Source organism: Hemibagrus wyckioides, linkage group LG18, assembly GCF_019097595.1.
Source record: "Hemibagrus wyckioides isolate EC202008001 linkage group LG18, SWU_Hwy_1.0, whole genome shotgun sequence".
NCBI classification, from domain to species: domain Eukaryota; kingdom Metazoa; phylum Chordata; class Actinopteri; order Siluriformes; family Bagridae; genus Hemibagrus; species Hemibagrus wyckioides.
In genome coordinates this window covers 11,236,738-11,298,558 of record NC_080727.1, presented here as the reverse complement: position 1 = coordinate 11,298,558, position 61,821 = coordinate 11,236,738, and the positions used below count along the sequence as shown (strand labels likewise).

General features: G+C 38.0%; 1 protein-coding gene across 1 annotated transcript; it reads right to left on the bottom strand.

The window, feature by feature from the left end:
- Nucleotides 1-2,475: 2,475 nt before the first annotated feature.
- Nucleotides 2,476-59,309, bottom strand: jakmip2 (janus kinase and microtubule interacting protein 2). Its single transcript, XM_058416164.1, has 22 exons — nt 59,182-59,309; nt 50,103-50,347; nt 49,162-49,659; nt 36,021-36,230; nt 35,098-35,196; nt 34,845-34,995; nt 34,124-34,260; nt 31,525-31,578; nt 31,000-31,122; nt 30,320-30,448; nt 29,858-29,941; nt 23,857-23,919; nt 20,389-20,487; nt 16,237-16,335; nt 16,091-16,144; nt 15,939-16,004; nt 15,696-15,764; nt 15,379-15,456; nt 12,912-13,115; nt 7,225-7,290; nt 4,978-5,051; nt 2,476-4,631 (listed from the first exon to the last, which is right to left on the bottom strand). Exons 2-21 carry the CDS (start codon nt 50,229-50,231, stop codon nt 5,001-5,003), a joined length of 2,463 nt encoding a protein of 820 aa, XP_058272147.1. The 5' UTR covers nt 50,232-50,347; nt 59,182-59,309; the 3' UTR covers nt 2,476-4,631; nt 4,978-5,000.
- Nucleotides 59,310-61,821: the final 2,512 nt, after the last annotated feature.

Here is a 61,821-nt window from a genome sequence, read left to right as displayed (position 1 = left end):
ACTGAGATGCCAGACAAGTAATCTTAGAGTCTTAGAGGCAAGCATAGGTTTTCAAAGGTAGTGTTTCACATAGTGAGATATGTCTTCATCAGTCATAGGTTACAAAGAATAACAGTGTAGAGGTGTGTAAATTAGGCTAGTTCTGATGTAATAATATACTCTGGTCCCATCCAATGCAGCATGGCACTGTAGCTTACAGCAGGTTAAGGTCACTGATTTGCTGGATGTCCAGGTGCCACTAGACAAACAAATTAAATCAAATAAATCAAAAATACTTGGTGTACGTTTGAGGGCAAGGCTGGTCTTTCAGGGCAGGACTGTATCTGCCCACTGAGGAAAGTGCTCTCATTTCTTGCTGCATAGCACATCTCAGAGCAGGCCTAGATTATTGGTGATAATCCAAAGCCAAGGCCAGGGAGCAGACAGGCTAAACTAATCATCTGCTAAATGAGTGGTCCCTCAGGTTTCACAATATTGAGACTGTGTCTGTTCTCTGACCTTTTTATGTTTACAAAAAAAGTAGAAATACTCAGAAAGTTGGTTTTAGTAATCTAATTAAAAAGAGATCATAGTCAATGCACAGCCAGCACCTCTGATCTGAAGCTAGGACTCTTAAATATTAGAGCTCTTACATCTAAAGCACTTATTATTAATGAAAGTATTAATAATCAGGAGTTTAATATACTGTGTTTAACAGAAATGTGGATTAAACCAAGTGAGTTTTGCAGCATTAAATGAAGCTAGTCCTCCTGGAAACTGTTATATACATCACCCTCAGTTAACTGGCAGGGGAGGAGGTGTCAGTCTTTTATTATATTATAATAATATAATTCTAATTATACTAGAACCACGTGTCCACATCACCCCTGTTCTATGCACACTGCACTGGCTCCCAATCAAATTTCATTTTGATTATAAAATACTACTGACTAAAAAGCACTGAATGGTATTATGCTGCAGTACCTGAGTGAACATTTGGTCTGTTTTTTAATTGCCATGCCTACTTTGATAAACAGGTGCAGGCTATTTGCTGGTATCTCAAATAGTGAAGGCTATAGCTTGGGGCAGAGCTTTCTTTTACAAAGCCCCATATTTATTGAAAAAATTGTGAGCAGGCCTCAAACATAGTCTTATGATTTCTCTCATGTTTGTTGATGGTGGAGTGGCTACCTGCTTTATGTCTCAGGGTGCCTTAGTGAGTCTGGCTTCTCTCAAGGTTTCCACCTTATAACGCCTCAGGAGGTTTTTCCTTGCCATCATTGTTTCTGGCCTGCTCCATTATGTATACATTTTAGTAGTATTTTTGTAAAGCTACTTTGTGACAATGTCTATTGTTAAAAGTACTATAAATATAAAACTGGATTCAATGGCAAGGCAAAAAGGCAAAAGGCAAAATAAAGGGTAGCAGTTTTAAACATTGCCCTCAGTGGCCAGACCTTGCCAATGTACATAGAACAATAAAGTGACCACCCATAAACATTCTAATAATAATTGTTTTGTGACAATAGCACAACAGTTGCACAATGTTAGGTGCCTGCTAAAAGCTGATTGGCTGAAGATGGTCATGTTTTAGAAATCCCAGCTTTATCACTCCACTTTTCAATATTTATACAACAAACTTTGCATATAACCCTCAAAATCATTTGCTATACGTTCCGGTTTGATGTTTTGTGTAATTCGGTACAGGCATTCATGAAGTACAGCTGTCTGAGTAAACCAGCTTCTCTGCACTGTGATATCGTTTACAAATTTCAACATGATTTTAATAATTATTAACCTTCACACACTCCTGAGTATTTTGACACTAAAATGTGACAAAACTACCAAAATTCTAGGACTACTTCATAAAAGTATAATAGTATATTTTTATTAGTATTAGTATATTTTATTAGTATATTTTTCATATTATGCAAATTAGTGTAAAGTGGCGTGTGTGGGGATAATTAGTCTAATCAAAAATGTGTATGTGCTTAAGTTTTGGAATCAGCACTAACAAGAAACAGGAAATTTCACTGTGGCTCTAATAATTAATTCTCTAAGCCATTATCTAAGCCTTATTGTTTTAATGAATTTATCCAATATTTCTCATGTTCTAGAAACTTACTGGGTTTCATTTGGATTTCCAGGGCTTCATTAAGATCATCTTAATATATGGTTCCAGATTAGAGCCTAAGATTTACACTTTACAGAGCTTTTCAATATAAAGTGCTTGCTTGAAAGAATATTACACACATGGTAGTATTAAATATTCACCTTTTTGCAGCCTGTATAAGTATGAATATGAGTCTGTTACATATTTCTTTATTAATATACTTATTGAAGATTTTCAACTAAACTTTGGTGGAAAACTACAAAACCAATATATAAGTTTTACAGTTAGATATGGTTAATGTATAATGAATCAATGTCCAGGTCTGTCCAAGGCAATGATTCCTCTAAGGGAAAAAACAATAAAAGACTATTCTGGACATGAAATGTTTTTTCCTCTTTTATTTCATACTTTTCTAAATTGGAAGAAATAACTGCAAAAACAAAGACAAATATGATAAGCATTTGGGGAAGTTGGAGGGTGTTACAAACTTTAGTACAGAAGTTTCCTTGCCTGCAGTTTTAATGATGCTGTCTGTCACACTGCGAGTATATGAAATGTTTACAGGACATTTATGAGGAAATTGTCATACATCATCATTTTGTATTCACGTTGTTCTTGTTTGAACCAAGCCCTGCCACCTGCATAACAACCCATATTTTAAAGTAATAAAACAGAATTTTTGGCAAAATCGTGACTGTAGAAAGTACCTGATATCCACTGTATTACATCAAGTTCCTGGATATTTTAGGACAAAACCTGACTGCATCTGCTAAGAGGACTTAAGTGTTGATTGAACTTTCAGCAATATAACAAATTTTTAACCCCAATTTTTTGTCAGAAATCACAAAAAAAAATACTCTAATTCTATTTGTCTTTTTGTTTTGATGAACCATTTTGACATTTGTATCTAGCATGATTGATGCTTGAAAAGGTCAGTATGCCCGTCCTGTGTAGAAACTGTAAAATATTATATTTAAAGATAAAATGCTACATCATTATTCCTAATAAATCTGATTCATCCATTTAAATCATTTGCAGTCAAAGAATAGGAGAAAAAATAGGAGAAAAGATTCCACTCAACACATTCACCTAACATGTTTAATTAAACATGTTAGGTGAATGTGTTGAGTGGAATCTTTTCTCCTATTTTTTGTAGAACTATTTGAAAGTCACATTATGTTGCATGGCACGCTTTTGCAAGCATTCGCTTTTGAAATCTAAGATTGCATCACTGATGTCTGACAACTGGTTAATGGTTTGCTAACACTTTAGAGAGGATTTTGAGACAAAGACATGCTAAGTTCTATTATTCTCAATTAAAAGGGGAACTGAAAAAGAAAAAGAGATGCTGCATCACTGCTGAAGAGATATTTAGGCTTTAATTAATCCCAGTACAGGTGTCCAGTGGTCAGAGATATTTTTACAAGCACATTAAAACAAACTTCAAGGGTAGCTGGAACATTATATTCCATACAAATCAGATGAAGAAGCTTCTGCCTGTATGCTAAGGCTATTCCTGCCTGAAAGAGTAAAAAAGTTCCCATTACTTGTGGAGGGGTAGGGTGGGGGTTGGGGGGCCCACTGCTGAGGCAGCACATCTAGGACAAATTAAGCAAAGTGAAAAATGTCTTTGCATTTCATTTGCAGCTGTCACTATAATAATCAATCAATAAATTATAAATTGCTGAGAGATTCTACTGCTCAAGCTGTAGAGAACAGGGTGTATTCACAGTGGGAGGGAGGAGAGCTAGAACTATTCTAACAAATGTACATATCAACAAATTATACCAAGTGATAGATAATGATCATTTTTAACAATACACTTTTCATTATTAAAAGGGAAATATTGGTATATATATATATGGGGACATGGGCACAGTAAGTTAGAATTTCGCTCAGTTTCACCAATATTCTGAAGTGAAATGGTTTCTGGGGAACCAGACTGATTGGCTTGAGTAACATGCTTGCAGTGAATGCAGTCTTTTGATCTCTTTCTTTTTGCCATCCCCTTTTCAGGCAGTGTGAGACAAATCTGTTCTTAGGAGTCCAGACAGCAAAGACCTGAGTCATGCATCAAAACTCCTGGGTGTTCATGAGTGTGAATAACAGTGTCCATTGCTTTCTTAAATATGTTTGTGTGGGTGGGAAGAAAATGACGTACATGATTGAGTGGACGTATTCTAACTGAGAGTATGATGAATGACCAAGTTTCTGGAGTTAAAGACGCAATAAGCAGGTGGAATGGCAAATCCCCTGCATGGCAGAGATAAACAGTATAACCCTCCTCATCTTGGTTTGGTTTACCTGCAATTTGTTGACACAGTGTTTGTGTTATTTCAGGTTTTGTTATTTTGCCAGGTAATCCAAAGCTTCCTTATTTGGAGGGCGAGTTCTTTGCAGCTAATATAAACAAGCACTACATTTCCAACACCCACCCACCCACAACAACAGTAAAGAGAAAATGGCCAGTAGTACAGTTCTAGTCTTCACAAGTGGAAAACTGCAGCTGCTCACAAGAGTTCTTAGGTTGCTGCAGCATCTGAAAAAACACAAACAAAGAAAAGAAAATGAAACTATCTGCGTATTTGTAGGAGAAAACATTCATTATTGCAGTAGAACATACAAGTGTTTACCAACAATGTATCTCTATATTAAACTGACAGCTGAGACAAAACTAATAAACAGATGATCATCTGATGATGTGTAATATGTAGTGTACTAATGTACTAGTTTACCATGAAAGTGAAATTCTGTTATATACTGTATATTTTTTACATTTTCACAGTACATACACAACTACAGTATCCTTTCTAATTTTAACTTTTAACTGCTGAAAAGAACTAGGGAAGTGTGTGAAATAATCAAACTTGTGTGTTTCAACTCACCTCTGCAGCAGATGTCATAGACATTACGGCCAAAGAATAAAGGCAAGAGAAAAGAAAAGAAACAGAAATAAAAACTGCAAAGGACAAACAGAAAGGAACAGGGAGAGAAACAAGACAGCCAGCAAGATTATTGGTCAACATGAGAGAATCAATTTAAAAGTATAACTGCAGGCTTACAAACAAAACGCTATTAAAAAAGTGTAAGATGGAAAAGATACTTATTTTGCTTAGGTAAAATTATACTGATTATACTTATTTTTATAGCATATAATATAGTGTTTCCTTCCACAGTTCACAACTCATGGGTTTTAGTTAAAGTACAAACTTTTTGAAAGAAGTGATCCAGAACCAATACATGACAATCACACAATTAAACCCATGATTTACATTTTTCTTTCTCTAAATAATTACAACTTATTCTTTAACAATATTTGGATCTTAGGTTCATTTTCATTACCAAGTACAACCAATTAAACCAGGCCTATCCAGTTTAAATAAATATCCCAAACAGTACCAGACTTGTTTAAATCCTACAATCTTAAACAGATGTCAATTTGCATCACAATGCAATGTTAAACCTCACACAGCCCCTGCTTATCAAGGTTCTTCACAAAGATCCCTCTTAGTGTATGCTAAGTTGGTTGGTATGCTTTCTTGGAGCAAATGCAGCAATTGAAAAGGTTAGCAGTAAACTGAATTCTCAGAGTAGGTGGGAAGTCAAATTATAAAATGTTTCTAACATCATTTCCTTCACATAAGCATCACATATTTTATCACATTGGCATTAACTGTCACATCTACTGTAGGCTTTTAGACAGTAGAAAGTATCAAGGGCTTCAATAATCCTCACCATCCTCTACCACAACAATACTGCTGTGATACTCAGAAAGGTGAACAACACAAGTTTCGCTAATACAGTAATACCTCACACATCCGCGAGGTTACGTTCCAGGACCCATCGCGAATGACGAGTTTTCATCACTATGTTCGGTGGAGTCACTAAAAATGCTAATACTGTACTGTAAATGCTTATTTTTAGAGTTTAAACCCTAAACATGACCCCAATCATGCTCCCAAAACACTTCATTTCATTTAAAAGTTAGCTTAATACATTACCCTTAAAAAAGAAATAAATGTTTGACGTAAAAATAGAGTACAGTATCACCTGTATAAAAAGGGAAAAATCATTGAGATCACTGATTCATGGAATATACGTGCATGTTGAACCGAGCACAAGGGGCGGGAGATGAACCGCGACATTACGCATACAAAGCATCGTAGCTACCAGCCAATCAGCAGCTAGGGAAACTGTTAATGCTCTGTGATTGGCTACTTCCAACCCTTCCAGCCAATAGTGTCGTAATGGCTGTACTGTACGTATGTGATATCAGTGACATTCAATATAATTAAAATAACATTTATATTTTATTTATATTGATATTTTGTTGATTTTACTTTTATATTTATATTACTTAATTAATAAACTAAACTTTTCTTAATAATTTTGCATTAAAAAGCATGAAAATGTATAAATGGCCACAAAATTAGCCGTAAACACTTTTGCAGGATTTCGCGAGTCTGCAAAAAATTTGCGGATGCAAATTAGTTAGGTTCCAAAGAAAATTTTGCAGATCAGTGAAGCCGTGAATCGTGAGACACGGATCTGCGAGGTATTACTGTACATTGAGTCTAGTCAAATGCTATTAAATATATTTAAGATGCTATTAAATATATTTAAGAAATGAAATTTACTTTTAAACTACTTATGTTTCTTTTATTAATTAGCAAGTTAAATATAGGTCAGTCTATTGTAATGTGGGAGCATGGAGAGTCACTGCCACTAGCACCTGCTCCTTTGCCACTGTTATTGTTATATATTAGACTGGTCACACACAGCCACACTAACTTTTTCACTCCTGAACTTCCAGAAAATTAGTCCATACTATTCCTATCTTTCAATTCACTTCTTTTTACAGTTTTAAATGAAAATATATACAGTATATTAATAAAGTATTACATGGCTTATGTACTTAATTAACTGTAAAAATCCCAAATATTCAAAAGAATATGCAAAATTGACAAAAGAAATTACTAAAATACTACCACCATGGTTAATAATGTAAGACGACATGATCTAACATGATTTCACTAGCATAAAGATAACAGATTCTAATGTTAAAATTGTTAGATAAAGTATTCCTTTAACCAGTGGTAATGGACACCTGAAATCTTTGTATGTCATCTCACCTTTTCCTCTAGATCCTTAATTTGCCTTCTCTGAATGTCTGTCTTATCCTCCAAGTCTCTTATTCTCTGTAATGATGGAAAAAATAGAAATAAAACACATTTTACTAGTAGCAGAAATAGATTTATTAATGCAATTAATACAATATAAAGGTCTATACTTGCATTTTGACGTCAGTGGTGCTTTATACTTATATGCAAAATATGTGTGTAACACATCCATAATCAGAATGAGCATGACAGTGATGTGAAAGCTGTGCTTTGTAAGAGATTCTTGTTAAAATGACAAATTGTCTATAAACGCCGACAGTGACAGACAGCATGGCAGCAATGCAAGATAAAAGAAAGCAGACAAAATAAAAGCAAGGAGAGTGCTTGACGGCAAGGATTTTCTTGGGCAGACAGTGCACTTAATGCTCCATAAGACAAAAGAGAAAAAAGGGCAAACGGACAAAAGAAGAGTGTTATATGGCTAGCTACTTGGTTCACCAACCAACCTTGACTTGGAGAGGAATTTTAAATTAAGAGAGAAAAAAGTAAATGCAGCTACTACTCAGTCCACAATCTGATCTCAACAAATTCCCCCTCCCCCATTTTTTCCTACTACACAGAAGTTCTGTCTTTTCTCCCTAAACATCTCAGTAACTGCAAAACTAATCAAAAGACTATGATTATACTCTTATTAGGGCCCGAGCACCGAAGGAGCAAGGCCAGAGGCCTTGCACCGTAGGTGCTGAAGCCCTATTGTTTTTGTTAGAATTTTATATTTATTTATTTTATTTTTTTTCAACCTTTCGGGCATTTTGGACCCCTTAACATGCTCAAAAACTCTTGAAAATCAGCAGACAGGTTGCAATCTGCGGCCATTAGGATGTCACCGTGGCTCGGCCCTGGGAGTGGCACACACCCGTTACAGCGCCCCCTGGAAAATCTTGCTGCATAGCGGATACACACTTGCACGTATCCATGTAAAACCCAGTACACACTTAGATCTCATTGAGCTGAACAACTTTCATTGCATATCATTAAGCCTAATCCACAGGAAGTGAGTTATTTTGAGTTGTTTGCAAAACGCACCCAGTGGAATCTGAAATACTCCTCCCAGGGACTTGACACAACCGCCACCAAACCCAGGCTAATATGATCAAGACATTGATAATGCAAAATTGCGAAGGGATTTTTGATATCTCAAATGGTTCAGCCGTGAGAAGCCCTTAAACTTATGGCGAATAAAACGAAACAGGAGGTGGCTTATAACTTCTGTGTACATTAAGTGATCTACATGAAACCTTAGGATTATGTTAAGAGTAGAAAGCTGATCACATGGATATGACAACTGTGAGTCTCGGTCATAGCGCCAGCAACCGGCAGCAGGAAGTGTGTCTTTTTTTGAAATCTGATGTATGATGTATATTATATTAGTATAATATTATTAAAATTACCATATTATTATCCTAATATCATATATATATATCAATATCAATGTATAGCAATAAATTTAGTAATAAAACATTTATACAAATTTTTCTTTTCCTGAAATGTGTATACATTTTTCTGGGTGTGTATATATATATATATATATATATATATATATACATATATATATATATAAAACACAAAGCCATTAATATCTAAACCATTGGCAACAAAAGTGAGTACACCCCTAAGTGGAAATGTCCAAATTGGGCCCAATTAGCCATTTACCCTCTCCGGTGTCATGTGACTCGTTATTGTTACAAGGTCTCAGGTATGAATGGGGAGCAGGTGTGTTAAAATTGGTGTTATCGCTCTCACACCCTCTCATACTGGTCACTGGAAGTTCAACATGGCACCTCATGGCAAAGAACTCTTTGAGGATCTGAAAAAAAGAATTGTTGCTCTACATAAAGATGGCCTAGACTATAAGAAGATTGCCAAGACCCTGAAACTGAGCTGCAGCACGGTGGGCAAGACCATTCAGCGGTTTTACAGGACAGGTTCCACTCAGAACAGGCCTCGCCATGGTCCACCAAAGAAGTTGAGTGCATGTGCTCAGCGTCATATCCAGAGGTTGTCTTTGGGAAATAGACGTATGAGTGCTGCCAGCATTGCAGCAGAGGTTGAAGGGGTGGGGGGTCAGCCTGTCAGTGCTCAGACCATACGTCACACACTGCATCAAATTGGTCTGCATGGCTGTCGTCCCAGAAGGAAGCCTCTACTAAAGATGATGCACAAGAAAGCCCGCATACAGTTTGCTGAAGATAAGCAGACTAAGGACATGGCCAGAACCGTGTCCTGTGGTCCGATGAGACCAAGATAAACTTATTTGGTTCAGATGGTGTCAAGCGTGTGTGGCGGCAACCAGGTGAGGAGTACAAAGACAAGTGTGTCTTGCCTACAGTCAAGCATGGTGGTGGGAGTGTCATTGAGCATCTGTGGGGCATCCTCAAACGGAAGGTGGGGGAGCGCAAGGTCTCTAACATCCACCAGATCTGTGATGTCATCATGGAGGAGTGGAGGAGGACTCCAGTGGCAACATGTGAAGCTCTTGCAAACTCCAGGCCCTAGAAGGTTAAAGCAGTGCCTGAAAATAATGGTGGCCACACAAAATATTGACACTTTGGGACCAATTTGGACATTTCCACTTAGGGGTGTACTCACTTTTGTTGCCAACGGTTTAGACATTAATGGCTGTGTGTTGAGTTATTTTGAGGGGACAGCAAATTTACACTGTTATACAGGCTGTACACTCACTACTTTACATTGTAGCAGAGTGTCATTTCTTCAGTGTTGTCACATGAAAAGATATAATAAAATATTTATAAAAATGTGAGGGGTGTACTCACTTTTGTGAGATACTGTATATATATCAGTGGCGGGCCGTGAATTAATCCACCTCTATAGCATCATTACGACGCCACGGCAATAGATACTAATCAACCGTTAAATATCAAAGTAAAAAAGAAATTAGGCTACAGTATTTCACACCTCACAAGAAATAGTCAATTTTATTACAGTCTGCCTTATTCCACCAAATACTGATTTCTTAATGTTATTTAGCCAAAGCATAAACAAAATTTGTTCACAAATTATTTGCATTTTGTTTTATTTAAGTTATTAAAGCTCTGCAAATACTGCATGATCTTGGGTTATTTTGATGTGTTGTCATTTCCTTTAAATATACACTCTAAATAACAATACAGTAATACCTTGACTTACGATTTTAATTCATTCTGTGAGCTCGTAACTCAGTTTGCTCATATATCAAATATCATATATCATAAATCAAATTTCTCCATTAAAATGAACTGAAATGCTATTAATCCGTTCCAGCCCCCCAAAAACCACACCAATTTTTTTTTGTTACGTGTTTTTAAATAAGAAAAATGTACTTTATAAATAACAAATAATGTATAAAACAATAATAATACATAATAAAAGAGAATGTAAAGAAATAAACTGGTTATATTAAGTGTATTTACGCTGAAGATCAGACGAAGATGCTAGCGGAGGGGGAGGAGATTGGCGGAGTTTATCGCTCTATCGCCTAACTTAACTTACTCGCTACACACTTAATGCTACAATTAATTGCTAAATTTAACTTACACACTATGCTACACTTTATCGCCAAACTTAATTGCTACTTTTTTGTAAATTTTTTTTTCACTTCACTTAATCATCTTCTTCACTGACTTTTGCCTTTTTCTCCACACTTTCCTCGCTTTCACTTGCAGGGCGTTTCAATAAAAACCTGTCCAAGGAGGTTTGTTTCTTCCTCCCTTTCAAAATGTTTGGAAAATGAGTTAGGAAGTGTCCTTACACAGCGCCAACGCACAACCTGGAGAGATAACCACGTGAACTGAACGCTTGCTGGGCTACCGAGTGTTGGGTGGCGTAAGCTCGCTCGCTCATAACTCAGATCTCGGCTCGTATCTGAAAGCAAAAAAACGACCGAGCGACGGCTCGTATCTCGGAAAACTCGTAAGTTGAGTCACTCGTAAGTCAAGGTTTCACTGTAGTTATATTTTGAATTTAGGAGAAATATTGTCAGCAGTTCACAAAAAATGAAACAAAACTGTTCATCTCACCAATACATGCACCTGTAAGAAAATAACGTAAGAAACTGATTATTTTGCAGTGGTCTCTTATTTTTTTCCAGAACTGTATATTTTATTTGGTTTGACCTCTGACTACTCCAATTATCCAATCAAAGGACGGGAAATTGCTGACGTAATCGTATACATGCTAGATGGCCCCAGTGACGCCAACTCGAAATCTGATTGGTTAATGTAACATTGACACTTATTTTAATGTAACATTGACACTTATTTTAATGTTTCATTGACACTTATTTTAAGTTACGGGCGCCTGCACTGATGATTCTGAAGGCCTTAAGGCAGATTTCTTTCACCCTGGCAACACATGATGTCATCCACTGGCTGAAATATGATTGGATAAATACTCTTATTATAAATATACACTACTGGAAGCAGCGCAACCAAGAGAAAAGCTATGAAATGTAGAGAATAGAGTATTGGGAATAATTTAATACACATTCATGGAAAAATATATTAAATATATTAAAATACAAGTCAGTGATTCAGATCACTGCTGTTTAGGCCAGCAGAGAAGGCCTTATATAGTTATATATATATATATATATATATATATATATATATATATATATATATGTCACTTTTGTCCTTTTGGTATTTCCCCTTTAAATGCATGTACCCACTATGTCTGGTGTGCCTGGGTGGTGATGGCGCCGTTGCTTGGGCAAGATCATCATTGCTTGCAACTATATTTATTATTTTTATATTTATTATTGTTCCTTTAAAATCCACAAAAACATTTCTGAAAAGAAATTTAATTTATCCCCCAGAGACATTGCTTAACTCAAAGACCAAAACTGTTATGAAAGAAAGTTAGGAAAGAAATTATAAATTAAATTAAAGTGAGACACAAAAATTGACTGGTCAGCTTATTCTACAAACCAAATACATGTTTTCCTTGCAGGAGTGCATCAAAGTAACTAAAACCTATTTTATTAATTCATCAATTCAAAATAGCTCAACAATAAAAAAAATAATAAATTAAGGCTTCAACATGAAGGACCGTAGCAGGGAATGACCAGACTCTCTATTCTGAGGAAGCTCAGATCTTTTAATGTTTGCAACAAGATGCTGGAGATCGGCTACCAGTCTGTGGTAGTGAGTGCCATTTACTGTGTTGTGGTCTGCTTTGTTGGGGGGTTGGTGTGGGGGGCAGCATTAGCGCCAGGGATGCCAGCAGAACTGACAAGCTAATTCGCAAGTCTGGATCAATCATTGGACACAAACTGGAGACATCTGAGTCAGTGAGGAACAGGAGGTTACTGAACAAACTGCTCTCCAGCATGAACAATCCTCAAGGTTCTTTATATTTACACATGTGTACTGTGATATAAATATGGTTAAAATCCAAAACTGTGTTTCATATTTGAATCTATCATGTTTAATTGAACTTATTGTATTCTATATTTACACTGTCACTGTTTATAGACCATTTGTCATTTAAACACTAAGAATCCCCTCCTAAGAACAATTTTCAAATAACTATTCTTATAAATATATATATATATATATATATATATATATATATATATATATATAAATAAATATATATATATATATTCACTGGAGTTTAATTTTAATATAGTGTCAGATTACCTGGTGGGCTTGATGGAGAAGCTCCATTCTTTCCTGCAGCACCTGGCAGTCATACTCGCGGCTCTTTCTCAACATCTGGCGTCGCAGTTTCTCCACAGCCATGCGCAGCTCGTCTCTCTGTAGCTCGCTCAGTGGCTCTCCATATCTGATCACCTTATCTTGTTGCAGTGCATTATACAGAGTTGCCTCCAGCTCCTGGATTTGCTGATAAGAAACACCCACACATGTTCATACCACTAACTTTGCATGGAGTCCAGTGAGCAGGTTGTGATATGTTAAAAATTTATATATTTATTTTTAATTTGCCATTACTATTACGAAACTATAAGTTTGTTTTATAAGAAATGGATTCAGTCATAAAATATATATTATTTATTATTTGTAATAAGGATAATCACTTCAAACTGGCTACCTTTTTGCCAAAAGAAGAATTAGACTTGAAACTCCAGGGTTCAGAAAATCACTAGCTCTTTTACAATGGTTCACTTAGCTTCAAACAACTATCACTAAAGCATGTCAAGCATGCTTTCGACGTACTCAAAAATACATTTGATAACTTCATTCATGTAAAACATGAGGGGAGAACATACATGGTTTATGGCATACATGGGCAGGTGCTTTGAATATGGTGACATCAGTAACAAGTGGCTCACATGACGACATAGGAGGCAGGAAGAAAAAAAGTCCAATGGCAGCTCTAAGCTAGGAGTCACTATCAGAGCAGCAGTGAATTAAAAGTAGTTCACTGGGTGTGCTGAATTGAGTGAGTGCCACTCTTCACCCTTCTGCCATCTGGAAAGAGGTACCAGAGCATTCGGGCCCTCACAACCAGACTGTGTAACAGTTTCTTTCCTCAAGCCATCAAGCTCCTCAACACCCAGGACTGAACTGTACAAAAAAAATCTCTCTCTCTCTCTCTCACACACACACACACACACACACACACTCACACACATGCACATACACCCAGGACTGAATTGTACAAAACTCTCTGTCTCACACACACACACACACACACACTCTCTTTCACCTGTGTGGACACACACACATAAATTATATTGTTCACTACTTATTGCACTGTTTATATTTATGTTTATTTCTATTTGCACTTCCTCAACCGCTGCTACTGTATTTTGTACATTACACTGTAACTGTCTTGTCTTTGCACTGTTTGCACCTAGTTGCACACTTTGCACTTTATGTGGCTACGACAAAACTTTAGTCCTAGCTCTGTGTTGTTTTTTTTGTATTTGATCTTTATTTTGTATTTTTAGGTAGCACCAGGTCCTGGAGAAACGTTGTTTCATTTCACTATGTACTGCGTCAGCTATATGTGGTTGAAATGACAATAAAGCTTCTTGAATCTTGAATTGCAGAGCCCAAGTAAGAGTGCATCTTTGCTAACACTGACTTTTTGATAGAAGGGACATTTTCCATGACAAGGTAGTTGGCTGTCTCAATAAAATTATACTGAAATGTCAAAGCTTTGTGATGCTCCTGAACCTGTTTGTCAGGGTGCTACTCAGGTAGATCAAACCCTGTACACCTTGTGACTTGTGACAAACAGGTTAAAATGTCTTTCATAATGAAGCAAAGATTAAAAGGTCTGTTGAAATGTTTAAGAAAATTGACTTTCCAAGTGAAAGGTGGCTTGAGGTTTTTTGGGGATTGAATCTTCCCCAAAAGGCAGCTATGTCTTATGTTTAGACATCTAATTTTTACATAAAACACTCACATCTAGACAGGAATAAAATTACCACAGGAGGAGAAAGTTTTACATTCCTTACTAATTACATTACTACATACATTACTAATCCAATCTAGGAGCCAGGGTGATGGACATAGCAGGTAATCTTAGGGTCTTAGGCAAGCATAGGTTTGCAAAAGAGGTTTCTCACATAGAAGCTAACAATATGTATCTTCCTCAGGGAGAGGTTACTAAGATCAATACTGTAAGGGTGTATAAATTAAAAAAATATCAATGTCCATCGTTGTAGTATGCTCTGACCCCTTCTCAATGTGGTGTGGTAATCTATCTTACAGTAGGGTATGGTCACTGATCTGATGGACGTCTAGGTGGTGCACCAAAATGTATCTCCAAAACTCTGCCTTTAACAAAAGTTGTCTTTACAAAAGACTTCACTGCTTTTACCTTAGTTGAAGTTTAATTAGCTATTTTCTCAGCAACCAAAAGTGCGTTTTTTTAATGATCAGTTAACTACTTTTTTTTAAAACTCTACCATCTTCAGACAATCAGATTTCACCAAGCACTTCACACTATCATCACAAAACTTGACAAGTATGTCCATCAGTGTTCTTTTTATTGTTATTTGTATCTTGGCAAGAACCACTGTGGAGGTTATTTGCAATTTGAATGCTGGGACCTCACAGGTTTATAATGATGATGATTAAAAAAATGATGATGAGGATAATGATGATGATGATGTTGATGATTATTATAACCTACCATATAAGCCTGATCAAGGGCCTGCTTTCTGTAGTCAAGCTCCTCCTCCAGATAGCCTTTTTGCTTGCAGAACATCTCCTATTAGATGACAGCATTTACTAATCTACAGCTTTTTGCACACAAAATGGTTTTAAAAATTCAGAGTACAGAATACAACCTTCCCAAATGATTCACAAGTACAACAATGATACCTACACACATTTATAAGAAGTCCTGCAAACCCAAAGAATCATCTGAACCATAATTTCAACTACCTAAAGTAATATTATGAGGCATTAATGATTTTCGTTAAAGACTTATTTTCAGGTTGGCCATACCATCTCCAGCTCTAAGTCCATCATCTTCTGATGAAGTGCTGCCTCTGTGCCCTCAATCTGTTGGATCCACTAGGGAGTGCATACACAAACACACACACACACACAAACACACATACCAGTCTTAATTTTTAAACAATCTATCTAAATATGCTGAATAATTATGTTTAAACCCCTTAAAGATTGTGCTGTAGGTTGTCTTTAAGTCTAACTTAGTGGTATACAGTGAATATTGATTATATTTACCTTCTCAGCCAGAGACAGGACAGTACTTGCTTGGATAATGGCCACTTGTTCTTCATTCCTTAAATTCTGTTGGACGTGTGGAATGCAACTGGATTAGATATGTTCTGCATTCAGACTCAAATAAAGGAACGCAAATAGCCAGTGAAACTCACCCCATTATCTCCTAGAATATCTAACAATTTGATGAGATCAGGTATACACACATCCTGTGAAGGAGAAATTAAAAGTACTTAATAATAATGAATAACCAATCAAGTAATCCACATATCCCATTTTTGGCCCCAGTTGTTTTACTTACCTTTACTCCTTCCTTTATGCAGTAGATCTGAAGGGCACTTACTCCCTCTGAGAAGGGGTGAATTGAAAGAGTGAAGGGTGGGGATCTTCTCTCTCGCTCCTATTAAGTGAGAAAGCAATCAGTCACACCAAACAAAATATTTTATTTAAGTGATATTTACAATTATACATGGACACTCAGAGCTTTTCTAATTTATAAAATTGTAAAGGTTATAATTCATAACACCTCTGAAAACAGTGGCTGTGTGTACCCCAATAGATAGTTATACCAATAGATAGTGCTTGCCAGGTATTCTTTCTCTGTACTGGTATGAAGAGGCTGATTTAGAAACATTTTTGCTCATAAAAATACTGAAGCCCCAATGCATAACCAGCACCATTGAAATGTTAAAAGTTCTTATTATGAATGAAATTATATGTGATCAGTGATTAAGTGTACATTATTTAACAGAAACTTCAATTAGACCAAATGTGTTTGCCCAGATACATACTCCCAGATGCAGTGATAAACACTGCTCTAATCTATATGATAGAAGAGGAGGTGTCACACATATTGATAACAATATAAAGTGCTACACATAAATCTGAATATGAATTTAACTAATCTTAAGTACGTTTTACCTAAAAACAATCATAGCCACAAAATTAGTAATTAGACACTAATTAGTATTTAAAGTCTGGCAGGACTGTTGTCTTAATTTCTAAAGAAAGCAGAAGGTAACACGGTAAGTGAACAATTACCTCAACAACTGTGTATGGAGTTTATTGAAGTTACTGTTTTTTAACTGTTTTTTCAGTTTTTGAATGGAAAAAAAACAGCCAGAAAATGTAACTAATCTGATCATTTGCAAGAGGAAATGATTTGTTGAATGGTTTGAACTAATTTCCTCTTCAATAAGATCAAATTGTGTTCTAGATACCAACACATTTCCTTTAACAAATAGTACCAGAAGCAGTTGAACCTGAACTATTAAAAATAGCGGATTCACTTGTATAACTTCCCTTCAAGGTTTCTTCCTCATGTAGTCACAAGGTATTTTTACTTGCCACTCTCAATTGTAGCTGTATTGTGAAGATGCCCATCGTTAAAATTACTATAGAAATAAAACAGAATTGACCTGAATAAAATGCCAACAAGCTAGCTTATTTACATTTTTTAGTATATCTGTGAATTTTGTCAATTTTCAAAAAAATTCAAGTGTCTTAACAGAGCACATAGAAAATAACACAGTGCCAAAAAAGTATTTGCCCTCTTCCTGATTTCTCCTGTATCTGCGTATTTGTTTCAAAATTTAATATAAGACAGGTTTTAAATGGTTATTTATTGTACTGGTAGAAAAAGAGATATCCAACAGCAAATGTAATTTCCCACCAAGTTACTCAATCAAATGATTTCCAAAGTGTAATAGATAAGTTAATTCAATTAGACTAAAACACACACAAAGTTGATTCCAGCCCTGGTAAATCTATTAAGCACTTAAACTGACCAGCAATGTGAAGCATACTGAAAGGTCTCAACAAACAGTACAATATACTGCAGTCAAGAAAATTCTGGACTAGAAAAGAAAATAAGTTCTGGAAATTTATCAGCCTGGAAAGGGCTTACAGCACCATTTCTAAGGCTCTGGGACACCAAACTACAGCAGGCAGCATTATCCTCAACAGGTGGAAACCTGAGGCAGTGAGGAATCTTCTCAAAACTGGCCAGCCTAAAAAAAAATTAAATATCACATCAAGAACTCATCCAGTAGGTCATAATAGAACTGAAAGCCTCATTCACCTCAGATGAGGTCAGCATTTATGATTCCTCGTTGCATAAAAATAGTATCAGTGGGAGTGCTGCCTGGTCAAACCCACTGCTAACCTTGATACCCCCAAAGCCTTTTGTTATGATGGTCTAAGAATTAATTACTAAAAAGTGGAGCAATTGTGCAACTTGTCTGGGCAATTAATCAGCAACACAGTGACCTGAAGCATAAAAGCATGAGCACCACTGAATGGTTCAAAAGAAACAAAATAAAGGATTAAGGAAGAAAATTAAGTATAGAAAATTAAGTAGAATAATTAATTTGGATTGGTTTAGTCACAGCAATGTCAGAAACTGCTCTACAGTTATCAGAAGAGTTTGCATGCTAGAGTTGCTGACATGTCAAGCTGTTATGTTTAGAGTTTGCATGCAAGAGTTGCTGACATGTCAAGCTGTTATGTTTAGAGTTTGCATGCAAGAGTTGCTGACATGTCAAGCTGTTATGTTTAGAGGCAATTACGTTTTTTAAAAAAGGTATCCACATGCGTGATATTGGTCCATAATTGTTTTTAATAAAAAAAAAAAATCACTTAAAAACAGTGTTTTGTGTTCCCTTATGCTGTCCTCATCTTAAATTTTGCATGAGGACCTGAAACCACCTAGTGTGACAAAATATGCAAAAATAGAGGAATCAAAAGGAGTTAAACACTTTTTCTCAGCACTTTACAAACATTCTGCTATGCAGATACAGGTGAAATGTTTCTAACAGGTTTAAAAATTCAGGTTTTTCAGGTTGGTTGCTAGGGCATTGCTAGGGTATTTAGGTTGGTCCGTTGCCATTTGGGCACTTCTACATGATAGTTGTAAGGATAACATCAGAGCACTCTACAATAGAATTGGGCCTGTTAACATCTGTTAACATAAGGCACAACACAACGTCCAGTTTAAATAACCTTGTTGTTTAAAATGTGAACAATTTAAATAAAACTTAACTAACATAACACAAGGCTGTGTTATGTTAGTTAACAGGGCTTCTCTTCATCGTCTAAGCTACCTGTACTGAACTTTTTCAAACTGAAGAAGTAGTTTGCAAAAGTGGGATTTAAAAAAAAAAGTTTTTGTCACCAAGGCATATTTGGTAACATTGTTGTCAGCATAATCCACAGAATCTAACCAGACTGGATTCCTGACATTCTGCTAAAGAAATGTAGGAATTTAAAAGATTTCCTTATATTTTAGTCCACAAGATGGTGCTGCCTCAAACTTTTTGAGTACCTTCAGGATATGGGGACAATGATCCAATGATCCAATGAATTTGTAAAATACAGCATCTTAACACACAATTCAAAATGGCCAAAATGTCCAACATAATTCATTTCTGTATGCTTCACTGAATCTGAAAAGACCTAAAATTAGGGGAATTTTACAAGTTATTATAAATTTATAGGATATTGGATATTATGTAAGACAACAAACGTTGTACGTCTTATAACAACCAGGACCTAAGGGTACGTGAGCAGATTCAGAACCACCTACTAGTCATGGGGTAATAAAAATGTATATTTTTGCTTATAACTATATAATTTGTCCTACAATCTGGTATCTGGTATGAAAATTGTATCTTTAGATTCATTTAGGCATTTCAAGTTAAATGATTTTACTGTGATGGCCATTTTGGGTGCCAGCCATTTTGAATTGTGTTAAGATGCTGTATTTTATAAACTCGTAAGGTTCATTGTCATGTTCCATCTTCCATTTTCGTGCTTATGTGATTGTACAATAATCTATTACTTTCTCTAATGCATACACTTAATGTTATTAAACTGCTTAAATCCCAATAATTGCTGCTTGCAGCTATATTATTATTATTATTATTATTATTATTATTATTACTACTACTACTACTTCTACTACTAATAATAACAATCTTATACAGCAAGACATAATCTTGGTTTTGTCAAGCCAACATTATAGTAGCATGTGCTGGAACAAGTCATGTGTTAGAAGCTGTCTGTTTAATGAGTATGAAACCCAGACTACTAAATCAAATCAAATAATCAGCAATTAGGACTATGTTTATATATCATTGCATTAGTGTTTTTACAGCAAATAAAACAATCTTTGCTCTGCTCTTTCTTTCACATTTTCTATCTAACATTTTTTTCAGGTCAACATGGCAAATAAAAGGCTCAGATATTTCTACTCAACCTGTACCTAAGAATAATCTGGCAACCTCAGAGCTATGAGTGGCATGCGGGTGATTTTAGTAATCTGAATGGTCTTAAAAGAAAATTAACATAAGCATCTCAATAAGTTAGTACTAAATACAAATACAATGACAGTCATAGAATCAGTCTGAGAGACAGTAAAGTTTCTTGAAAGAAATGGAGGAGAAATGGGCACAACCTCTAGTTCAAGTATCCGAAACTCAAGCAGTTCATTCTGGTCTTTAGAGTCCTGGAGCTCTTGTTGCAGTCGGGCATTTTCATTATCCATCTTTTCTATCTGAAAGAAGAGCAACATTAAATGGTATAAAACTAAACTAAAATATTTAAATAATTATAATGATTTACTTTGATGTGAGTTAATTTAAACCAATGAGCCAAAGCATTATGATCTCCTGCCTAATATGCTTTTGGTCCTTCTGTAGACTTCTGTAAGATGCCTGAGTGGTGAGTGAGGGGAATGAGGATGTAGGAGACAGGCAAGTTCAACTCTAACAAAGAGCTTTATTTTGCTTGCACTTTTCAGTAGTGTATGGAACACACACACATGCCTGAGCAAGAGCTCAGCAACATGTTTTACTCTCTCTCTCACTGCTCTCTCTTTCCCCTTTTATTTCCACCTAAATTCATTATAAGAGAGAGCAAATCGATTAATCACAGGTATGTGAACCTTACCACTTGTTCCAGTTGACTATGCCCTCAATTCAAAAACTGACCACGCCCCCACATCCCCTCCACATCCCCTCCACCGCCTGACTCAAGCTGGAGCCTGTCCGGCCTTCAGCTGACTATTCTTGGTGGAAGAGGAAGTCTGCCATAGCCATCTGTGTACTCAGCCTGTGGACCACTGGGAATTTAAAAGGCTGTAAAGCTAGATACCAACAAGTGATCCCTTTTTAATAAGATCAGCCAGCAGGCTGGTGACATCTGAATAGTAAGGCATGAACCTACAATAATAGCCAGTCAGCCCCAGGAACTGTCTAACCCCCATTTTTGGTCTTGGGTCTTAAGCAGGCAGCAATAACTGTGATCTTGTCAATTTGGGGTGCACTGCCCATGTCAAGTAGAAGTCCAGATACTGTACTTTCACTCATCCAATTGTGCACGTCTTCGGTTTAGCTGTGAGTCCTGCATTGCAGTGAATTCAGGACAGCCCTCGGGTGTCACATGTGCCACTGCAAATCATTACTGTACATGATGATGTCATCCAAGTAAGCAGCGGCATATGCAGGATTCTGTCCATGAGCCACTGAAATGGTTCTCCAAATGTCATGAATTGGTATATATCAAACAGTGTGGAAAAGGCTGCTTTTTGCCATACATTGGAGTCAAGGGTATTTGCCAATATCCCTTTGTTAAATCCAGTGTTGAATAAAAATGAGCCACACCTAACCGATCAAGCAGTTGATTAATTGAAGGCATAGGACACACATCAAATTTAGACACCACATTGACTTTTCTAAAGTCTACACAAAATCGATCCGACCCATTGGACTGGGGCACCAAGACCACTGGGCTGGACTAATAACAATGTGACTCCTCAGTTATACCCATTTTCATCCCAAACCACCTTTTTTCTGTGCTCGGGTAATCGGTAGGGTGGGCTGCACACCATGACCCCTGGGGGTGTCTCAGTGTGGTATTCTATGAGGTTAGTGTGGCCAGGGAGGGACAAGAACATGTCAAAAAATTATTTTTGCAACTTGGCAACCTCTGTGAGAGGTGAGACAGCGAGAAGTGGTCTTTACAATTTATATTTATATTTATATTAGTGAATGAATAGCTCCGGTCCCAGCTCCTCCCTCAAGGGAACTACCATCACCATGGCCACGAGGGACCACCTCTCTCCATGGTTTTAGGAGGTTGAGGTGATAAATTAGCCACACCTCACCTCTATCTGTTCGCTTAACCTCATAGTCGACATCCCCGACTCACCGCCTGACCTCAAAGGGCTCTTACCACTTTGTAAGTACTTTGGAGATCAACTTCCGGATATCGGGTTGCATTGTGTTCCACCAGATCACAAACCGATATCCCGGTGCCGACCGTTCTAATGGCCAGACGAGGTCCATCCCAATCCTTCCGAAGGGGATCTTAATAATGGATGCAATGACACTTTTGGGCTGGCCGGCAGATTCACTGACATTCGCGACATGCCACACACCACTTGCAAAAATTGTTGCAAATACCCGGCCAATAAAAGCAATTAGATGGTTTAGTGTTTTTTCATGACCAAGTGACTGGCCATCAGATTATGGTGAGTCACCTAAAAATAAATTCCCGACAGCTCTGTTGTACCAACAATTAGGTCTTTTCTTCTTTTGTTTGAGTGTCCTGTTTCACTCCGTATAAACTATATATAATAATACAAAAGTATGGATAGAAAAGCGCAACGTTTCACTGAAGGCACGGACTATCAATTACTCTCAATTGGTCATAAGTGTGCCGGAGCATCCTATCACGTGAGCGCCTTATGGGAAAATCCCTGAAAGGGATCACCCAGAGCGAGGGGGGTAGGGCCTTCTTCTCCCTCCTAGCTCCCCTGACACACTGCTGATGTTGACAGCGGCTGCGCAAAAGTGAAAGGCCTGCAGATATCTTGGAATGGCAGCGAGTGGAAGGGATGGCGAAGTTCCGAGGTCTGACCAACTCATTGCAGAATTGCCTGGTTGAGGTCAGGGTACTCCATCATATTCACAACTGGAAGCTGTTGTGAATATGCCTTAATATAGCCTTGTGACTTCCCAGGAGAGGCATGGCAAAAGGCAGAACCTTCCATTCCGAGGTCATCACCATGTCATCCCCATGTGTCAGCCATTCGCTCAAAGAATTCCAGAAAGACCTTCACATCATCATTGGGGACTATCTGAGTGAGGAGGAGATGAATTGGGGCTGCCAGGGTGGCAGCTGGCAATCCTCTGCTTGTGTCTGTAACACAGCCTGTAAACGCTGCTCCTGGTCCATGCACAGCTCCATGAGCGCTTGGTGTTAGGTGGCGTGGAGGCTAGCAAGGGATTTACGATCTCAGCCAGTGGTGGTGCACTGGTCCTCAAAAGCTTCCCTTTTTTAATCTGGTTCCTCTGGTTTCTTGCTCATATTGTCTTAGGGAGTTTATTCTGAATTGTTATATTTCTATAAAGCTGCTTTGAGACAATGTCCTTTGTTATACAAATAAAATTTAATTGAACTGAATTTTCAGCAGAAAAGCATCTCAGAACATACAACACAAGAGGTGTACGGGCTACATCAGCAGAAGACTAGCTCATGCTCCACTCTGGTCAGCCAAGAAGAAGAATATTAGGCTATCCTGGGCATAGATTCACTGAAACTAAACTGCCGAAGTGCTTAGCCAATAATTCTTGGCATTTCAGAGGTGAACTGACCCAGTCTTTTTCCGATAATGTTTTGGCCCAAAGTTCCTCAGATCTTCAGTCCTGCCTATTTCTCATGCATCCAACATGTCATAACATCTAATATATCCTAAACAATGGCATGCAAAATGTTATTGATCAGTGTTATTTGCTTCATCTGAGTGGCCATACTGGTTTGAATCATCTGTCTATATAGAATACTAGCAAACATTAAAATAAAACAAATCAACTGGCCATTTAGCACTTTATGAACTTGTGCAAAAGTGTTCATGTCAAACCTTCTCCAAGAACTCTTGATTGCGTCTGAGGAACAGCTGTTTCTCCTCTACCCATTTGGAATCCTAAAATCAATGAAAGCATAAACTAGATGCTGTAACAATTTTGCCATTCTTCTCAACCAAAAACTATAACTAATCCATGAGGGCAAATACATTTGCAGCATAAACAAATGAGATTTGTTTGAAAATATTGATAGCCACAAGCCTATCATCAATAATTCATAGAACTGTGAAAAAAGTAGGGCTGTCAATTGATTAAAATATTTAATCGCGATTAATTGCATGATTGTCATGAGTTAACTCATGATTAATCGCAACTTAATTGCACATTTTTATTCATTCTAAATGTACCTTAAATTAATACTTTTTTATTTTTTAATACTCTAATCAACATGGGCATGGACAAATATTTAAATGTATGTTGTTTATTATTAGTGAAACCATACTCAACATAGAGCATGAAGACTAGACATGTTTCAAAGGTCATAGATACTTTTTTTGTTCATGTCTATTAAACATATGAAAAAAACATAGAACATAGAACATAGAAAACAATTACTTCTTTCTTTGCACTGAGCTATTTACTTACACAAGCCTGTTAACATTTTCAGATCACTTCTTCTAAACATGCAAAGTGTACATTTATTACTGAAACCACCTTAAATATAGAGCATAAAGAACATAGACATGTTTTTCAAATAACTTGTTCATGACTATTAGACACATGAAGAAAAGAACATAGAAAAAACAGAGGTTCACATTACATCTCTGCTGAAAAGAATCTAGTGTTGTCTGCCTTTGGCGAGGGGCAGGAGAGCTCTCTGCATCAGTTGTATGCTTCGCCATCAAGTGATATTTTAAACTTGACGTGGTGCGGTGATAACTTAATTCACATCAACAATAAATGCAGACTTTTGTCTTGTCTACAGAACCATCAGAAATTGTTTTATATATAAAGATGTTTTTTTCTCAATTTCGGTTTGCTGCTGCATCTCCCATTTCCAGAACTATGGGCAAGGCCAAGAGTCAAACAGTAAATGCATGTAAAGAACAGAATATCACTTTGTTTTCACTTATTAAACAAAAGAAATAAACAAAAATGAGAATTTCACCTGAGGAAAAGTTAGCACACCCTATGCCCTAATAGCTAATGTTTCCCCCATTGGCTGAAATAACTTCAAGGAGACATTTCTTGTAGCCATCTACCAGTTTCTGACATCGACTGGAAGAAAGATTCCCCCACTCCTAAATGCAGAATTCAAATTCAAATTCAAATTCTATTTGTCACATACATAATCGTACACAGTATGATATGCAGTGAAATGCTTACACGACTGTTCGTATTGACCCACTGAAAAAGGAGAAAGGGAAAGGAATAAGAACAGAAAAAAGGGACAAGGATAAAAATATAAAATATAAAAATATGAAATATAAAATAAAAGTTCACAGTATGTAAATAAAAATAAAATAGAATAAAATATAATAATATAATATAAATAAAATATAATATCAATAAAGTAGGGTAGGCTATATGTGTACAGTGAGGGAAAAAATTATTTGATCCCCTGCTGATTTTGTACGTTTGCCCACTGACAAAGAAATGATCAGTCTGTAATTTTAATGGTAGGTGTATTTGAACAGTGAGAGGCAGAATAACAACAAAAAAATCCAGAAAAACGCATTTCAGAAAAGTTCTACATTGATTTGCATTTTAATGAGTGAAATATGTATTTGATCCCCTATCAATCAGAAAGATTTCTGGCTCCCAGGTGTCTTTTATACAGGTAATGAGCTGAGATTACAGTAGGAGCACTCTCGGGGAGTGCTCTTAATCTCAGCTCGTTACCTGTATGAAAGACACCTGTCCACAGAAGGAAGCAATCAATCAGATTCCAAACTCTCCATCATGGCCAAGACCAAAGAGCTGTCCATGGATGTCAGGGACAAGATTGTAGACCTACACAAGGCTGGAATGAGCTACAAGACCATCGACAAGCAGCTTGGTGAGAAGGTGACAACAGTTGGTGCGATTATTCCCAAATGGAAGAAACACAGAAGGACTGTCAATCTTCCTCAGTCTGGGGCTCCATGTAAGATCTCACCTCATGGAGTTTCAATTATCATGAGAACGGTGAGGAATCAGCCAAGAATTACACTGGAGGATTTTGTCAATGATCTCAAGGCAGCTGGGACCATAGTCACCAAGAAAACAACTGGTAACACACTACGCCGTGAAAGACTGAAATCCAGTAGCGTCCGCAAGGTCCCCCTGCTAAAGAAAGCACATGTACAGGCTCATCTGAAGTTTGCCAGTGAACATCTGAATGTTCTGACATCTGAAAGTGTTGTGGTCAAATGAGACCAAAATCCAGCTCTTTGGCATCAACTCAACTCGCCATGTTTGGAGGAGGAGTAATGCTGCCTATGACCCCAAGTACACCATCCCCAGGTGACAGGACAACTGGACCGCATCAAAGGGACGATGGACGGGGCCATGTACCGTTAAATCTTGGATGAGAACCTCCTTCCCTCAGCCAGGGCATTGAAAATGGGTCGTGGATGGATATTCCAGCCTGACAATGACCCAAAACACACGGCCAAGGCAACGAAGGAGTGGTTCAAAAAGAAGCACATTAAGGTCCTGTAGTGGTCTAGCCAGTCTCCAGACCTTAATCCCATAGAAAATTGCAAAGGGGTCAAATACTTATTTCACTCAATAAAATGCAAATCAATGTATAACTTTTTTGAAATGTGTTTTTCTGGATTTTTTTGTTGTTATTCTGTCTCTCACTGTTCAGATACACCTACCATTAAAATTACAGACTGACTGACAGATTACAGATTTCTGTAATGATCATGTCAGTGGGCAAACATACAAAATCAGCAGGGGATCAAATAATTTTTCCCTCACTGTATATAAAATAGAATATATATAAGGAAGTGTAAAATGAATTCTTTCAGCTGTGTGATGTTTGAGGGGTTTATTACAATATCACAGTCCTTTTCAAATCACCCCACAGGATCTCAATAGGATTTAGATCTGGGCTTTGACTTGGCCAGTCCAGAATTCTCAATTTTTTACTTTACAGAAAGTCCTTGGTAGATTTACTGGTATGTTTTGGGTCATTGGCATGTTGCAAGGTTCAGTTCCACTTTAGCTTCAATTTTTGACAGATGGTCTTACATGTTCCTCAAGCACCTTCTGATACAATGTAGAATTCATAATGGATTCTATGATGGTAATCTGGCCAGCTTAACACTTCCACCTCCATGTTTCATCGTTGGTATGAGGTACATTTGCTGAAATGCTGTATTTGCATGCCCTGTTATTGTGTCCAAATAAATAAATTTTAGACTCATCTGTCTGAAGCACATTATTCCAGAAGTCTTGGCCTTTGTCTCTGTGTTCTTTGGGAAACTTCAGTCTTGCCCTCATGTTTTTTAGACAGCAAAGGTTTCCTTCTTGCACACCACCCATAAAAATTAAATTCATGTAGTGTCTTTTTTTGATTGTAGATTCATGCACTTTGGCATAAACTGTAGTAAAAGCTTAGTAGTTCCCATGATGATATATTAGGGTTTTTGGAGATGTCTTTAAGCATCTTGTGGTCTGCTCATTGAATTTGCCTGACCTGGCCATGTTGGCAGTTGTTTTGAATGTTCTCTACTTGTAAAGGATTTTCTGGACAGTGGAATGGATTATTTACAAATTCTTTTGAGATATTTTTAAATTAGATTGCATTTATGTATGGATCAAGATTGTGATTTTTTTTCGATTAATAGTGCAGCCCTACTGCCAAACATAGAAGGAGTTTTTTAAATGTGCTTTTAAACTTAACATGAATTGACAATAGTAAACTGCAGTGGGAGAAAGGTCTAATAAAGTGTAGCACAGCAGTTATACTCACGGGAAAAGGAGAAAGTTTAAACCCGCAGTTCCATATGTTTTCATGGGGAATGTGAAGTCCTTGGGAAATAATGTGTGCACTGATTCAGACTCAGAGGGAGTACCAGGATGGCAGTTTAATGTGATTTACAGAAATTTGGCTGCATACGGACTTCCAAGATAACAGTGCCAACGTACCCAGCTTTACACTCACTCGAGCAGACAGGAATGTGACGTTATAGTGGTACTGTGAAGGAACATCTCTGCTCTCTTGTCAATTAAATTTTAGCAGCGAGTATGTACCCATATTATTGACCACATGATTTCTCCTGTGACACGATAATCAGTGATCAGACAGCAGCATGCAACACTATACACAACACGGTTGCTAGGCTACAGTGTCAACATCCTGAGGTATTTGTAACCATAACCGGAGATTTTAACCATGTTAATCTGGACTCTACTCTCCCAACATTTCACCAGTTTGTTGACTGTTTCACACAGGAAAATAGAACACTGGCCCGTCTGTATGCAAATATGAAAGACGCTTAGAGAGCCACTGCTCTACCCCTACTCGGTAATTCAGATCACAATCTCATCATTTTACCACTTCTGTATGTTCCTGCAGTTCAAAGACAAAGACGGTAAGAAAATGGACACAGGAAGCCAATGAGACCCTGCAGGACTGCTTTGTGACCACAGAGTGGAGTGTACTCTCTGAACCAAATGGGGATGACAATAACAGTATCACCTACTGCATCATAGACATTAACTTTCACCATGACACTATTATCCCTACTAGAATCATATACTGTTATCCAAACAATAAACCCTGGATCACCAGTGACCTTAAAGATCTAGTGAACAAGAAGAAGACTGGAGACAGGATAGAACTTATAAGGATACAGCAGCAACTGAAGACAAGACTGAAGGACTGTAAAAACTCATACCAGCAGAAACTGGAGAGTAAACTTCAGTGTTGATGGGAATGAAGCCGATGACAGGTTTCAACATGAACAACGATCATCAGGGGGCAGCTTGGAGAACATCCCTTCCCTCTGAGAACATCCTGTTTGAAACCTCGCAGTGGCGAGGTACTGTTGATCAATTGTTAGGTGTCGTCTTGGTCTCATGATGTCAAAATGTGAACAGCATGATGAAGAGGACTGTTTAAATACCAATTCTAATTGAACCAGAAAATTTATTGGTCGATTCATGGATCAAACACCAGTTGTGAATTTTGCCGTTAAGCACCTTGTTAGAGAACAGCAAGTTTATGCAAAAAGTACTGAAACACTGAACAGTTGGACATGTGCATTCAAAAGTGTAGAGAAGGTCAAATTAACTTCACCTGTAAAGGTTATAGTGCATTTTAGGTGCATCCTGAAATTTCACCCGAAAGCCAAATATCCTCAACTTTTTGTGAGAAGTGTATATTCAGTGAACTAGCATAAATTGCCCAGAAGCACTTTCTAATGCATTTAGCTAAGTGAAATCTTCTATGACAGAACTGCAGTTTTTTCTGTTTGTAGGTAAACAGTTTTTCTGGATTATGTTTCAGTAAAAAACCTTTTCACAAATTCCTGTGTTGTGTTAACGGTGTGAAACATTCTGAAAAAAGTGAATTCACAAAAAAAGCTTGTAACTTCACAACTAAAAAAAGTGTCAAACAAAGAAGAAAAAACAAACAGCAAATCAGAAAAGACTTAAATCACTAGAGAATCAATATCAACTTGTGACAATGTCTGTTCAAGCTCCAGTTGCAATAATTGGGACCTAATGAGACTAATGTTTCAAAAATTGAGCCAAAACACAGTAACGTTACGTAGAACAATTATCCAAAACCAGAAAAAAGTTTTTAATGTTTGTGTGTGTCCACATTTGTGCAGTGTGTGGGCCCATGATTGTGTGCCCATGTGTGTGTGGGCATTTTATTCCTTTTGGTTAAGGTTAGGTGTTGGCATAAATCAAGATCATTAATAATATTCCCACAAGTTATAGTAAAAGATAAGCGTCTATGTACGTGTAAAATAAACATATGCAATGCGAATTAACAGTTCTCACCCACTTTACTAACTGACTATTAAATTTGGCAATAGTCTAAACTTCACTCACCTGTCCTTTGGAAGCAAGCTCTTTCTCTAGGTCCTCAATTTTTGCTTTATACCTCTGCACATCAGCTTGGAGCTGCTCATGAGCCTGTAAAAATACATCAATTCTTCTTCATTAAAAAATCTTTTAAAATATTGTATTAAAAGTTTCAGCTAGCCCATCCTCATAAAGTGCTTTTGAATGTAATGTCTGAGACACTGGACAGAGTAAAAGCTGACTATGGTGATTAAAAGAAGGTGCGGACACAAATAAAAGAAAAAATCATATAAAAGGCACATAGAAACTGATTGGAAGGGTATAGATGACAATGGCTAAGCTTGCCTTGCTTGCAAAGATATGGCACACAGCTTTGTGCAGTGAACATGTTTTAAGGACCGTAACAAAAGAACCTTGGCGAAATAGATTGCACACATAACCATAAAATCAACTTTCAAAAGGAAGTTTTAATCTAAACATACAGATTACCTTGGCTTCCATCTCAGCATCAAAAATGCCACCTTTCTGCTCCTGCAGCAGGGCGTAAGCTCTCTGAAGGGCCTGGTACTCCCGTGTCAGCTGCCTGAAGCGCAGTTCAGACTCCTCGTTGGCCAGACACTGCAAAAAACACTAATTCACTGCAAGAGACTTGGAGGTTTGTGAAGTAACAGTGTAAAGGCAGAATGAATGGTGTCGTTTTAAAGAAAAAATAAAGGCATAACACAGAACATACATGAACATACATGAGAAAAAGAAATGAAAAATAAGAGCAAAGACAGTGAAAAAGAACCTGATAAGTCTAATATAACATTAAGAACTAAAAAGTTGTCACAAGGCGCAATGAGAAGAAAGGAAATGTACCACAATGTGCACAGGAAATGTATAGTAGTAGTAAGTCAGTGCAACTACAGTGGTGTTGAAGACATTCTGCCATTCATCTGACTGTTTATTGCAGTGAACAGTTGAGGCTGAACCTCAAAAACCTCAAATCTAATGCAGCCCAGTGGTAATATACATCTATTACACCTACAGTTTTGGTTTACACAACATTTCAAAATGACCTTGATAAGTCTATGAGAGAAAATGTCCATGGAACATCTAATGCCATGCTATGCCATCTAATGATACCTATCGAAAATATGTTAAAGCATACATTGTTGAATTCTTACCTCATCCAGTTCTTCATCTGGTGTGGCTGGAGTACGATCCATACGTAAAGAGGCCACAGAGGAGGTCTCAGAATCCACTGACTCTTCGTCATATCCATAGAAAGTGTCCACAACAATATGCCTCTGAAAAGGAGGCACAGATTTTTAGTAAACATTGAGAGGTCATTTTTTATTATCTCCGTTACTTATGGAGTACGTTATACATATGGAAACAGACAAAGTAAACCCCTTCCCATGTTAGTACATGCTCATGATTGCAGGACAATGCCTTGGTGTCAATGCAAATAGAAAGGGTTTATATCACTTTCCTATCTACAAAGATTTGCCATTGTGGACACTTATTTTGCTCCTGTCAGGTAGAAATATAATTTCCAGGATATAATGCCATTATAAATATTTCTGATAATCATTAGAGAAATTAAGCCACTTACTTGCTTTTATTACAGCCCCTACTTTCAGAAAAAAATTCTTAATTTATCATTATGACACAACAGAAAAGCAACAAAAACAAACATGACATCATACCTTAATAGGCCTGCTTCGTTTATGCCGCTTCTTCCTGAGAAGTTTTTCTCTATCCTAAAACCAGTCACACAAAAATGTTTTTTTTTGTTTTGTTTTTTTAAGCAAAGGTGCAAACATTGCTAAAATTTCCTAGCAAACAGAAATCAAAATGTACCATAAAAACCCTAGCTTTAGTTGATGGATAGGACAGCTTAGTGGTAACAGAATAATTAATAAATATATATAAACTGATATTTAAATGCAACTGCATAAATGTTTGGATTTATAAGCATTCATTTAAGTTAATATTTGGTAATATAGTAAAATGTATTTTTATGGTTTGTAACCAATTTTATGAGCTGGGCATTAGTATAAACTGCCAAAATTCTGCCTGCCTCCAAAGTCTTACGTCACACTCATACACACTGGGTTCTACAGTGGTGCAGAAACCGAGGATCAAGGAGGATAAACATGGAAGCTTCTCCACTCTGTGAAATCATAAATTCTTTTGCCAGCTTCCACTAAACCCAACACCAAGTGCTTTTGACTTTAGAAAAGTCAACATGGTGTCAAAATTTGATGCATACCAAATACCAAACTGCTTGACCAGTTAGATGCAGCTAGCTTTTATTCAACACTGCCCTGTGCACATGGAAAAGATATAACTCTGTTTTAGAAGGGTCAAATTATTGGTCTGCATCAAGCAAAGAAAACAACTATGGAGATTGCTGAAATTACAAATAAAATTAATAAAAGCCTAATAGAGTTCACACAGTGCCTCCTTAGCATTAGCACAGTGATGAAGTCCAGTGGTAAATAAAATGGTCTGTATCTAACAGTCACAAACTGCACCAGCGATGAGTAATTAGAAAGTTCTTGCACCATTCCTTACTGATGTAAAAACACAAGCCACCACCACAAGCCTTACCCCACAGAGCTGCATTTCTGCTAGCACCAAATGAGGTGAGCCCGTCTACATGGAACTCTGTCGCTGAGCCATGTCTCAGTGTAAAAAACAAAACAAAACAACAACAATAGCAGTCTCTAAATTCATGCTGCGTAGTCTGCTGAAGTCGGATGTAGTCCAATATATTGTCCAGGACACATATCCAGTGGTTTTGGGGTCAGTCAGCCGGCAGTTCAATCCAATCAAAGTTCAATCAAAGTTAGACCTATGTAGTGCAGAGTCTCGTCGCATTGGCAAGCTAGCAGTGGCTGGCTTTTATTCGAAACTAGATTAACCAAGGATTCTGTTGACACCAATATTCCAAGAAAAAACAGCCTTTTCCATTCTATTTGAGTTACACCAATATTTTCACCCTTGGCTTGTCTCAGGGACAGTATGCTCTTCCTGTACAATGTATTTGCTTATTTAGATGGCATTTTTGTTCACAGTAATTGTAACATAATGATTGGCAGCAGCATATATAACATCTGAGAGCTGTCCTGAGATTCTTTAAGATGGGAGGGACTCACAGCAAATCCAATGCAGTGTAAAATTGGACCGGCTGAAATATTTGGTGTGTACTTCAGACCGCCACGTCAGCTTCGTTGTGGAACAAGAAATGAAGCTCAGAGCTGGTGGCTGCCATGTCAGCTAAGAAGTGGAAGAGGCCACCCCGGCTTCTTTTGATGACCAGGAGCTATGATATGTGATATGGGATAAGAGTAACCCCAGTCTTAGGACTTGGGTTCCAAAAGGCTCCAAAAGGCTGAAAAAATCCCTTGAGCGAATCGTAAATGCCATCAGAGGCGACTGGGGGTTTGAGGTCAAACCACCACTGAAAGAAGAGGTAGATGAAATCCTGGCGTGATTTCATGCTGTTGCATCCATTTTGCAGACAAAGTATTTGTGGATTTGTGGAGGCAGATGCAAGTGCATGTGAAAGAGTATTTATTAACAATAACAATAACGAAGGCAAACAGGCCAAAACATAAGACAATATCCAAATCCAAAAACAAGCAGTAGGTCCGGCAATCAACAAAGAGGACATTGAAGGCAAAGACAACAAACAAAAACATGAGCAAAACTAGGATCAAAATCAGACAACTGTGAACATGAACCAATGGTTCTGTATTGACAGGTATGCTGCGTAAACTAAATTAACTAAATTTAACCTAATTTCATGGTGTGACTACTTGTGACAATACAAGGGTGGAAACAAGACACACACTGAAACAAAATACATGTTGCAACATAGGGGGGGGGGTCTGAGACAGAGTATTCAACCTTCAATATTTTCCATAAATAATACTGAACCAGACCATTGTGCCCACTACTATACACTGTATTATACACCAGAATTAATTCCAGACCTGTGTCATCACTGCATTCCACATCTGCAACTATACAGCAGCATGTGCTCATATCTCACAGGGCTGAAATCCAAGCCTGACCCAAGTGTAAAAATGTGTCAGGTGTTGTATTTTGTAGGATTTCCAGATTCAAATACTCCAAATCCTAAAATCTATCATACAGTCTAGAGACCATTGTACATTCATATACACAATATTGAAAGCATTTAAAAAAAGAGAATGCCTTTTTTTTTTTTTTACCAAACATTACAGACATAACATGCATGGGAAATAAAATTACCAATAACCTGATGTAGTTACTCACTCTGGTTAGCTCATCGATCATGCTCTGCTGCTCAAGAACCTGCAACTTGAGGAACTCAATTTCTTGTTCATCTTGAGCCTGGTCCAAGTCATTCAAAGATTTCAGTTTCTTTAGTGGTGGATGTGAAGTAATTTTCTCTTTCTGAACCAAAAGATGAAATAAAGTGCGTTACTAAATGTTGCAGTGAAAAGGCATTTAATTTCACATTTGAACGTGTAATTTTATTCATGATCTTTTAATACATGTCCACAGTAATAAATAAATATTACTATAACTTCAAGTTATCTCTACTTATATCTACAAAATTGCAAACAAACATAAAGCAGAAGATGGCTGCTGTTTCTGTTCAGGGTAAACCATTTTGTAGCATCTTCTGAAATCTCAGTGGATAAATTATATAGTGTAAATAGCACACTATATTTCGACCCAGTAACTGTCCTCAGTCTGATGTCTCCTTATACAATGTCTCTCTATAGAGTGCTCTATACAGAAGTGGGAGTGGGCTTTGTTCTGTTTGTTTGTCAGCACACAGCAATCACATTAGGCCAGAGTAATTAAAATGGTCTTTACAGCGCTTCCATTACACAACCTAAACTTGGTCAGCCAGACAATTCACTGACTAGTGGACTTTGACATTATGTACTTTCATACATCAAAAATATGGAATGGGAAAGGAGTTTATCTGTGTATGTAGATCTATACTGCGAGTATGTGAAGGAACTTGCCATTTCCAGATTTTCTTTGGTCAAGGACTTAAGCTTCTCTTCCATGCGTTGGAGAGACTGAGTCAGCTCATCATTCTTCTTATTCAAAAGCTTGTTCTTGTCCAGCATCGGCTTACATTGTTTTTCTGCTTCCCGCACTCGCTTTAGCTGAGAAAGAGGGAGCAAAAAACAGCACAGCAGCAATTACCCATTTTTTCAGTTACTGCCTTGCTTCCATGTTCACAAAATAATTTTAGGAATTTGACATACTAGTTCATTTCTTTCATCCACTAGAAGTGTGTTACGGTCCTCCAGCTTCCGAATAGTGGAGTTCAGTTCAGCAACACGTCTTTGATTCCTCCTCATTTCCTGTGCATATGAGACAGCAAATATAAAGTAATATATTTACATAAAAAAAGTATATAGAAAGTGACAACAGAAGTTGTTTTTACAAGTGCTATATAAATAGATTTGATTGACTATACATGTCAAGTGTTTTTTTTTAGAAAATAAACTTTTAAGCATAGACACATTAATGTCATCTTTGCATGCTTATGTCTTTAGGCACCCAAATTATGTAATGACATTTAAGGTCTTAATACAAATTGAGTTTATGTTAAGATTAGGTTTAATATTAAGATTAAATATTCACATAACTAAATATTGTTCATAATGTAATGGAAGAAAGTGATTTCTGTTTTTATAATTATGATATAAGTATTATTTAGAAATCATTTGGACTATATAGCAGTATAATTCAATCAGGAATATATACAGATTATGAATCTTAACAATTCTACAGGTCAAGAACATGATAGTATTTAGACTTCGAAAAAGCAGCACAGTCCTACAGCATAGTCAATTAAATGACTATGAATCGTCCATAAATGAATCTGTCCACCAGCAGCTTATTCAAAATGAGTTCAGACTCTCATGTTCTGTTTTGCCTAAATAAAAGGATGCTTACACATAGAGGGAAAACTTTTTCAGACCTTAAATGCATGTGTCTCCAATGCATCAGTGTGTAAACAGATTTTAATCTGGGACAGATACTGAAATACAATAATTAACATCTCCTATTTGTTCTTTTTGTACTATTAAATTACTGCTATGTGTTTTATCAATTAGCATTTTTATTCATAGGGAGCATATAGCTTTTAGAATTCATTAAATGAAGGTTTGCAACTCCTTACCGGGCTCCCACAGTGCTCTGCTCCATCGCCAGCTCTTCCAGGGATCTCTCTTTTCGGACTTCCAAGATTACATTCTGCTTCCTTCACAAGAAAAAGCTGCTCATCCAGTGCATCCTTCTGAAGCTGTAACTTCTGCAGGAAACCTGTAGTGGTCTCCAGCTCTTTCTCCAAAGAGAAAATTGTCCTGTCTTTTGCTTTGATTTCATCTACCTGAAAGGTTGCAAGACAGTTCACAATGAATTCTCTTGTATTTTGACCAGAGTCACCATTCCCAGAGATTTAGAACTGACAGTGTGATCTGCATTATCCCAGGGCATTACATTTTTTCAATGCTATTATTAATGGAAATGGATTTTTTTTGTCACTGGCCCAAATATGTTTTGAATAAAATCAAATATTGAATTTCTTTATCAATACCTGCAAATTCAAGAAATGACAAAAGTCTGAACAAATAACTGAAAAATTGAGAAATAGGCACCACTGAAAGATCTCAGCAAATGAACTAACATGTTCACAAATCTCTGTAAAGGCAGCAGGCCAAGCACTAAAAACATCCATCCCTGGCTCCTGAGATCATTCTTGTATTCAGATGTATCCACAACTAAGTAAAAAGTGTATGATGGACATACAAAAATTTGTCAAAACTGATTTTGTTCTTGGAACTTCTGATTTAAGCATGGAGTGAATAGGTGTTATTTTTTCGGCTCCCAACCTACTTTAATTATTTCACAGTGTATAACTGATATATACTCTACCTTAAATCAGTTAGCTGGTGTTCTGAACAACATTGGAACATAGTTAAATAACGTTATGGCATCTAGACTGCAACTGCAAAATACGGAGATAGAGATGGCGAGGCCTCCGGCAAGTCCGACAACCCCGTGCCTCTCCCCAGGGATTCGCCTGCTCTACCAGATGACCTCGAAAGGCTTAGTTCAGCAATCGTATTGGACATGGCACAAGTAGTCCACTCACTTCTAAAAACTGAACTAGCAGATGCTCTGTCACCTGTGAACACAACTCTAGAACAAGTAAAATCACACTACGAAGACCATGACCCACGTCTTCGCGCGATAGAGGACGGTGATTATAGTGACAGGCTGGTAAACGTTGAGGCCTCTGTGGACGCGCTATGGAAGGAAAACGAGTATCTAGAGGAGAAGCTAGATGATTTAGAGAACCGTTCACGGAGATCCAATATGAGAGTGGTGGGCATTCCCGAAAAGCTTGAGGGATCAGACCCAGTTAAATTCATGACAGATTTTTTTGTGTAAGTACTGGGAAAGGATTTTTTCGCGAGACATCTCATTATTCATGAGCGCACTGAATCGGGCCCAAGCTAAATTACGAGGCTAAGGCCAGTCAGAGCAGACCCAGGGTATTCTTGGTGCACTTTAATTTTTTTCAGGACAAGAACCATATCTTTTGATTTAGCAGACAAAATAAGTAGGTGTGTTTTTGTGGGCACAGGGTGTTTTTTCATGAGGATTTTAGTGCCGAGCTGGGTAAAAAGCGAGCGGCATTTAAGGACGTGAAATCACAGTTCTATGAGAAAGGAGTCAAATTCGCCCTCCTGTACCCGGCAAGGTTACGCATCTTCCGCGAAGGGAAAACGCTCTGCTTTGACAAACCAGAGGAAGCCAGCGATTTTCCTCTCATTGAGGTGATAATTAAGGTGAAATTAATCTCTCTACACTTACGGGTCGGATATATTGTCTGTTCTCTTCAAACGAACTTGGACCTGACTTTGACTAATGCGTATCCTTTTATTCTCCAATCCATGCTTATTACTAGCCGGATAAAATTTCCGAAAGGTGACAATTTGTTCCTAACTTTTGGTAGGCGGAAGCTTTACCCACACTATATAGGACTTTGATATTTGTTATTTTGCACACTTCGGAAGTTTACTGTTTTGCTACATCTGCGATTATCTTCAGTTGGGGTATGTTGTTCTTTTGTTTTGTTGATGTTCATGTTTGGTTTGGGTGTTGGGAGGGAGGGTTTGCATTTTACTCTAGTTACTACACATTGTGCTGGTTGTTGTCGGACCTCCCCACTTACAGTTCATTGTCACAAATATGCCCTGCATACCATTGATTATTATATTACATAGTTAATATAGGTGGTAAAGATGACGGAAGCCATCCTGTGAGGTTTTTGTCATGGAATGTCAGGGTTTTTTTTCCCCATCTTAAACATTTTAAACCAGATATACAGTGGAACCTTGCTTAACGAGCATAACAATTATTTATATAAATGAACCTGAAAAAGTATAAATATTCAACAAAATAAAAAGAAATAAATCCGGTTGTAACATACGAAGAAGGTAGCTCCTGGCACGAGGGAGACAGAGGGGAGGAGGAGGGGAGGAGGGTTATTGGGGGGAAAGGAGGAGACTCTTCCACCAAGGGAGATTCTACTTCACTTGCTGCAGTCTCGACTGACTCACTAGCTTTAAATCTTTTAAAAGCACTGGCACTATTGGCAGTTTCTTTAGCATCCTTTTTTACTAAAAAGCTGTCTAGAGACATTTGGTTTTGCCTACGCTTAAAAATTTGGCGAAAATGTGACACAGCATTATCATTAAATAAATTTGTAGTGCACATTTGTAACGTGGAACGAGCGCTAATCACAGACTGATAGCCGAGAAGCCACCTCACGTTGTCTTGTCGTCACTCATTATGCGAAACGTCGCTCGTTAAGTGAGTCATTTTTTTTTCAATTTGTTTTGCTCGTTATGTGAATCACTCGTTATGGGAGGTGCTCGTTAAGCAAGGTTTGACTGTAGTATTTCTTCAAGAAACACATTGTAAAGATCTGGTTAACAATTTAGCTTAGGTCCTTATGGGTATACACAAAAAGATGTATAATCTCAGATCGGAAGACCACAATAGAATCCGTAAATCATGGGTCAGTCACATTTTTCATTCAAACTTTAATAGCAGATCCAGGGGTGTGGCAATTTTGGTTAACAAGAGAATACAGTTTACACCACCTGACATAATTAGTGATTCTAATAGTTTTATTATAGTCTCTGGTTCTCTTTTTCAACCACTAGTTGTTATAGTAAATGTTTATACACCCAATTGGGATGATGACCAATATGCAAACAAGCTTTTTTCATTAATTCCCAAGCTTAATACTCACCATCTGATACTTTCGGGAGACTTAAATTGTGCCATTGACCCCTTGCTCGACAGATCTACAGTTAGTAGCAGCACTTCAGATACGGCTAAGGCTTTCTCTACATTTCTGCAGCAGAATGGTTGTGTGGACCCATGGAGATTCCTTAACCCATCAATTAAGCAGTTTTAAACTCTTTTTACTCCCATGTCCACCATTCCTTTTCCAGGTTAGATTATTTCTTTATAGATAGCCTACTTATTTCAATGGTTAAGCAAATTGACTACTCAGCTATAGTTATATCAGACCATGCACCTGTTGTGCTAGACCTACCCTTTCCTTTAAATATCAGGGAACGACCACAGTGGAAACTCCTGCTATCCAGCGAAAAATTCTGTGACTTCATCTTGACCAGTATAGATACTTTTCTTGAGACTAATAAAACAGACTCAGTGTCCTACTCCTTACATTGAGAAACTCTAAAGGCTTATATGAGGGGCCAGATAATATCCTACTCTTCTTATCAGGGCGATGAAAAGTAGTAGATCTCCAGGCCCTATTGAATTTTATACGAAGTTCAGGGAAAAACTTCTGCTTGAAGTTTACGCGTCGTGTAAACTTCTGCCAATTCTGCTTGAAGTGTTTAAAGAGTGTCTGGAATCTGTATCCTTGCCACCAACTTTCTCAGAGACATCTATTTTACTTCTTCTTAAAAAAAACAAGGACCCTACTCAATGTGGATCATACCATCCTATTTCTCTTATAAATGCAGATATAAAAATTTTAGCTAAGGTGCTAGCCTGTGGCTTAGAACATGTCCTCCCTACAATAATTTCAGACGATCAAACAGGATTCATTAAGAATCGTCACTCTTTTTCTAATATACGTAGACTAGCCAACATAATGTACGAGGCTGGTCCTTCCCCAAGTCCTTAGATAATTGTATCTTTGAATGCGGAGAAGGCTTTCAATCTAATTGAATGGCCATATCTGTTTGCAGCTTTGGAAAAAATTGGTTTTGGCAAGACGTTTGTATCTTGGGTTAAACTTATCTACCATTCACCTTTGGCATCCATTCAAACCAATTATTTTCGGTCTGATTACATCCCACTAACAAGAGGTACTCGTCAAGGATGCCCACTATCCCAACTTCTCTTTGCAATTGCAATTGAACCTTTATTGGCGGCACTGAACCACGCTGTTTCGAGGACTTAAAAGGGGGGATGTCGAACATCGTTTGTCTTTGTACGTGGATGACCTTTTGCTTTACGTTAGTGATCCCATAACTAGCTGCCCCACTATTATATCACTGTTGGATCAGTTTGTAACTTTTTCAGGTTATAAATTAAATCTTCATAAAAGTGAATGCTTTCCCATTAACAATTTAGCCTTAAACAGGAATTACTGCCTTTTAGTTTATCCTCTGAAGGCTTTAAGTATCTCAGAATAAATATGACACGCTCTTTCTCGTCCTTGTTGAACTATAAATCTCTGTTAAAAGAGATGAGGGCCAAGTTGGAGAGGTGGCATAGTCTTTCCCTCGCTTTAGCTGGAAGAATATATTCGGTCAAAATGACAATAATTTCAAAGTTTATTTATCTGTTTCAATCTTTACCAGTTTTTCTGCCTTTTTTCTGTCTTTTTTTCGATTAATGAATCACTATATATCCTCCTTTATCTGGGAAAACAGAACACCGAGGGTCAATAGGTGGTCTAATTGGGTCTTCCAAGTTTTATTCATTATTACTGGGCATCCAACATAGAAAAGATACTATACTGGCTTCACTGCCCTGAAACAAATTGGTGTTCAATTGAGTCACAAACATGTCACACATCATCTCTCCCAGCTTTAGTATACTCTTCTTTACCCTTCAAAGCCTCTTTTACATCCAATCCCATAGTGCTTTCTACTCTTAGGATCTTTCACCAGTTTCGCTACCACTATAAGTTGACATCAGCATCAATTCTGGGCCCTATTTATAAGAATCATTTATTTCTCCCTTCTACATCGGATTCGTCATTGAGACAGTGGGCAGTCAGTGGTTTGACATGCTTCAAAGACCTGTATACCAATGGTTTATTTAAAAGTTTTGAAGAAATTTGCAGAACCTATGACTTCCCAAGTAAGCACCTCTATGGATATGTTCAGATTCATCACTTTGTTAAAGATAATTTCCCTTCCTTTCCTGATCTTCCTCCTGCCTCGGTTTTAGATAACCTTACTCTCAGTTTTAGTACTAAAGGGCTGATCTCCATATTGTACTCTCACCTAATGTCTTTTGAAAACCATAGCCTGGATAAAATAAAGTCTAGATGGGAAGCAGATCTGGGCATAAAGCTATCTGAGGCCTTTTAGAAGGATCTGAGGCACTTAAAAGGATCCACTCATCATCACCCTCTGCTGGATTACGGCTTATACAATTTAAAGTTTTGCATAGGGTACATATAAGTAAGGATAGGCTTGCTGGTATATATCTTGGGTTGGATGCTTCTTGTGATCGATGCTCTCATTCTCCAGCTACCCTGGTACACATGTTTTGGTCTTGCCCTGGACTAGATAAATAGTAAGCTTTGGTTTTTAGGACCCTCAGTGATGCTCTTGGGCTTATGTTGAGGCCCAGTCCTTCAATAGCAATTTTTGGAACACCAGATGATACAACAAATGCCACTTTGACTACTAGTCAGAGGGACATCATTGCTTTTACTTCTCTGCTTGCTCATCAGAGAATTTTGTTAAGCTGGAAATCCTCTACCCCTCCATCAGCTACAAGCTGGCTGGAAGATGTGATGTTGTTTCTAAAACTAGAAAAGGTCAAATTTACACTGAAGGGCTCAGTAAATACGTTTTACTTAAAATGGAAACTCATTTTGTCATACTTCAGAAATCTGAAGGAATTACCTAGCAGATAATTTGTTATGCAGACATGTGTTTGTGTATGTATGAATGTACATGTATATATCGATCTTTGTTATTTCTTTGCCCCTTTTCTTTTTTCCTTGATATTGCGGCTCTTTTTCACAGTTTGTCTGATTTATAATTCTGTCACCTTTTTAACATGCATGGGCTTATGTCTTAATTGTGGTGACATAACTGTGGTAAGTTACCTTTTGTTCAGCGCAATGTTATGTTACATTTATGTGTATATGATGTGGGGGGGTTGGGGGTGGGTTGGGTTTTTTGTTTTTTTCCCTCTTGTTTGGTATTTTGTTCTTTTTTTAAACTAAAAGGCAGCAAATAAGGCAATTCAGTGTATCTTGTCTTCAAATGTACTGTCCAATTCCTTTAATAAAACAAACAAACAAATAAAAAGATTTTCTTTGTATTTGTACCTTTATATTGATTAATAATGATTATAATGGGGTGCATACATCTCACAGGTGATGTGCATTTGGTATGTGCATAGCCCACAAAACTTCATAAAAAGGCCAAATCCATAGAATGCAAAGTGCTAAATGGCTGCTAATGGCTGTGATTAGAGTTTGGACACACTTACTTACATACACTATATTGCCAAAAGTATTCGGTCAACCATCCAAATAATCAGAATCAGGTGTTCCAATCACTTCCATGGCCACAGGTGTATAAAATCAAGCACCTAGGCATGCAGACTGTTTTTACAAACATTTGTGAAAGAATGGGTCGCTCTCAGGAATTCCAGCGAGGAACTGTGATAGGATGCCACCTGTGCAACAAGTGAAATTTCCTCGCTCCTAAATATTCCACAGTCAACTGTCAGCTGTATTATAAGAACGTGGAAGTGTTTGGGAACGACAGAAACTCAGCCACGAAGTGGTAGGCCTGACGGCGCGGGGTCAGCGGATGCTGAGGCGCATAGTGTGAAGAGGTCGCCAACTTTCTGCAGAGTCAATCGCTACAGACCTCCAAACTTCATGTGGCCTTCAGATTAGCTCAAGAACAGTGTGCAGAGAGCTTCATGGAATGGGTTTCCATGGCCGAGCAGCTGCATCCAAGCCATACATCACCAAGTGCAATGCAAAGCGTCGGATGCAGTGGTGTAAAGCACGCCGCCACTGGACTCTAGAGCAGTGGAGACGCGTTCTCTGGAGTGACGAATCGCGCTTCTCCATCTGGCAATCTGATGGACGAGTCTGGGTTTGGCGGTTGCCAGGAGAACGATACTTGTCTGACTGCATTGTGCCAAGTGTAAAGTTTGGTGGAGGGGGGATTATGGTGTGGGGTTGTTTTTCAGGAGCTGGGCTCGGCCCCTTAGTTCCAGTGAAAGGAACTCAGAATGCTTCAGCATACCAAGACATTTTGGACAATTCCATGCTCCCAACTTTGTGGGAACAGTTTGGAGCTGGCCCCTTCCTCTTCCAACATGACTGTGCACCAGTGCACAAAGCAAGGTCCATAAAGACATGGATGACAGAGTCTGGTGTGGATGAACTTGACTGGCCTGCACAGAGTCCTGACCTCAACCCGATAGAACACCTTTGGGATGAATTAGAGTGGAGACTGAGAGCCAGGCCTTCTCGTCCAACATCAGTGTGTGACCTCACAAATGCGCTTCTGGAAGAATGGTCAAAAATTCCCATAAACACACTCCTAAACCTTGTGGACAGCCTTCCCAGAAGAGTTGAAGCTGTTATAGCTGCAAAGGGTGGACCGACGTCATATTGAACCCTATGGATTAGGAATGGGATGTCACTTAAGTTCATATGCGAGTCAAGGCAGGTGAGCGAATACTTTTGGCAATATAGTGTATATATACAGCTCTTCTGGGAAGGCTGTCCACAAGGTTTACTTATTTTATAAAATAAGTAAATACATATATTCAATATAAAATTGTATAAAAGCTATATATAAAATATAAAAGCTCCTGAAAAACAACCCCACACCATAATCCCCCCTCCACCAAACTTTACACTTGGCACAATGCAGTCAGACAAGTACCGTTCTCCTGGCAACCGCCAAACCCAGACTCGTCCATCAGATTGCCAGATGGAGAAGCGCGATTCGTCACTCCAGAGAACGTGTCTCCACTGCTCTAGAGTCCAGTGGCGGCGTGCTTTACACCACTGCATCCGACGCTTTGCATTGCACTTGGTGATGTATGGCTTGGATGCAGCTACTCGGCCATGGAAACCCATTCCATGAAGCTCTCTGCGCACTGTTCTTGAGCTAATCTGAAGGCCACATGAAGTTTGGAGGTCTGTAGCGATTGCGTCTGCAGAAAGTTGGCGACCTCTTCGCACTATGCGCCTCAGCATCCGCTGACCCCGCTCCGTCAGTTTACGTGGCCTAGAGTTGCTGTCGTTCCCAAACACTTCCACGTTCTTATAATACAGCTGACAGTTGACTGTGGAATATTTAGGAGCGAGGAAATTTCATGACTGGATTTGTTGCACAGGTGGCATCCTATCACAGTTCCACGCTGGAATTCACTGAGCTCCTGAGAGCGACCCATTCTTTCACAAATGTTTGTAAAAACAGTCTGCATGCCTAGGTGCTTGATTTTATACACCGGTGACCATGGAAGTGATTGGAACACCTGATTCTGATTATTTGGATGGGTGAGCGAATACTTTTGGCAATATAGTGTATATATATACAGGGGTTGGACAATGAAACTGAAACACTGGCCAATTTAGTGTTGGAGGTTTCATGGCTAAATTTGACCAGCCTGGTGGCCAATCTTCATTGATTGCACATTCCACCAGTAAGAGCAGAGTGTGAAGGTTTAATTAGCAGAGTAATAGCACAGTTTTGCTTAAAATATTGCAATGCACACAACATTATGGGTGACATATCAGAGTTCAGAAAAGGACAAATTGTTGGTGCACGTCTCGCTGGCGCATCTGTGACTAAGACAGCAAGTCTTTGTGATGTATCAAAAGCCACGGTATCCAGGGTAATGTCAGCATACCACCAAGAAGGACGAACCACATCCAACAGGAGTAACTGTGGACGCAAGAGGAAGCTGTCTGAAAGGGATGTCCGGGTGCTAACCCGGATTGTATCCAAAAAACATAAAACCACAGCTACCCAACTCACTGCAGAATTAAATGTGCACCTCATCTCTCCTGTTTCCACCAAAACCGTCCGTTGGGAGCTCCACAGGGTCAACGTACATGGCCGGGCTCCTATAGCCAAACCTCTGGTCACTCGTGCCAATGCCAAATGTCGGTTTCAATGGTGCCAGCAGCGAAAATCTTGGGCTAAGGACTACTGAACCATTCTGGAGGACCATGTACACCCAATGGTTCAAACATTGTATCCTGAAGGCGGTGCCGTGTATCAGGATGATAATGCACCAATACACACAGCAAGACTGGTGACAGAGTGGTTTGATGAACATGAAAGTGAAGTTGAACATCTCCCATGGCCTGCACAGTCACCAGATCTAAATATTATTGAGCCACTTTGGGGTGTTTTGGAGGAGCAAGTCAGGAAACATTTTCCTCCACCAGCATCACATAGTGACCTGGCCACTATTCTGCAAGAAGAATGGCTCAAAATCCCTCTGGCTACTGTGCAGAACTTGTATCTGTCATTCCCAAGACGAATTGATGCTGTATTGGCCGCAAAAGGAGGCCCTACACCATCCTAATGAATTATTGTGGTCTAAAACCAGGCGTTTCAGTTTCATTGTCCAACCCCTGTATATGTGTGTGTATGTGTGTGTGTGGCCGAGCGTTTTTATTAATTCCTGTGGAAGTCTAGTGCCACACTCATGAGGTGGATTGTTGTACTGAAAGTGATGTGACATACACTATACTGCCAAAAGTATTCGCTCACCTGCCTTGACTCGCATATGAACTTAAGCGACATCCCATTCCTAATCCATAGGGTTCAATATGACATCGGTCCACCCTTTGCAGCTATAACAGCTTCAACTCTTCTGGGAAGGCTGTCCACAAGGTTTAGGAGTGTGTTTATGGGAATTTTTGACCATTCTTCCAGAAGCGCATTTGTGAGGTCACGCACTGATGTTGGACGAGAAGGCCTGGCTCTCAGTCTCCGCTCTAATTCATCCCAAAGGTGTTCTATCGGGTTGAGGTCAGGACTCTGTGCAGGCCAGTCAAGTTCATCCACACCAGACTCTGTCATCTATGTCTTTATGGACCTTGCTTTGTGCACTGGTGCACAGTCATGTTGGAAGAGGAAGGGGCCAGCTCCAAACTGTTCCCACAAAGTTGGGAGCATGGAATTGTCCAAAATGTCTCGAGTTCCTTTCACTGGAACTAAGGGGCCAAGCCCAGCTCCTGAAAAACAACCCCACACCATAATCCCCCCTCCACCAAACTTTACACTTGGCACAATGCAGTCAGACAAGTACTGTTCTCCTGGCAACCGCCAAACCCAGACTCGTCCATCAGATTGCCAGATGAAGAAGCGTGATTCTTCACTCCAGAGAATGCGTCTCCATTGCTCTAGAGTCCAGTGGCGGCGTGCTTTACACCACTGCATCCGACACTTTGCATTGCACTTGGTGATGGCCTACCACTTCGTGGCTGAGTTGCTGTCGTTCCCAAACACTTCCACGTTCTTATAATACAGCTGACAGTTGACTGTGGACTATTTAGGAGCGAGGAAATTTCACGACTGGATTTGTTGCACAGGTGGCATCCTATCACAGTTCCACGCTGGAATTCACTGAGCTCCTGAGAGCGACCCATTCTTTCACAAATGTTTGTAAAAACAGTCTGCATGCCTAGGTGCTTGATTTTATACACCTGTGGCCATGGAAGTGATTGGAACACCTGATTCTGATTATTTGGATGGGTGAGCGAATACTTTTGGCAATATAGTGTATCTTTAGTTTTAAATGGTGCGAAGTTGCCTTTTTGTCTGTCATGGATAATAAAAACACTTGCTTTTTACTGATGCCTAGTTAAAACTAAGAAACACCTTAAGTTAAAGGGTAAAGGATAATTTTGGAGGAGAGGAGAAGGTAAAAGAATGGTACTTGAGAGTCCTGATACAAAGCTTTACATAAACATAACATAAACTCAAGATAAAATGAAAATACAGTTCTGTTTATCTGTCTTGTAGTATCCAGAATTATCTTTGACCCTCTTCTAAATGTTATGTGAGTTTGTATGAAGATGAAAATAGTCAAATATTTGTGATATATATATTGGCTTTTTTTTTTTGCCATTTTATGTTCCACTATCCTCACCAGCTGGTTTCAGTCTTTAATTTGATCAAGCTGATAATGCATTTTTATACTTGTGCCACTTTAGGGCTTTTCACACTGCGCTTAACCTCGGGTTACTGTCGTTCTAAACACCGCTTTTAAAGAAATGTTTGATACCTGTAATTTGAAAGAGGTGTTAGCACCAGTTTTTACCCAGGGTTATGAAACCCTGCTCTGGAGCAAGGTTAGCACCACATTTGAGGTGTTAACCCCACATTGCGGTGCTAAGTTTGTTCAGTGTGAAATGGAGCGGTGTTTGCTTGTTGCTGCTGGACGCTTGGCAAAGGACAGCCAATCAGAAATTGAGCAGCCAGGCTTATGTCACGTCAGTAAAAGGAAACACACGTTGTGTAAACAGCAGCCGGTGAGAGAAAAGTAAGAAAATGTCAAAAGACGGAAAGCGTGTGAACTGGAGTGACGAGAAGACGGTATTATTCTTACAGCATTTTTTTAATAACTGGCAAGACGCCGGAAAAGCCGTCTAAACAGGTTGGCTGCTGTTTGTCCAATCAGTGACAGTGACACTGCAAATATGCAAATAAGAAAGTTAACCCAGGCTTTAGGGAATGTACAGTGTGAAACGTCTATTAACGAATACACAGGTTTAACAGTTAACCCCAGGTATCATATGAGATAACCCAGGATTCTTTTTATCCGGGGAAAAGATGACCCAGGGTTAACAATTCAAGTGTGAAAAGCCCTTTTGTTATCTTTAAAAATTTTTTTTTTTATAGATTTGTGGACAGAGAGTGAATGTTTTCTATATGAAATACAATTTCTATGTATTGTCTATATATACTGTAGTTTAAACAGAGAAAGAAAGTAAAATATGAATATATGACATACTTTCTGAAGTAATGTTAAAAGTTCACAGAAAATACTGATATGGTCCTGCCAAATCTTGTACCAAACTCACTCACACACACACACACACACACACACTCATTTAACTGTGTGAATTGATCTGTTCTATGAAGTCTCAACACATCCGTGTTTATAATTCCACCCATATTATAACTGTTTACATGCTGTTTTTTTTGCAAATTATTCAATTGCTGCTGTTGCTGTTTACACACATTTCACACTGCCACCAACTGCTGCTATACAGATGTGTATATGTTTACAGGAACCCTCTTGTTTAAAGTTTTTCTATTTTGCACATTGCACTGCTTATACACTGCAGAATGTTTACTGAGCTGCACTATTCTGTCTATATTGTGTGTTTTGTGTATCTGTCCTGTACTGTTTTGTTTTGTATTGTCTGTTTGCACTGTCTTTCACTAGGTTGCACACACTGTTTTCTGTCCTTAGGTCTGTGTTGTTTTGTAGCTCTGTTGTTTTATTTGTTTTATGTAGCACCATGGTCCTGAAGAAATGTTGTCTAATTTCACTGTGTACTGTGTCAGCTACATATAGTTGAAATGACAATAAAAGCTTCTTGACTTGACTTGATCTATAGCCTTTTATATTATTTTGGGCCTGTTAATGTTTTTGTTTGCATATATTTATTTCATTTGTGTTGTAGTTTGTGCCAGCTGTACAATGTCTGAAAATAATAGTCAAAATAGTTCATATAGTGGATTCTGTCTTTCTGGACATTCCAGGTGCGCGTGTGGCCTGCTCAGATGATATCTCCAGGCTAAAACACTCAGAACAAGCTGCAGAGGTGCCAATTCCAACATGCTAAAAAAAAACTTTACACCACATATCACACAATATTTTATGTTGTTTTTTAAGAGCTATTACTAAAATATATATATTTAAATATATATAAAGGTATCATGAAAACTTTACTATGTTGGGCCCTTTGTCGGGTTTGTAAAAGAACAAAGGTAATAAATAAAATGGCCACTTACCAGCCGGCGAATGTCCCGCTCACAGTCCCACTTGATCTTGGAGATCTGTTCCTGATGTGCCTGGTGCTCAGATCGCAGATCAACTGCCTTAGTCTTATCTGCCTGGATAGCAGCATTGAGTGCCTCATCTGTGTGACGCTTTGCAGCCTTCAGTTCAGCGATCTCACTTAACAGTTTTGCACGTTCCTGTTCAAAGAAACGCCTTGCCTCATCACGTGCCTCCAGCGTCAGTGCTGTGCGAACCTTCTCACCAGTTCCATCCCGCAATGCAGCCAATGCGGACCGTAGCCTCTGGATCTCACCGTCCTTGATCTTGGCAGTTCTTCCTAGTTCCTGCTCGTGTTGTCGTGTCAGTGACTCACGCAGTGCTGCCAGTTCTTTCAGCTTCTCCTCATGCCAGCGTGCCCGCTGTTCAGTAAGCGCTGCAGTGTGCCTGTGCTGCTCCTGCTCACGGATGCGCTTGGCCTCCTGTGTCTTATCACGTTCCAACTTGTTGACCTGTAGAAGAAAGAGAAGCATTTAGGTGGAAGACCATGTCTGATTTACGTGGTATCCTTCCAGTTTCATTTTAGCTACTGACTTACTAACTTACATACAATGCTCACTCATGATTGTCCTTGCCAACTTTACATAATTACATTCTTGTATCTCATGCCATGTCTGATAGAGCATGGTCCCTATATACCATATAATGTACAGTATGGCCAAAGCTCATGCCCATTGTTTTTAGCTTTTCTCACCAATGTGAAAGTCTTTGCGAAGTGTTGGATGTATGAAAGACATATTACATGGTTCATGTGTGATAGAAAACCTTAGAAATTTTATAATACAATTACAAATGAATATATATGAAGACCAGAATTCTGAACAAAAAAAAATCAACATATACATGCAAATGTGAGAATATTTAAATAGTTCAAAGTTGCCTCTTGTGCACCCACCTTGCATTTTTCTTGGTGAAGTTCAATTTGAATGTCAGTTAGTTTGGACCTGAGATCTTCATTGGCTGCTTGTAAGGCAGAGATGATGGCTTCAGGTTTTTCACCTTTGGAGCGCCCTTTTTTCGCCATTGAGTCTGATCTTACTATACGTGCTCAAACTCAACTCTCAATTATCCAGTGCTTAAATACACGAAACTGAGGTTTCCAATGCCGTCTCTTCCTCATTATTCTGGCAGACAGAATACCTGTGGGAGAACAGTGATATAGTTATTTATGTTTCAGGAAATATACAAAACTAACTCAGCTTCTTCTTTTCCACTTTCCTCGCATCTGGTCTTAGCTACTTCAGGCCTGAATGCTGCTTTTATGTTTAAAAATTGAAATGCCTTTAATCATATTTATGATGGATGATTTTTAACAATTTGACTAAATAAATGTATTGCATTGATGTCTAGTCAGTACATTTCTCTGGAAATCATAAAATTAGGTGACTTCTACTTTCAAGTTTTCCTAGCAATGGGGATATATTCTTACACCTATGTAAGTGTTATCAAAATATACTCTGGAAGGTCTAAAAGATTTGCTCAGAGCAGGTACACACAAAACAGCTTTTTGAGAAGCATGAATGAATTTGGTTTCCATTGGCTTGTAGTGTTTCTATTAATATTTTAACATTACATACATTACACACTTGCTTCTTCCCAGTCACAGTTGCACCTCTTGTCTGTAAATGGGCCCATCTATGTTGGACACAGTTTGAGTCTTGTGTTGTGTGGAAATGTGACAGGCATGTCATTAGAGGTGCTGTTGTTTGTGTACAGAGAAGGGCGTTATGATGAATCACACGTTTGCACTTATTTTTTAACAAATGAAGTTGACTGCAACAGTGAGGAAACTCAGGGATTGAATAAATATGATAAAGTAGATAGTTCTGCACAGTGCTTGAGCAAGGAGAGAGATCAGTTCTGGCCTAGCAGTTTTTCTTGCCATTTTGTTTCTTGCAGAACTAAAATTAGAGTACATTTTTATAAATTGTCATGAGTATAATAATATAACTATGAATGCCATGAATATATTGTACATTAAAAACGTTAAATGCCAGCTTGCAATATTGTCATGACACCTAATACAGTCTTATGCAAAAGTTTAGGCACCCCTTGATAAATAACAGATTTTGGTGATTTTTTAATTGAAAAGATGTTAACACATCTTGTTCTCTCGTCTCTCTTGGAAATGGAAAAAATGCACAATATTTTCAGCAAACATTGATGCATAGTTACTTCTTATGCCATAAATTGAACAAAGATAAAAAATAAAAACATTATTGTGGCACTGTGCAAAAGTTTGGGCACCCTACATAATCAGTACTTAGTAACACCTCCTCTGGCAGATATCACAGCTTGCAAACGCTTTTTATAGCCAGCTAAAAGTCTTTCAATTCTTGTACTTGGGATTTTCTCCCATTCTTCCTTGCAAAAAGCTTCTAGTTCTGTAATATTCTTTGGTCGTCTTGCATGCACAGCTCTTTTAAGATCTATCCACAAATTTTCAATGATGTTTAAATCAGGGGACTGTGATGGCCATTCCAAAACCTTCAGCTTGCGTCTCTTTAGGTATTCCATAGTGGATTTCGAGGTATGTTTAGGATCATTGTCCTGTTGTAGAAGCCATCCTCTTTTCAGCTTCAGCTTTTTTACAGATGGTGTGATGTTTGCTTCCAGAATTTGCTGGTATTTAGTGGAATCCATTCTTCCCTCCACCTGTGCAATGTTTCCTGTGCCACTGGCTGCAACACAACCCCAAAGCATGATAGATCCACCCCCATGCTTAATAGTTGGCAAGGTGTTATTTTCATGAAATGCTGCTCCTTTTTTTCTCCAAACATGCCTTTGCTGATTGTGGCCAAAGAGTTCTATTTTAACTTCATCAGTCCACAGCACTTGTTTCCAAAACGCATCAGGCTTCTGTAGATGTTCTGTTGCATACTTCTGACGTTGGATTTTATGATGGGGACGCAGGTAAGGTTTTCTTCAGCTGACTCTTCCATGAAGGTCTTGCCTGTGCAAGCATCGCTGCACAGTGGAACGGTGCACCACCACTCCTGAGTCTGCTAAATCTTCCTGCAGGTTTTTTGCAGTCAAATGGGGGTTTTGATTTGTCTTTCTGACCAGCATACGAGCAGTTCTCTCCGAGAGTTTTCTTGGTCTTCCAGATCTCATCTTGACCTCCACAGTTCCCCTGAACTGCCATCTCTTAATTACATTTCTCACTGTGGAAACTTCTTGTAGCCTTCTCCTGCATTGTGGGCATCAATTTAAATATCAATTTAAAATAGGGGCAGTGGTGGCTCAATTGGTTAAGGCTCTGGGTCGTTGACCGGAAGATCAGGGGTTCAAGTTGCCACTATTGGGCCCTTGAGCAAGGCCCTTAACCCTCTCTGCTCCAGGGGCGCCGTATCATGGCTGACCCTGCGCTCTGACCCCAACCTCCAAGGATGGGATATGCGAAGAAAGAATTTCACTGTGCTGTAATGTATATGTGACAAATAAAGGCTATTTCAATAACTTTCATTTTCAGAGTCTTACACAGCTGCTTAGAGGATGGTTGTTGAGTGTCCGCAAGTGTGTGCACAAGGTTTTAAGAGTCAAAGTATTTGTAAAGCTTTGAAATTGGCATTTACTAATGACAGCTGTTGCCATGCATCAGATCTAACGAGCTGATTAAGGTCTGAAACCTTGTAAAAAGAATCTGAGACTCTGGAACTCTTAAAGTGCCCAAACTTTTACACAGTGCCATAATAATGTTTTTATTTTTTATTTTTGTTCAATTTATGGCATAAGAAGTAACTATGCATCAATGTTTGCTGAAAATATTGTGCATTTTTTCCATTTCCAAGAGAGACTGTGTTAACATCTTTTCAATTAAAAAATCACCAAAATCTGTTATTTATCAAGGGGTGCCTAAACTTTTGCATAAGACTGTACAACACCCAAAATCCTTGTCCACTCCCAACCAGTCAGAAATTTGGAGAACCAACCAGTCATTGCAGTCTTTATTAATTTGGGTATGTTCAAAATACAGAAACATCTGAGGCTGTGTAATCTATCAGAGTTTTTGGATAGAGGTGTGCATCAAGACTGGGCTCCAGCAGCCGGTAGTGTGCATGTCTGTGTTTGTCTACGTACTGCTTCGTTTTGCTTGCTTTCCCTCTTCCCCTGTCCCTGTTCAGCTCATAGCCACGCTGCTGGATGGGTGTCATTCATTTGTGTGCTCTTTGCTATGCTTCTGAATCAAGCAACTGATAAGAAATATCTCCACACCAAACTCCAAGGAATTGCATTAGTGGGTTCTGTTCTTCTAGTGTTTTTAGTGTGTACTGGAACTATTTATATTTGAATCTAGTTATGAGCCCTTGATTTCCTCATATTATGTGTCTTTAGCTGCAGAGGTTCAAGTTCAATAACATGTTAACATAACATGTTAACACTGGTGCACAGTCTCTTATTCCACCTTGAAATGAGAAGACATTGTGGAAAACATGTATTTTGGATTATGCAGTATTATCATGGCTATTGGGTAAATGGGTAAAAGGGAAGTGGTAGCTCAGTGGTTAAGGTGTTGGAATGGAAGGTTGTGAATTCAAATCACAGGATAACCAAGCTACTCCTACTGGGTCCTTGAGCAAGGCCTTCAACCCTCAATTGCTCAGATGTATGTACAGTAAATGTAAGTCCCCTTGCATAAGGGTGTCTACCAAATAATGTAAGTGTAAATGTAAATCCAAAGTAGGGTGTAAAAGCCATTATATGTTCTTTCTGCCATCTAGTTCTCCCCCCAGGGGACCACCTGCTACATTGGTTGTCCTTCAACTCGCTATTCTTTGCTGATTTACAAAGTGTCTTCTGTGTTAATTGTGTATATTGTAATAAATGTAATAAATGTGTCCCCAGGTTCCTAAGTCTCTTCATTGCCCAACACAGCATTTCATCATTAAACTCCAGGTCATGTTATGTTTTTATTTATCAGGGCCTAAAATAAATGTTGTGTGGACTTTTAAAAACAAAGAAATAAGAAATAAGAAATTTTAACATGTAGTTATTTTCCCTAAAGAAATAAATATTCAGAACCTAGGTGGGAAAAATAAGTACACCCTTCCAACTTCCACAATCATTAGGAGATTATTTAGTGGTCAAGTGTTACTAATGAGATGCACAACATTAAGTTATCATCAAGAAGTGTAACTAGCGCTATAAATGCTAGAATTTATAACATGCCAAGAGGAAAGATCATCAGCCATGACCATAGTTATAATGTCATCAGCAAACAGCTACATCATGTGACCTCCAGGCCTCTGTAAGCACTTTAAATGTTTATGCTCATTACAGCACAATCAGAAAAAGACTGAACAAGTCTGATTGTCATGGATGGGTGTCTAGTAAAAAAAAAACCTTCTCTCCAAAAAAATATAGTAACCCAACTTAGGTCTTATAGATCTTATATAGGTCTTATAGATCTTATAGCCAGGAAGATTGTGAAGGACCTCAGCCATCCCAACAATGGACTCTTCTCTCTGTTGCGTTCAGGGAAACGCTTCCGCTCCATGAAGGCAAACACAGAGAGAATGAGGAGGAGCTTCTTCCCGCTGGCCATTCGGAGTCTGAACCAGGAAACACCTAGAACCTGATACGGATACGGGGACTCTCTCTGCTTTTTTTCATCACTTTTCAGCACTTTGCACAACCTCGCACATTTGCACAAACTGACACTTTGACACTGGACTGGCACAAGTTACTTTATACAATTATTCCAGCACATGGACACTTTATTGATAAACACTGGATCACCTCAATATATGCCATATATACATAGATCCCTTCATGTTCATGTCTGCATTTATATATATATATATATATATATATATATATATATATATATATATTTATCTACTTGCACCTATATTTTCATATTCTTACACCTATATTTTCATATTTTATTTTTTATTTATGTTATATTTTTATATTTTTATTTATCTATATTATATTTTATTTTACTTTATTTTCTATTTTTATATTTTTAAGATACTATAGTTTTATTTTTATCTTTATTTTTTATGGATCTCTTTCTCACATACTTTTTATAAATGTTTACATGCCGGACAGTCGTGAAAAAACATTTCACTGCATGTGTATGTTTACGTTTGTGACAAATAAAATTTGAATTTGAATTTATACATCTGAAAAAACAACAAACATTCTGAAACAGTATCCTTTAAAAACGTTTACCTGCAGGTACAGTACTGCTGCATAAAGGGGTCACACTAGATACTAAAGGCACATACTTTTGACACTTACAGATATGTAAAACTGGATCACTTTTATAAATAAATAAATAAATGACCAAGTACAATAGAGTTGTCTCATTTGTTTGACTGGGTACACTTTGTCTACTATTAGGCAGAATGAGGGGACATGTATTATGGGTATTTTACTGATGTCACTGGTAGGTCCTGTGCATACTGTCCACCAAAATAAGTGGAGAAAACTACAGCAAAAACATAAGACATAGAAAAAACAAAAACATAAGACATCAATACATAGATTTTTATCCATAAGAATTGTATCGTATTCTGGTGTTGCTATATTCATGCCAACCCCCAAAACAAAACTTCTGCAACATAGATATTTGACATATCAAAGCACATGGCTGGAGAATTTCAGAGAATCTTGTTATTTTGTATTCTAGTGATGTCAAACGCACACAAATCGACTGCCGCAAAGCCTGTTTTATTAAAAACTTGAGTTAAATAAAATAATTACACCTGCTGATATAGATCAATCCTATTATGTTTCAACAAATGTGTTCAGACATGTAGCTCCCCCTACTGACCAGAATGTGTCGCTGGACGTTGGTGTCAAATTTTTGCCACTCACATTTTCTGAAATGAACATTCTAGTTATCCTGTCTGAATCTTTCCTCTAATATCCTTTCGCCTAGAAACACCATTAACATCATCAAGCTTAAATTATTGAGCTACCCCCTTAAAAAAATTCTAAATATCTATTATTTTTACGCAAACAGTTATAAATTATAAAGATTTGTTTAAGGGCAAGAAAACTATCCCATTGGCTTTGAAATATTTGTTTTTAAACAGCCATAAATTAAACAATTCTTTCTCTATCAACAAATGTCTATTCAGTGACGTATAAAAAAACACTATGCCTACAAATTACTATTACACTCACAGCTGTACTTCGCACATTGCTGACCCCTGTACTAAAAGTGCCTACAATGAACATCAGAACTGGACCATGGAGCAATGGAAGACAGTGGCCTGGTCTGATAATCACATTATCTTTTTCATCATGTGGACAGCCAGCTGTGTGTTACCTGGGGAAGTGATGCACTATAGGAAAAATATAGGTGATGCTCTGGGCAGTGTTCTGCTGGGAAACCTTGGTTTCATGTGGCTCTTACGCTGACATGTACCACCTACCTAAACATTGTTGTAGACTCAGTAAACCACTGCAACAACAACAGCAGTGCCCTCTTTAGCAAGATAACGCACCCTATCACATTGCAAAAAACTGTTCAGGAATGGTTTGAGGAACATGATGATTGTCCATAATCCATCCAAACTTTGGTGTTGATTTGGCCTCCAAAATCCCCAGATAACAAAAGTACTTTAATAGTCTAAACATCATTGTATTATTAGAAAAATAAGTTGTGATATCAAAGACCAATTTTAGTTATTTTTGAGATAATGACAAATACGTTGTGAGTCTTATCGGCAAAGGGACGGTGTGGGCGCAGGTTTTCATTCCAACCGAGCAGAAGCCACACCTGAGTCTACTGTAAGCCAAGATCAGATGATTAAACAGGTGGACTCAGGTATGGCTCCTGTTTGATTAGAATGAACCCACACTGGCCCTTTGCGGATAAGATGACGCCCCTGGTTTACATTGTCACTCTAAAAGAGTCCTACACAGTGGTTTTGTGCCCCAAAAACAGCTCTGGCCCATCGAAACAAGATTTCTGAAGGTATGCTTTGGTATCTGGCACCAAAACATTAGCAACAGATAATTTAAGTTAGTTAGGTAACTACTGTGGTAAAAGGGTAAAGGATTGGAAGAATCCTCACTCATAACCAAAGCTTTTTGTTTTACTTTTAATGTATAAATATCATTTAGCTACTGCTGTGTCTTCCCTGCAATCCCACTTGCTACCATAACAACTTCCTTTAGCACTCATATTTCAATTCCACATAGTCATCTTGAAAGACATAACACTCTCCACAAAAAACATTTCTAAAATATGTTCACTCATGCCAAAATGGTTAAATCTCTGAATAAGATGTAATTTCTACATTGCCTTTTTAAGAAAAATGTATATTCTCAACAAAACTGAGATGACTATCAATAATTGTTCCTAAATATTTATAACTTCTGACTGTTTCACCGTGGCGTCTATCACTTAAAGCAACTGCAATTGTTCAAGAAAACTAATTCACAAGATTTATTCACATTTTAAAAAGTGCACACACTTGGCACCAATTCTGGAGGGAAAATCCATACGTATGATGATTAGAAACTACAATCGTCATGAAGTTTGTACTGCATGACCCTGATGTTAATTCACCAGTTGTTCTTCCTGGGGCCACTTTTGGTAGGAACAAACCACTGCATACCAGGAACACAGGAATATCATTCTACACACCTTCCAACACCAGCTTTAAGAATTGACTGTTCACTTGCTGCCTTATATATTAGTAGCCAAAAATAATGTCCAACCTAGGAAAATTAAGATGAATTTGTCCTTTATTTAAACATTAAATATTTGATAACTTAAATTTTATTTTTTAGATATTATTTTATAGCATGATATTGGGGTGCATGACTGCGGTGTGGGAAGGATTTACAAAGTTGCTGGACTTTGGGTTGACCCATTTGGACATCTTTCAGGACACAGTGTTGCAGGATGTGGAGTATCTGGAGATTGAATATGTATTTTCCAACACAATAACGGCTCCCAAACACACTGTGTGCACAATGAAGGTGTTCCTTAATGCCCAGTGATCTGAAATCCTCAACTGGCCTTGACCTTAATCCCAGTGAAAATATTTCAGAAATTATAAACCTGAACGAATAATTTTTTTCATATTATGATGCTTTAACCAAACCTTTACCAAACATTGTGCACTTTGGCCAGTACTGTTTATCTCACCCGTTGGGAAGAGTCACTGTAATGAGATGACCAGTGCTCTTCACTTCACCTGTCGGTGCTTTTAATGCTCTGCTTAATCGGTGTATGATCCGGTATCCACATACTTTTGGCCATATGGTGGATGCGATTTTGTTTTTAAATAAAGCTGTTTATAATCAAAGGTCAAAAACGCGAAAAAATCTCCAATGTCCTTATTTAATTAAAGATCCGTGTATAAATGTAGGTTAGCTTAAGCTTTCATATTAAAATGATAAAGAGCTCCGGGCTTTGCTGTTGGACACATAAATTTTCAATCAGGTTAAAACGAAAAACACACATATATGTTTAATATAAAGGACTGTTCATATTATAACATCAGTATGGTCAGCAATTACGTCAGTAATCTACAAAATAAATGCAGACGTCAACAGAAGGCACAGGCCTGCTAAGATGAAATGATAATGATGTTCAGAGAGCAGCATGCCATCATGTTTCTTCTCCTGAGTGAGATGTTCTCCTCACACACACACACACACACACACACCAGATACAGCATCCTGCGGCTTCGGCTGTTCGGCCTTAACAATAAAGGCTTATTAGCGACCATCTATAGCGTTGGCTCGGATGATGAGCATCACTGGGCAGGTTGCATTTTCTTAAATGATTAGTCTTAAAGATAATAGAAACATAAAGCACTGCGCCATTTCATTCTCCGACAACAAATACCAATTCAATACCGTATCTTACGTCAGTAATGGCAGCGACCACCGTTAGCCTGCGAGCTTCCATCTAGCTGTGCTCCTGTGGCACAATCCAATTCAGTAAGATAACGGACAATAAATATCAATTCCAAACGGCATTAAATATAAAATGTACATACCAAATACAAATCTCGACGACGAACCACGGTTTACATATTATTCTCCGTCTTACAGTTTTATCCCTGCATTACCATTCAGCATCAGCAGCCGTACAGCGCTGGGCGATAATGGTAGGCGCTGCGGCTCGGTCCCAAATGCCTCCTCCAAGTCATGCGTGTCATAATATACCTAGTGCACAAATATAGGGAGCAGGGAGCGATTTGAGATACAGACTCTCTTCTATTTATGCATGCTGTAACTGATACAGAGTCACACATATACATTTTCCTACATATATACAAATAAAATATTATTATGTATTTCATTTTATATATATTTTATATATATATGTATTATTTATGTGTGTGTGTGTGTGTGTGTGTGAAAAAAATTAGGACACCCCATGAAAGCCTGTGTTTTTTTTAACATAGCTAAACAAAAATATAAAATATAAAATAATATAATTAAACAAATAAAACCAAAGAAAAGTGTTTTTTTTTAACGATCTGTAAAATTTCATTTTAAAAAATCCAAATTCTTGTGAGGAAAAAGTAAGGACACCACCACATTTATTTGTACTTAAAATTGATAAAATTACCTACAGGTGTATCACATCAGGTGCAAATTATTAGAATATTATCACAGAGCATTTTGAAGGAGGCTTGCCTTATTTAAACCTCAGACATTTAGCTTGGTTTGCTCTTAATTGTTGAAGTTAGATGTATCATCATGGTGAGATCCAAAGAGCTCTCTGAGGCCTTCAGAAAGAAGATTGTTGATGCTTATAAGTGATGTAAAAAGATCTCAAAAGAATTTGTAAATCAGCCATTCCACTGTTCAGAAAATAATTTACAAATAGAGAACATTTAAAACAACTGCCAACATGACCAGGTCAGGCCGTCCAAGCAAATGCACCTCAAGATGCTTAAAGACGTCTCCACAAACCCTAAAGTATCATCACGGGACCTACAGCAAGCTTTTACTACAGTTTATGCTAAAGTGCATGATTCTACAATCAGAAAGAGACTACATAAATTAAAACATTATGAGAGATGTACAAGAAGGAAACATTTGCTGTCTAAAAAACATGAGGGCAATGTTTCAGACAGATGAGTCTAAAATTGAATTATTTGAACTCCATAACAGGACATGTTTGGTGTAAACCAAATACAGCATTTCAGCAAATGAACCTCATACCAACGATGAAACATGGAGGTGGAAGTGTTAAGCTGGCCAGATCACCATCATAGAATCCATTATGAATTCTACATTGTATCAGAAGGTGCTTGAGGAACATGTAAGACCAACTGTCAAAAATTGAAGCTAAAGTGGAAATGAACCTTGCAACATGACAATGACCCAAAACATACCAGTAAATCTACCAAGGACTGTCTAAAAAGTAAAAAATTGAGAATTCTGGACTGGCCAAGTCAAAGCCCAGATCTAAATTCTATTGGGATTATACAGGATCCTGTGGGGTGATTTGAAAAGGACTGTGCATGTAATAAACCCCCAAACATCACACAGCTGAAAGAATTCTGCATTGAGGAGTGGGGGAAACTTTCTTCCAGTCGATGTCAGAAACTGGTAGATGGCTACAAGAAACGTCTCATAGAGGTTATTTCAGCCAATGGGGAAGCACTAGCTATTAGGGCATAGGGTGTGCTAACTTTTTCCTCAGGTGAAATTCTCATTTATGTTGATTTCTTTTGTTTAATAATTGAAAACAAATTGATATTCTGTCGTTTACATGCAATTACTTTCATCTACAGGTACAAAATAAAAAAAGATCAGAAATCGACATGTTGTCATTTCTTAATAAAGAACTGAATATTCAATGGGGTGTCCTAATTTTTTCACATCACTGTGTATATATATATGTATCATTTTACATATCTCATTATCCTAAAGTTAGCAGGCATAAAGTTGTGTAAAGTCAAGGTGTTACTCAGAGTAGAATATTTTAAGACAAATAGCTGGCACAATTAACATGTTTACTAAAAGTTTACTAAAGCCAAGCCGAGGAGGAATATTAGCAAAAATTAGCTAGACGGCTAGTTAGCTGGTGTTCAGTTTGTTTTTAACAGAGTGAATGTTAGAAGAAGTTAAAACTCTCACACTAACATGAATAGCTTATTATTGGTTTATTATATGTTTATATGTGTGATAAAGTGGACAGAAATGAACTTGTAAACAATTTTTAAGTAAGCATTAAAGCATTTATTAAAGCATTTTAAGGAGTGTTGACAGTATGATCACTAAATCTATGGGTTCTGTAAATACTGAGGATGTATGCACTGTTATAGGAAGAGTACATTAATATAACTGTGTAAATACTTTTTGTGTAAAGGACTGTGTAGTGGAAGGTTTTCCTGATGTAAAAAGACAGAATCTGTGCTATTACAATAAAGGATTCTGCTTCTTTCTTATAAGGTGTGCAGATGTGTCTCATGGTCTGTTCATATCTTTTGACACAGGGAGACGGAGGGAGCCATTTGGCTTTTTTCCTCAGAGCGAGCTCTACTACAGCACCGAGCTCAGCAATTATGAGGATGATGACAGTGAGTCTGATCAGCAGGAGGAAGAGCGAGATGGAGGTGAGGAGTGTGAGGATTGTATGAGCCCATCTCCCCCTCTGAGGGGCCTGTCCCCTATTTGGG

Bases quoted from the DNA above. Each gene is read 5' to 3' on its own strand.
- jakmip2 (XM_058416164.1), bottom strand. From the start codon at position 50,231: ATGGCGAAAAAAGGGCGCTCCAAAGGTGAAAAACCTGAAGCCATCATC. The intron at 34,996-35,097 runs GTATGTCAAATT...CCTCTTTCTCAG, and splicing joins TGGATGAAAGAAATGAACTA to CTAAAGCGAGTGCGGGAAGC. The intron at 29,942-30,319 runs GTAATCTGTATG...GTATTTTTACAG, and splicing joins ATGCTGAGATGGAAGCCAAG to GCTCATGAGCAGCTCCAAGC.